At 42.5% G+C, this 54,576-nt stretch overlaps 3 protein-coding genes across 5 annotated transcripts; all 3 read right to left on the reverse strand.

Annotated features, from left to right (window-relative positions):
- Positions 1–7,315: 7,315 nt before the first annotated feature.
- On the reverse strand, positions 7,316–25,971 carry LOC121586441 (ladderlectin). 2 transcript variants are annotated; one of them, XM_041903120.2, is made up of 6 exons: positions 25,764–25,971; positions 25,568–25,657; positions 19,553–19,680; positions 8,128–8,262; positions 7,752–7,863; positions 7,316–7,576 (listed from the first exon to the last, which is right to left on the reverse strand). In XM_041903120.2, exons 2-6 carry the CDS (start codon positions 25,620–25,622, stop codon positions 7,491–7,493), a joined length of 516 nt encoding a protein of 171 aa, XP_041759054.1. In that variant the 5' UTR covers positions 25,623–25,657; positions 25,764–25,971; the 3' UTR covers positions 7,316–7,490. The 2 variants fall into 2 exon arrangements, with proteins under 2 accessions (XP_041759054.1, XP_041759053.1); XM_041903119.1 differs by having other exon boundaries at positions 25,568–25,643; positions 25,764–25,970.
- A 4,495-nt stretch (positions 25,972–30,466) lies between these two features.
- Positions 30,467–32,387, reverse strand: LOC121585767 (ladderlectin-like). The gene is made up of 5 exons (XM_041902073.2): positions 32,360–32,387; positions 32,039–32,166; positions 31,140–31,274; positions 30,816–30,927; positions 30,467–30,642 (listed from the first exon to the last, which is right to left on the reverse strand). Exons 1-5 carry the CDS (start codon positions 32,385–32,387, stop codon positions 30,557–30,559), a joined length of 489 nt encoding a protein of 162 aa, XP_041758007.2. The 3' UTR covers positions 30,467–30,556.
- Positions 32,388–34,684: 2,297 nt separating this feature from the next.
- On the reverse strand, positions 34,685–51,433 carry LOC121586442 (glycogen synthase kinase-3 beta). 2 transcript variants are annotated; one of them, XM_041903122.2, is made up of 10 exons: positions 51,077–51,433; positions 47,022–47,209; positions 41,646–41,729; positions 41,310–41,420; positions 40,950–41,080; positions 39,098–39,302; positions 38,778–38,873; positions 38,485–38,671; positions 38,248–38,319; positions 34,685–37,679 (listed from the first exon to the last, which is right to left on the reverse strand). In XM_041903122.2, exons 1-10 carry the CDS (start codon positions 51,249–51,251, stop codon positions 37,612–37,614), a joined length of 1,317 nt encoding a protein of 438 aa, XP_041759056.1. In that variant the 5' UTR covers positions 51,252–51,433; the 3' UTR covers positions 34,685–37,611. The 2 variants fall into 2 exon arrangements, with proteins under 2 accessions (XP_041759056.1, XP_041759055.1); XM_041903121.2 differs by having other exon boundaries at positions 34,685–37,682; positions 51,077–51,432.
- Positions 51,434–54,576: the final 3,143 nt, after the last annotated feature.

Consider the following 54,576-nt stretch of genomic DNA (forward strand, 5'->3'; position numbering starts at 1 on the left):
TAAGGCCCGCTCCTCCTCCACGCACCAAGCCAGGGGTGCGCGTCGTCAGTCCAGCACAACCCGTGCCTGGGTCACCGGTGCCTGGTAAGGTACTGGTCAACTGCTCCACTACGGAGCTGAAGCTAACCGCTCCTGCTAAGTCCAGTTCAGCTCCAGCCAGCGGGGCCAGACTGGACCAGGGGCGCTTTGGGGGGTTTATTGGAGGGTGGTGGGCAAGGCCGGAGCCAGAACCGCCGCCGAGGAGGTATGCCCACCCAGCCCTCCCCTGTTTTGTTCAAGTTGAGGCGCGGTCGCAGTCCGCGCCTTTAGGGGGGGGTACTGTCACACCCTGGCTCTGGGACTCTATATGTTGAGCCAGGGTGTGTTCATTCTATGTGTTTATTTCTATGTTGGTAGTTCTGTTGTGTTTATTTCTAGGTTGGCCAGAGTGACTCCCAATCAGAGGCAACGAGTGTCAGCTGTCGTTGGTTCTCTCTGATTGGGAGCCATATTTAAACTGTCTGTTTTCCCTTTGTGTTTGTGGGTTCTTGTTCCGTGTTGGTCATTGTTACCGTGGACTTCACGAGTCGTTTCTTGTTTTGTTGATTGTTTCTATTATCACTAAAGATAATAAAGTTAACCATGTTCGTTCATCACGCTGCGCCTTGGTCTATTCAATACGACGATCGTGACATCCGTATCATAAACTCCTGAGTCACTCTTGCTACATCCTTTAGTTTCAGAAAAGTTGCTGTTGGTGTCTGTGTCATATTTCCTACATTTGTTATTGCCGTCGTACCATTAATCTCTTTCAAAGTTACTATTAAAATAGTTGCTTTAGTTGATGTATTAACACTCTCAACTATTTCCAGTGGGAAAGTTACAGATATCCTCTGTGTAGTATTTACTGTTGGAGTGGCTACTGTAATATACTTCTCCTGAACTCCTTTGGTGACTGTGGAAGCTTCAACAGACTTCAAATCTTCCATCATAAGCGTCACCTTACGAGTTACATAGCCTTTTAACCAATAATTCTTAGCCGGAACAAATTTTAATGCTTGCACTAGATAAGTACACATATATTCTCCCTGATCTTTCCATGTAACATTACGCAAAATAAGTGAGCAATCACTCATAACCCTCTTCCACTTCATATCGTTGTACAAAATATACTTCCTTTGACTAGGTGAAACTGCTTCTACTTCTAGTCTTCATAACAACACTTCTTCTCCATAATTATCTCTCCACATGAGAGGAATCTCACCTCTACACATTCCTTCTCTCACATCTACAAGGAAGATGAGCTGTACCACCCATCCTAACCCTAATGACAGTCTTTTCCTCTAAAATTGGTGCTGGAGCGATTGGCTCCCTTGTAATCAAATGTGATATATGTATAGCTTTAATAACTGTCAATGTTGAAAGAGTTAAATTGCTTCTCACTGTTGTTATAATAAGCTGAAGTGTTGATGTCATTGTTGTTAATTCATCCATTCTCCCTAAGCTTTGAAGTCTTTACTTGTATTTCCATCTATCACCACTAGTGTCACTACATCAACTCTCAGTCCCAACTCTAATCACTCACTTTCAACCTGTTGATTATAAAAAATACATTTATAATCACCTTCATCTTCCTGCTGGGAATTGTAAATATAGATACTGCAATCACCCTCAATCTTCATTCTTCTCTTATCATTCAGCAACGCATACTTTCTCAATGCAACTGCTCCTAACAGATCTAAACTCCTGCCATATCTATCTTCCCACTGAACTCTAAATTTCCCTTCACCACTGTTCTCTCTCTCTTACTACTAACATTGAAGCTTAGCTGACTGTCCTAGAGTTCCTTCAACCCTAGTTTTCCTAACTTTTTTAATCTGACTTTTTCTCCTAACTTTTAAAAACCATTTCACTGATTTATCCACAAATTCCTTTCCCACTAATTTTAGGATATGTGATCGGGAAGTCCCCACCTGCTTATGACTTCTTTACACACAGACTTGGCAAACGACTGAGCATCTTTTAGCTTAGTTTGACATCTTATTCCCCTCTTGGTGTAGGAATGTAACCAAGAATAACAGTCACCCCCTGTAAACATTACTTTTCAGACAGATTGTGCTCCTTCCTATGATATAATCAATCTTTTCAAGCAAATATGATTCCCAAAAACCCTACTCCTTTGTAATCTTCTACCAGACAGCCGTCTGGTGTACATCTTATTGTACAGTTCAACTTACACAATGCATCTCTTCCCAACAATGCAATAGGTGTATGTTCTGATACCAGTATGGGTATTGTAATTTTTGATTTTTATAGCAGAGCTCAATTGGTTCCGTAAGAGGAATCAGCAGTTTTACTCTCTCGAATCCCTATCCTAATTAGTTGATTTGACATAGTGAGATGTGTAACCTCTTTAGGCTGAACACAGACAAAAGCAGGTTCACTATCCATCATCACCTCCCATGGTCCTTTGTTTACTTTCACTTCAATTGTTGGATCTTTTTCCGGTCCTGATGCTACCAGCTGACACCCCCCTTTCGGATCTTCTGGGCACCCCTAGAATCCTTGCTCCGGGCCCCTATAGGGGTTCACCTGTCCTCCAGATGATCTTGACTGACCCCTGTATCTTCCTCTGAAATTCCCTCTGATGTTTCCTCCTGGCCCATTGCACTCACAGCAAAGTCACCAACCTGTCCACAATTATAACACACTTCTGAAGGTTGCTGGAAGTATGGCTTAAATCTTCCTCCTCTTCCTCTTTCTAAGCCTTCTCGTCCTCTTCCTCTCCAATTCTGTGTCTGTCCAGAAACTGGCTGTGGATATGGAACAACTGGTACCGCTATTGGTGGCTGGTACAATTGCGGTTGGAACTGGTCCGGTTGAAGCTCTGGCAGTGATTGTTGATTTGGTGCACACTGATTCTGCATAACCAAAGCTTGTTTTTTCTCCTTCTTATTCTCCACCAGTTGTATTTGATTGAGTTTTCTGAGAGTTTCTTGGTCCTGTTCTTTCTGGTTGTGTTCCTTTTTCCTGTACAGATCCACTTCATGGGCTATATGATCTGTATAGACACCTTTTGTCATGCTTCCAAGTCCAACCACCTCTGCCAGTTTGCTCCTTACTGGTGAGGGCAGTCCCATCTGCAGTTTAGCTCTCAAAATTGACTGCTCAATTTGACTCACATCTGGATCATTTCCGGTAATATTTCTCCACACTTGATGGACTCTTGACACATAGGCTCTCTGATTTTCTTGTTGTCCTAGTGGATCAATCAGAATGTTGTCAGGATGCACATTTGTTGGAAACGTATCTTTCAGTGCTCTCCACAGCCGATTCCTACTTGCAGCCAACAATTCAGGATCATTCACTGCAGTCCCCACATATCTATTGAGTCCAGCTCTCTGAAATATTTCTTCCATATCTGGAATCCCAAGGAGATTATCCAAAAGTCTCTTAATGTCTCCTATGGCTGACTGTGTTCCCACCGTAATTTCTTCCAATTTTGAAATCCAAGGATAGGCTCCATCTTGAAGAGTAGGCAGCTTCTCAAGTATATCTGACATATCAGTATTTTGCAAAGGCTTATATTCTAGGTTTTGTCCTCGAATGATCACTGGCATCATTTTCTTACTGGTGCCCTCTTTCCTTGGCCTCAATGTATACTTTTTCTCCAATTCTTGGGATCCTTTTCTCAGCAGTTTTTTCTTCTGTATCTTCAGCTTCTTGAGTTGTTGTTCCAGTTCTCTTACTTCTTCTAAATTATTCGCTTTATCCAGGCATAATACGCATCGGTCTATATCTCTTTCTATTTCTTCTGTGCTAATCATTGTAGGATAAAATCCTCTTGAATATGCAGCACCTTTAATCTCCAAATCTTTATTGCTGTCTTCATCTTCGCTTTCATCAGAACTGGAATATCTTGTATTCTTCTTCTTCAAACATCCATCACCCCTTCTTTCCGCTCTGGCCAACCTCCGTCTGATCACAGGGTCATATCCACCCATGATCTCTTCTGAATCACTCTGATCATCATCTTCATCATCTTCAAGTTCCATCCTCCTGAACCTCACTCCACCCTTAGTTTCCAGACATCTCGTTTTCTTCCTACTTTTGGAGTTTGGATTCATTTTTATGGTCGTTTCTGCTTGTCCTGTCTCTATTATTCGTTCATCCTCATCTCTGATGCAATAATCACCCTCCTGAATGATCATTGGAAGCTGAGGATAGACGTCCTTAAACTCTACTTCTTTCTCATAAGGTGGGGGTCTTTTTGCTGAATCTGTATGTGAGAAGGTGTACTGACTTCTGTCATTAGTTTTTCTGTCACCTTCACTGCTTTTACAATTTTCTCTATACCTTTGTTTCTTTTATCGTTGGTATCTTTTATCAGTTTTTGTCCTTCATTTTCAAACAGCTTAAGAACACCCAGCTCTCTTTGTCTCTTTTCTTTACCATGTTCCCTTTTTTCCCTTTCTTTTGATCTGCCTTATGAATTGACAGAAGCACTTTCATTATGTTGATGACGTCAGGGTTAAGAGTCCCTTCCACTGGCCATGGTTGTTCAATGTCAGGCCAACGTTTATTCCATTTTCCAGATAACCTTGCAATACCATTAACTAGAGGATTACTATTTTGTACTATATCAACAGGAGTAATTCCTTTCATAGTTTTGATGTCCTTTTTCCCCATTGTAACAACTATTTTATATTCCTTTATTGTGAATTATTTTATTATTTTAGACTATATAGCTTATGGTTTCCTCCCTATTATTATTTTATTTTTTTATTTTTTTATTAAACAATTAAATAAAAATTAATCAATTAAAAAATGTATAATGTATTTAAAAAAAAAAAAAGTATTATTATTTTTTTTTTTATTGAGTTTTATTTTACCAAGTTATTAATTAGTGGCAATCTTACCACATCCGATCAGGAAAAGTAAAGGAAAGTAGTCAACTTCAGAGCAATCCAAAAAAGAAAGACCTACAATCCAGCAACACTACAGTACTCACAAACCAATTGCTTAATAAGCACCCAATTACCTTAATTTTACAGAATAATGTCAGTACTCGATTCCCAACAGAACTCTAATCAAACCCACTCATGCACAAAAACTCCAATATGCAATTACATCAATTGATCAGTCTGTTGCCAAGTCCTTGTCAAATTGTCATAGCATCAATTATGCTAGGCACACAAAATATCCTGTATGGGAAGGTAAGTTTTGTAAATAGAACAGTACTGGCCTTGATTTGACTTGATCCGTTGCAGCAGACTCTGTCGCATGATGTACACGTCAGCAATTCCTTTCTCTCTCTCTCTCTCTCCTTCTTCTTATCGTCTCTCATATGACAAAAGAACAAAGAACAGACAAGACTTTAGTAGTTTATGCACTCACTGAGTTATTTCAACCATTCAATATTCCTCTAGTCACATTCGCGCTAAGAAATAAGCAAACAACTTAACTCAGGAATAGTATAAATAGCTCAATAACATTTTATTTTATTTATTTAATTATTTTTAATCCGTCAACATATCTCTAGTTTATCAATTCGATAAGTCTCAAGAAAACAGTTTCATCTTCAAACAACAGCCGATTTAACAACCAGAATACACTATTAGTGTCTAAATCTTCTCTCTCTTTGTCTGCGTCTCCCAGCAGCTCAGTGCAGGGGAGTGGCATATTTGCCCTACGTAACTCTAAAGTCATAAAATCACGTGCATACGTAGTACATTCACCAATACAATTTCAGAGTGGATGGAGCTTTCTCCCAGCTCTCTCCAAGCCAGACAACAGAAAGTTAACAGTCCCGTTGTACCTCCGTTCTTTTACCCCCCATAGACAAACAATAACACTTAACAGAGCTCACAAACCATAGAACACAAATCCTACTCTATTCTACACACATAAACACAGTTTAAGAGGCTTAATCCATTCCTATGGACCCCTAAGGTAGCATGTAGCATGTAGCATGTAGCATGTTACCTCCATTGCGCCGTAAAATTCCTTTGTTCCTAAATTTAGGCTACCACGAGGTCCGCGGAAATTCAATGAGCGGTCACATCAATCATATAATTCGTCAACCACATGTTGAGAGGTAACTTGCAACCGAATATATATACCACAGCCTCATGCCCCCTGGACTTACCTAAATACACCTAACGTGCTTTTAGGATTTTTGGCCCATCCTAATGATCGCCTCCTGAGAGGGCTTCCATAGATTCGCAATGGTCCTAATTTGTATACATTTACCTTGGCCTTATTCCTTTCAATCTATTCTTCTTGAATTGTATTCAAGCAAAATATCCCTATAGACACTCCCCCCTTTTTGCGTTGTTTACCAGCGCAAACAAATTTAGAACGGACTCCTATCCCACAGCAAATAACAGCAAAGCACACACGCAAGTTCTTAACGGTGCATTCGTTCAACGCACAGACACACAGACACACGAACTAACCAGAGCCCAAAGTGGTGAGAAAACTCACCCTTATCTGCCGGATTCTGGAGCCAGAGTCAGCTCGGCGCCCATGAATGGAACGCTGAGAAAAAACACAATTAGTCCAAATCCTCGTCGCCATTTTGTTGTGTCGAGAAAACGTTGCTAATTATGCTGTGAGACCAAGGAAATCCGCTGACGCTGTACTTTGATCATAAAGGTTTATTTATATCAAAGGGTTACAGCTTCAATTTACAGATATCTGCAGACATCTGGAGACCAACGACCCAAAATAATAAGTTGTTCTGATCTACTTTGTCTCAACCAAGTATTTATAATCTTTACCATGATATGGGTGGATTTCCATACAGACCAATCACCTGTCTCCACACAACAGACTTCCTCTGTTCTATGGGGTGTCCCCATAAAACTGCTCCCCAGATGCTCCCTCTAAGCTGAATAAACATCCTCTCAGATACCATCTGAAAACATTAGCGAAGTCATAATTCCTCAGATACTACACTGGAAAACCCCATTAGAAAGAAAAGCTTGAAAACCCAATTAGATTATTGCCCAAAGGGGAAAAAAATGAAACAAAACAATTGATGATGGTTTTTATTTTAATTTGCAGTCAAAGATAATTGTTTCAGTATAGTTGTATTTTTTGAAATATTTGTATTAATTATTTTATTTCAGTTTACTAAATTGTTTATCCAAATTAAATTGTTATTTTTGTATCCGTTTTTGTTTACAATAATAATCTTGAATCAATGGATAAATATCAAGAATTTAAATGACCATTGAACAAACTCTGAAATCCTAGACTGTACCTTTAAGAATCCTCTTACAATTATGGCAGTATCATTCATGTTTAATAATGACTCATAAGAGAAAACTAATAATGTGTACAACCGTTTTATTGACAATAAACAACAAAACCATTACTCAACATTTATGAACAACAACTAACTCAAACGTACAGTTTACAGCAACAAATAATCTTTACTAAATATTTGACTTTACCATAAAAAGTGTTCAGTTGGATGCTGACACTATCGAGTAGCATTTATGGTTTCAGTTTTTCTCTATTTCACAGATTCTTTTGGAGCACACAGAGGGAAAGCTGTTTCCACAGTTTATATCGTTCCAGCGGTATTCATCTTAAAAGGAAACACAGAACAGAAATGACCTCTCAAATAATCTCAGATGTTCACACAATAATAGAATAGTGTGTTTGCGGGATGTGGTGTGTGTGTCAGTTTTATTTGTTAAATGTACTATGAATAAAGTTTAATTTGATGAATGTATCAGTGAATGATAGTGGGCCTACTGTACCTCCCCAGTTCATCACCATACATGGCTCTCTGCCACCGCTATTATTGGGCTCTCCTTTCTTCCAGTTCTGGTAATCAAATTCGGAGCCGTCGCTCCAAAACCATAGCCTGTCCTGTGGTGAAGAAGTGAGGTCTCAGTAACAAAGCAATCCCATATTATTATTATTATTATTATTATTATTATTATTATTATTATTATTATTATTATTATTATTATTATTATTATTATTATTATTATTATTATAGTATGCCAGTGGATACTGCAGTGTTTTTTTGTACATCTATAAGATCTTCCAAACCTAGATCTGACTTTACCAGTGACCCTTGAGATATTGATGAGTATACCAAGATACTACTGATATGTGAGTATACTCCACCTGAACAGCATCAAATCCTCCAATCCAGGTAGTAGAGAAACCGCCAATCTTGCTCCCCACCACTTCCTGTAGAAATTGATATTCCGCAGAGCTGTGCACAGATGCCAGGTTTGCTCCAATGGACACACAGTGGTGCTACAGTGAGAGGTAGACAGGGGCAAAGACATTTCATAATGTAAGTATTAGTCAGTAGTCCAGTCTGTGATTACTTATCTTCTGGACTCTCACAATCAAATATTGTCCATCGCAATTAATGCTCTTTTAAAAATGCTCTTAGAGATATTAGATTATCTCTGTCTTAACCAATGTCCTGTGGGTTCCAATATACAGTAGGCCTTAATTAATATAAATATATCAATAAATATTCCACGCTTAAAGAAAATTCCAATGAAACAAAAACTTAAAGGGGAGGTTCAGTATTTTACATGACGCATGCAGAATAAGTGATTCTGGGTGCCACAGTGTTTGAATACCAAGGATTCCAGTATGTCAAGGGAGCTTACTGGTGGTTTATCTTAGAATGAATGATAAACATTATATACTGACTTGGGGTACAAGGTAATAACATCAAAGAAGGGAGTGCCCACTGATGGTTAACAGATGTTGTTGAAGAAACGTGTAACAAAAGGTATATAAACTGAGAGGTTTTCTTTGTTCAGTAGTTCGAATGGCAAGAGGCATGGGGGTGGAAACATCATGCTTTGGGGCTGTTTTTCTACAAAGGGACCAGGACGACTGATCCGTGTAAAGGAAAGAATGAATGGGGCCATGTATCGTGAGATTTTGAGTGAAAACCTCCTTCCATCAGCAAGGGCATTGAAGATGAAACGTGGCTGGGTCTTTCAGCATGACAATGATCCCAAACACACCGCCCGGGCAACGAAGGAGTGGCTTCGTAAGAAGCATTTCAAGGCCCTGGAGTGGCCTAGCCAGTCTCCAGATCTCAACCCCATAGAAAATCTTTGGAGGGAGTTGAAAGTCCGTGTTGCCCAGCGACAGCCCCAAAACATCACTGCTCTAGAGGAGATCTGCATGGAGGAATGGGCCAAAATACCAGCAACAGTGTGTGAAAACCTTGTGAAGACTTACAGAAAGCGTTTGACCTGTGTCATTGCCAACAAAGGGTATATAACAAAGTATTGAGAAACTTTTGTTATTGACCAAATACTTATTTTCCACCATAATTTGCAAATAAATTCATTAAAAATCCTACAATGTGATTTTCTGGATTTTTTTTTCTCATTTTGTCAGTCATCGTTGATGTGTACCTATGATGAAAATGACAGGCCTCTCTCATCTTTTTAAGTGGGAGAACTTGCACAATTGGTGGCTGACTAAATACTTTTTTCCCCCACTGTAAGTCATGAAATAACTATTTTGATGTGTAGTATCATCATGAAATAGAGAGGTGTGTTGTATCATCATGAAATAATTCATGAAATAACTATTTGGATGTGTAGTATCATCATGAAATAGAGAGATGTGTTATATCATCATGGAATAAGTCATGAAATAGCTATTTTGAGAGGGTCCTGGTTCAAGCCCAGGTAGGGACGGAAGCAAAACTTTTACATAGATGCTATTGACCTAGATCACTGGGTGAATTGATAACATTATAGGAAAGAGATTGTTTTACCAACACATCGTATAGGATAACATAGTAATTAAAGTTGCATCACTGTGAATATATGTTTTGTTTGTTTTGACTATAACTTAAAAATAATTTGTCATATGCTAAAGTACCGTTAGATGGAAAGTCAGCGATAGAGAATAATATATATTGTTGAGGGTTTTCTGTGTTAGAAGGATAAGTAGGTTAATTAGGAGATGATAAATGTTGAATTGGATTGTTTGAATAGACTGGTATTAAAATAATTATTTGTAGTAAGGTCAATTAAAATATGTTATTAGGTAGTAGTGGTTTGTGGATAAAGATATAAAGGACGCAGAGGGTAATGAGGAGCACATGTCTAGATAGTTGAATATAGACCATTCTGTGACAATTTTTAATTATTATTATTACATTATATAGTTTGCGTAACACCAGTGATGTATGCAAATAGTTAATGAATTCTAAAACGATAATTTGTTTTCTTTACGTGGACCAGTGGAGTGCAGGTAGTTTTTACTATTAGGCTGATGGAGTAGTAAAAATGTTTTGTAGGTTCTGGACTTATTAAACAATAGGTTTATATTTTAGTACATCAATACAACAGGTTGCGATGATTACATTACCGGAAAGGGGTTATAGGTTTATATTAGAAGGTGTAGTGAACTTAATGAAACGTGGTATTATCTGATGTGTTTTGAGTGGGAGTTTTTTATCCAGGATTGATGGAAGTCCCCTACAGTATATGTTAAGGGAAAGATATCACGGCTTACTTACGCAGAGTAATTGATTATATTGGCGAATTAATTAAATATGACATTTAGAGGGGTGACAGGAACAATATCAGGGGAAACAGATATTTCCTATGTTGTTGATCAAGTAACGATACTAGGATAATTTAATATGGGATCAAAAGGAGCAGATTTTGGGGTTGAATAATCATTGTGAGAATTACAGAGGATGAAGTCTGAAGGGTAATCAATTACAAATACTCATTGTAAACTCAGAGAAAATTGAGTGGTTTTCATCTTTTGAGAGATTTTATGTAATCTTCGACTGGAGTAGTTATGAGAGATTAAAACAAACGACTATTGATGTGAGGTAGGACGGTGTATATATGAATCATGTTTGTGTGTAATTACTATTTTTGGATTGCTGATTATAACTGAATGTTAACGAAATGTATACTTTCTCTTCCAGAAGAAAGGGGATTTCCTTATCTCCCATTGGAATGTTTCCCAAGTCTGTAGGCTAGGGGGAGAATTTAGTAAAATTCTGCAGTTTTATACTTAGGTTGTAAAAAGGAGCTACCAAATTACATAAGGCCTGGCTATTTTTATTTGTTGTTTTCCAATAGGGCTTTTCAAATAACCACACACAACCCACCTAGTATGATGTTTATACAGTGCCTTGCAAAAGTATTCATCCCCCTTGGTGTTTTTCCTATTTTGTTGCATTACAACCTGTAATTTAAATTGATTTTTATTCGGATTTCATGTAATGGACATACACAAAATAGTCCAAATTGGTGAAGTGAAATGAAAAATATAACTTGTTTCAAAAAATAAAAATAAAAAAATAACGAAAAGTGGTGCGTGCATATGTATTCACCCCCTTTGCTATGAAGCCCCTAAATAAGATATGGTGCAACCAATTACCTTCAGAATTCACATAATTAGTTAAATAAAGTCCACCTGTGTGCAATCTAAGTGTCACATGATCTCAGTATATATACACCTGTTCTGAAAGGCCCCAGAGTCTGCAACACCATGTCACGATCGTCATATGGAACAGACCAAGGCGCAGCGTGATGAACAAACATACTTTAATTAGTTAAAGTTTAAACTCAATACAAAACAAGAAACGACTCGTGACGTCCACGGTATCAATGACCGAACACGGAACAAAAACCCACAAACCCAAAGGGAAAAACATACAGTTTAAATATGGCTCCCAATCAGAGACAACCAGCCAACAGCTGACACTCGTTGCCTCTGATTGGGAGTCACTCAGGCAAACATAGAATTAAACACAACAGAATTACCAACATAGAAATACACACATAGAATGAACACACCCTGGCTCAACATAATGAGTCCCAGAGCCAGGGTGTGACAGTACTCCCCTAAAGGCGCGGACTGCGACCGCGCCTCAACTGAACAAAACAGGGGAGGGCTGGGCGGGCATACCTCCTCGGCGGCGGTTCTGGCTCCGGCCTTGACCACCACCCTCCAATACACCCCCCATAGCGCCCCTGGTCCAGTCTGGCCCGCCCGGCAGGGAGCAGGACTGGACTTAGCAGGAGCGGTTAGCTTCAGCTCCATAGTGGAGCAGTTGACCGGTACCTTACCAGGCACCGGTGACCCAGGCACGGGTTGTGCTGGACTGACGACGCGCACCCCTGGCTTGGTGCGTGGAGGAGGAACGGGCCTTACCAGGCTGACGACTCGCACCCCTGGCTTGGTGCGTGGAGGAGGGACGGGCCTTACCAGGCTGACGACTCGCACCCCTGGCTTGGGTGCGTGGAGGAGGAACGGGCCTTACCAGGCTGACTTCTCGCACCCCTGGCTTAGTGCGAGTGGCAGGAACAGGCCGGGCCGGGCTGGCGACGCGCACCGTATACTTGGTGCGAGTGGCAGGAACAGGCCGGGCCAGGCTGGCGACGCGCACCGTATACTTGGTGCGAGTGGCAGGAACAAGCCGGGCCGGGCTGGCGACGCGCACCGTAGACTTGGTGCGAGTGGCAGGAACAGGCCGGGCCGGGCTGGCGACGCGCACCGTATACTTGGTGCGAGTGGCAGGAACAAGCCGGGCCGGGCTGGCGACGCGCACCGTAGACTTGGTGCGAGTGGCAGGAACAGGCCGGGCCGGGCTGGCGACGCGCACCGTAGGCTTGGTGCGAGTGGCAGGAACAGGCCGGGCCGGGCTGGCGACGCGCACCGTAGGCTTGGTGCGTGGAGCAGGGACAGGTCGGGCTGGGCTGGCGACGCACACCGTAGGCTTGGTGCGTGGAGCAGGGACAGGCCGGACTGGGCTGGCGACGCACACCGTAGGCTTGGTGCGTGGAGCAGGGACAGGCCGGTCTGGGCTGGCGACGCACACCGTAGGCTTGGTGCGTGGAGCAGGGACAGGCTGGGCTGGCGACGCACACCGTAGGCTTGGTGCGTGGAGCAGGGACAGGCCGAACCGGGCTGTGGAGACGGATAGGAGGCCTGGAGTGAAGAGCGGCCACAACCCGTCCTGGCTGAATGCCTACCCTCACACACTCTGTGTGAGGCATCCGCACAGGACGTACAGGGCGGTGTACCCCTGGCCTGGTGGCCTTCTGGATCCGCCCCTTTTTTTCCTCCGTCAGCCCCGTCGTCCATGCCGTGTGCCCCCCCAAAAAAGATTTCTGGGGTTGGCTCTCGACCGTCCGACGACGACCCTGATCACACCGTTGCTCCTCTCTCCGTCGCCTCTCCACTGTCTCACTCCATGGCCGGCGATCCATCCCGGCCAGGATTTCCCCCCAAGTCCAGGACCCTTTACCGTCCAATATCTCCTCCCATGTCCAGGCTGCCTGCTCCTGGACACGCTGCTCCTCTTTCGCCAGGGCCTTTCCCGGCGCTTCCTCCCATGTCCAGCCCAAGGGCTGCCCCTGGACACGCTGCTTGGTCGTTGCATGGTGGGTTTTTCTGTCACGATCGTCATATGGAACAGACCAAGGCGCAGCGTGATGAACAAACATACTTTAATTAGTTAAAGTTTAAACTCAATACAAAACAAGAAACGACTCGTGACGTCCACGGTATCAATGACCGAACACGGAACAAAAACCCACAAACCCAAAGGGAAAAACATACAGTTTAAATATGGCTCCCAATCAGAGACAACCAGCCAACAGCTGACACTCGTTGCCTCTGATTGGGAGTCACTCAGGCAAACATAGAATTAAACACAACAGAATTACCAACATAGAAATACACACATAGAATGAACACACCCTGGCTCAACATAATGAGTCCCAGAGCCAAGGTGTGACACACCACTAAGCAAGGGGCACCACCAAGCAAGCAGCACCATGAAGACCAAGGAGCTCTCCAAACAGGTCAGGGACAAAGTTGTGGAGAAGTACAGATCAGGGTTTGGTTATAAAAGAATATCCGAAACTTTGAACATCCCACGGAGCACCATTAAATCCATTGTAAAACATTTAAAGAATATGGCACCACAACAAACCTGCCAAGAGAGGGCCACCCACCAAAACTCATGGACCAGGCAAGGACGGCATTAATCAGAGAGGCAACAAAAATACCAAAGATAACACTGAAGGAGCTGCAAAGCTCCACAGCGGAGATTGGAGTATCTGTCCATTGGACCCCTTTAAGCCGTACACGCCACAGAGCTGGGCTTTATGGAAGAGTGGCCAGAAAAAAGCCATTGCTTAAAGAAAAAAATAAGCAAACACATTTGGTGTTCGCCAAAAGGCATGTGGGGGACGCCCCAAACATATGGAAGAATGTACTCTGGTCAGTTGAGACTAAAATTTAGCTTTTTGGCCATCAAGGAAAACGTTATGTCTGGCGCAAACCCAACACCTCTCATCACCCTGAGAGCACCATCCACAGTGAAGCATGGTGGTGGCAGCATCATAGTGTGGGGATGTTTTTCATCGGCAGGGACTGGGAAACTGGTCAGAATTGAAGGAATGATGAATGGCGCTAAATACAGGGAAATTCTTGAGGGAAACCTGTTTCAGTCTTCCAGAGATTTGAGACTGGGACGGAGGTTCACCTTCCAGCAGGACAATGACCCAAGCATACTGCTAAAGCAATAGTTATGCAAGTTCAAGTTTTCAGTTTTTTTGTCTTATTTCTTGTTTCTTTCACAATAAAAAATATTCTGCATCTTCAAAGTGGTAGGCATGTTGTGTAAATCAAATGATACAAACCCCCCAAAAATCTATTTTAATTCCAGGTTGTAAGGCAACAAAATAGGAAAAATGCCAAGGGGGGTGAATACTTTCGCAAGCCACTGTATAGGGTTGTTATTTTGATTGTTGGGGGTTTTAACAGGTCAAAGATGATAGGTCTTAAAGGGACACACACAGAGCTTTATTGCGTTTTTTTCTTTTATGAGTAAGTTTTGGGTAAACACGTGATTTCTTTTGAGAAGAAATGTCATGAGGACTTGCTGTACACTTGGGATACAACATTTATGAAATGTTTTGACTGTTGTTAATGATTAGTCTACTATAGAATGGAACAATTCTTTGAAGGGTTTGAATGACCTTTTAACTCTGTCCTGACTTTCTAGTGTGAATTAATCACCCACACTGGAAATCCTAGAGGCATGGGATGAGGAATTTAAGGTGATTTATTATATCGAGTTGAGAATAATTTATAATAAGGATAATTATGAAGAAGTTTATATTATGGTAATAGTCCTATATATATGATTCGGACCATAGTAAGGTCAGAGAGAGCACTATCCCTGAATAAGGGATACCTGTCGAAAATGTATTTGTGGTATAAGGCAGGATGTAGAGGTGGCCTGTCCTTTGCAACAAGCTGCAAGTTGTTCACTTCCTAATCTCAAGGCTTCTCCTGACTGATAAGAAGACAGGGTAAAGTAGCATACTGTGTCTCGCCTAACAATGTTCTGAAGACTTTATTCCAAGGGTGAAGGCTTCTCTGCCAAACCTAACAGGAGAATCTGGACATTGTATGTGCCTTGGAGGCTTTGTGGTAGTAAAGGATTAAATAAGTAAGTGCTGGACAGAATCTAGGTGGGGAGGTCAGTACTAAGTGTTGCTGGCTAACTCTATGGAGGGGAAAGTAGCAGAGACAGATTCCTAGATCTATGTGTCCCACTGTAGGAGTATTCCAACTCAGAGGAGGAAGATGGCATCGCCACTGCGGAGCATTGTTTTTGTGTCTGTGTCTGTGTGTTTTTGCAGCAGGGACTCTCAACTTCCCTATTGGTAAGTTGCAAGAAGGACACACTTCACAGAGCGATGTTGATAAATGGAGAAGGACTCTGCATGATCCTAGACCATAGTGAAGGAAGAAGGGTCAGAGCTAAAGGGACCATACATCGTCACCCAGTCTACACCAACGGAGGTATGGATAGAGGGGAGATCAACCTGGTATCACGTAAACCACTGCAACAGAGTACTATGAGGAAACGACGACCTAGAGATGAGGGAGTTGAGGATGATGTAGCTGACAAGGATCAGGTGATGGGAGACGATGTCAAGAGGAATGCTACTGATGAGCTACGTGTTCTGGCTGATTCCCTCGGGGGAGGGACAGACCTACAGACCTCCAAGTATTTAAGATCTTCCAGAATTTCAAGAATCACCTGACTGTCACAATATTCACTTATCTGTATTTGGAGGTTTTACCTAACATAAATTGTGGAGTATATTAGAAATTGGTATTAAGAATAATTGGTAAAACATAGTAATTTGTTATATAGTCAATGCTTATATGGATTTCTTGGATTAGAAATGAACTCAACTAAACTGTTATGTTTTGTCTTCTATTGAGGTAAATACAGATGGTGTCTTGATGCATAGCAGGGATAATTTGGCATAGAATGGTGTGAACCTTAAAAAGAAACAATCTCTGAACCGGCTGAAGATGAATATCAGAGGCATTGAAGACGTTCCTGTAAAGTACCACTTCTACATGCAACCGGTGTACAACAGCCAATCGAAGCTATCAAAGGATTTTTTCTCATTATTTTATCTCTAGGGAGTGGGACAAGAGTCCACCATTGAGTGAGAATGGAGAAAGATATGTTCAAAGGCAACATTTCTCATGTTGGTGGTATACTGGTTGGCAAATGGACAAGACACAATGAGGTTGTAGGGAAGGTGGTGACTCGGATGAGACATTGTAGTTGTGACATTGTCATGGACAATTCATTTTGAAATATGAAGCTGTCTGAAGAACATAATGAAGAGACGCCAGAAGATTTAAGTGCCGGAGAAAAAAGGGGTTGCTTAGCTGTGTTGATAATAAATGTGGATTTATCTAAATTTGCTAATTTGGGTAGGAGGTATATACACTGCTAAATTAATAGTAGGGCGGCAGGTAGCTTAGTGGTTAAGAGCGTTGTGCCAGTAACCGAAAGGTCTAATCCCCAAGCCGACTAGGTGAAAAATCTGTTGATGTGCCCTTGAGCAAGGCATTTAACCCTAATTGCTCCTGTAAGTCGCTCTGGATAAGAGTGTCTGCTAAATGACGTAAATGTAGATAATGATCTGTAGATATTCTCAGAATGAGGAAGGTCATAATAGAATTATGGATATTTATACTGTATGTTAATATAAGTGTACATTCAGTTGTAATGGGTGCTAAAAGTTGAGGGTTTTAATTTTGAGTGATAGGATCAATGTGAATCACTAAGAATTGTCATTCTAAATTTGGGTTGAGATAAGTAATTTGGTTTTGGTTATAATTTATAAGATGACTGAGTGATTTAAGTAAATCATTAGTATATATTAGTATAAATATTTTCAGCATGAAGGGTATTGCTTGTACAATTGAGATAATTGTCTTATATAGATATTATGGTTAAAACAGCGATACTTTATGGTAATGTCTTAGGATACACTTATATGATTTATTTTGAGTAGACATTGATGAATCATACTGTTTGAGGATTGTGACTGAAATCATGATTATGTTGATTATTAAGTCACCGTATTAACATAGTAGTCACTATATACATTTGAAGTATTGGGTGGTATTGATGTGAATCTTTAGAGTGGTACATATCTTTGTTGCTAGGCAAGAATTTAATTGGTTCCTATCATGGGGTTTGGTATTTGTGACATAGGAATGTTTATGCTATTTTCATCTGATCTGATTTTGGTTGAATTCCTCAATCATAAATAGTTCAGGGATGTACTGATTTAACAGGGACTGAAACCAGAGTGTTATACTGTGTATCTCTCCTCGGGCATATTATCAGAACAGAGTCAGGGTTGAACAGAATTGAAGATGGTACCTTTTAACAGGGCGGCAGGTAGCTTAGTGGTTAAGAGCGTTGTGCCAGTAACCGAAAGGTCGCTGGTTCTAATCCCCGAGCCGACTAGGTGAAAAATCTGTCGATGTGCCCTTGAGCAAGGCACTTAACCCTAATTGCTCACGTAAGTCGCTCTGGATAAGAGCGTCTGCTAAATGACTAAAACGTTAACAGTCAGGGGTTTTCAAGCAATTGGGTTTGAAATGTCACTTATTGGACACTACGCAATTGATAATAGCATTGGATGCTATTATAGTAGATAAAGGGGGAATGTATGCGATTATATAGGGGATACGTGTTGTACACACTTACCATCAGAATGAAGAAGGTATTGGGAATTTAAATAAAGCTATGGGAAATATTAGAGAAATACAGGAAGGTATTAAGAGTACTAATTATTCATCTATATCATGTTATTCAAGTGTTGAGTCCATTGATAATGGGGAATGTTAAAGTTGGAACTGTATAACGTGGAATTTAAGGTTTACAGGATTGTCCCGTGTAGCTCAGTTGGTAGAGCATGGCGTTTGCAACGCCAGAGTTGTGGGTTCGTTTCCCACGGGGGACCAGTATGAAAAAATATATATGCACTCACTAACTGTAAGTCGCTCTGGATAAGAGTGTCTACTAAAATGTAAAAAGTTGATCAGATAGCACCCCAAGTGACCAGAGAAAAGCTTGGGGTTCCTCTGAATGAACATTGATGAAGAAGACTGAAGTTATTTTTATTGGGATATATTCATTTGAATATATTATAATATCCATGTAACTTAGAAAGGGTCATGTATCATTGTATTTGTGTGGATGATGTCATGATGTTAAGAATGCATTTCTATGTATGTTTTTCTTGGTAGCATGTCTAAGAGGATGGGTATATTTGAAAATTATGTATACAAGGTTGTCATTTAAGAAATAGGGATAGTCTATGTGGGCTTTTTTCCTTATATATCAGTAAGGTTTTGACTACATAGATTTTTAGCATGAACATATTAGTTAATCATGTATTGATCTTTTACTCAGACTGACTACTTAGAGGTTTGAGAGGTGTGATTGTGCATGAGATAAGTGATTGAGAATGTATACTTTTGTTGATTATATAGAAAATCTGGTTGGATTCAGGTATAAGGTACAGAGGGATGAATTCTCAGTTATCTAGCATAGTTTAGACTCTAATCATATATCTATGCTACTGATTGGAGAACATTTTATTTTATATGAAGTTATATGTGAATTGTTGAGGTTAAGTAATTGAATATCTGAGTAATGTTACTTACCACAAAGAGAAAAAAATGAAAGATTGTTATGATGTCATTTCATAGTGTGGTGGGAACCAGGTTACATTTAGTAGATAAGTGATTCTGGGTGCCACAGTGTCTGAATATCCCAGGATTCCAGTATGTCAAGGGAGCTTACTGGTGGTTTATCTTAGAATGATTGATAGACATGATATACTGACTTGGGGTACAAGGTAATAACATCAAAGAAGGGAGTGCCCACTGATGGTTAACAGATGTTGTTGAAGAAAGGTGTAAGAGAAGGTATATAAACTGAGAGGTTTTCTTTGTTCAGTAGTTCAAATGGCAAGAGGCGAAGCACATGCCTTTTGTTAGATGAACCCGGTATCGAATATTAAATATTTGAATGAACTCTCCATCTAAGTGTTAAATATCTTCTTGCATCATGAATTACTTGATACCCTAGAAACTCATCATAACAAAGGGTAACCTCAAACCAAATAAGCGAGTTGATTTCAAATGAACTTTCCCTTTAATTCACAGTAGAGAGTAACCATGATACCTCTGCTAGGGGCCATGTCCTTGCAGTCTCGACGAACATGAAGCAGCGCGATCCAAATTGGAACCAGCCTGTGGGGCATTGGTTCCTGTTCTCTGCTGCCGCTACGGCCTCCTCTGCCACCTTAGCTCCTGGAAGAAGGACAGACAGGCAGGAATTCAAATGGCCCAGTCATAGCAATGTTGTTCACAAACAACCGCCCCTGCACACAATTCTTATTCTGATTAGTGGAGGCATCAGCCTGTGAGAGGTGTCTACCTAGTAGTACTGCAGATAAATCTACTGACATTAGTTTCATACAATTACCCAGATGCAAAGCCTGCTCAAAATCCATTGTCTTCTCATGGGGCTATATAGAGTATGTAGTTAAAGACAAGAAAACACATGAAATCAAAGCTGCCTTTGCAATGTTTATGGGACTGTTCTATTCACTTTGCCGACCCAAACCGTAATGTGCTGGCTTAGATATCTTCTTTTCACATTGCCTTTCCCAGCACAGTTCCAGCAACTTGTCAGTAGCTGAGTGTAGATGCGGTGTGGAAATCAAGCGCAGGGAACACGGGCGTTCGTGAACAGACTTTAGTAAATGAAGTCAGCACCAAACAGGCGAACAGCCAACCCAACCGGGAGGCAAAATACAAATTACGCACAAAATACAACGTGCGTAAAAGGCAATAGCGCACACAGTGCGGACTCTCGAAAACAACAAAACACGAGAGTAATAACGAGAGCAACAGCTAGACAATAACCAATCACACATAACACCTGACCCACCACACGATAACTAAATAGGAAACCAAATCAAACACTAACAAGGGACAGGTGTACAAACAGACAAAACCAACCAAACATGAAACATCGAACGGTGGTAGCTAGTACTCCGGGGACGACGACCGCCGAAGCCTGCCCGAACAAGGAGGAGGAGCAGCCTCGGCCGAAACCGTGACAGTACCCCCCCCTTGACGCGCGGCTCCAGCCGTGCGCCGATCCCGGCCTCGGGGACGACCCCGATGGAACTCGGTCAGCAGGGACAGGTCTAATATGTCCCTCCTCGGCACCCAGCACCGCTCCTCCGGGCCGTACCCCTCCCACTCCACGAGATATTGGAGACCCCCCATCCGGCGTCTCGAATCAAGGATGGACCTCACAGTGTACGCCGGAGCCCCCTCGATGTCCAACGGGGGCGGAGGAGTCTCCTCTATCTCATAGTCCTGGAGTGGACCAGCCACCACTGGCCTGAGGAGAGACACATGGAACGAGGGGTTAATATTCCTGTAATCAATAGGCAGTTCTAACCTGTAACACACCTCGTTCAACCTCCTCAGGACTTTGAATGGCCCCACAAACCGCCGACCCAGCTTCCGGCAGGGCAGGCGGAGGGGCAGGTTTCTGGTCGAGAGCCAGACTCGATCTCCAGGTGTGTATACAGGCCCCTTACTGCGGTGGAGATCGGCGCTCGTCTTATGCCGACGGATGGCCCGCTGCAGATGAACGTGGGCAGCGTTCCATGTCTCCTCCGAGCGCCGCACCCACTCATCCACCGCAGGGGCCTCGATCTGGCTCTCGTGCCAAGGGGCCAGAACCGGCTGGTACCCTAACACACACTGAAAAGGGGTTAGTTGGGTGGAGGAGTGGCGGAGAGAGTTCTGTGCCATCTCGGCCCACGGAACGTATCTCGCCCACTCCTCCGGCCGGCCCTGGCAATAAGACCTCAGAAACCTACCCACATCCTGGTTGACACGTTCAACCTGCCCATTACTCTCCGGGTGGTAACCCGAGGTAAGGCTCACCGAAACCCCCAACCGTTCCATAAAGGCTCTCCACACTCTGGAGGTGAACTGGGGGCCTCGATCAGACACTATATCCTCGGGTACCCCGTAATGCCGGAAGACATGGGTAAACAGAGCCTCAGCGGTCTGTAGGGCAGTAGGGAGACCCGGCATGGGAAGGAGACGACAGGCCTTCGAGAACCGATCCACAACGACCAGGATGGTAGTATTCCCCTGTGAGGGGGAAGGTCTGTAACAAAGTCCACCGAGAGGTGGGACCAGGGTCGTTGTGGAACGGGCAGGGGTTGTAGCGTACCCCTGGGCAAATGTCTGGGCGCCTTACACTGTGCACACACCGAACAGGAGGAGACATAAACCCTCACATCCCTGGCTAACGTTGGCCACCAGTACTTAGTGCTAAGGCAGTGAACTGTCCGGCCGATACCTGGATGTCCAGAGGAGGGGGACGTATGAGCCCAATAAATGAGGCGATCGCGTACCTCGAGCGGAACGTACGTCCGACCCACTGGACACTGTGGAGGACTTGGGTCGGTGCGTAACGCCCGCTCGATCTCTGCATCGACCTCCCATACCACCGGTGCCACCAGACAAGACTTTGGTAGTATGGGAGTGGGCTCAACGGACCTCTCCTCCGTGTCATACCGCCGAGACAGGGCATCTGCCTTCCCGTTCTGGGACCCAGGGATGTAAGTGATTTTAAACACAAACCGGGCTAGAAACATAGTCCAGCGGGCCTGGCGAGGATTCAGTCTCCTAGCTGCCCGGATGTACTCCAGGTTACGGTGGTCCGTCAAAATGAGGAAAGGGTGTTGAGCCCCCTCAAGCCAATGCCTCCACACCTTTAGGGCCTGTACCACGGCTAACAGCTCCCTGTCCCCTACATCATAATTCCGCTCCGCCGGACTGAGCTTCTTAGAATAAAAAGCACAGGGGCGGAGCTTAGGTGGTGTGCCAGACCGTTGTGAGAGGACGGCCCCAATACCGGCCTCGGACGCGTCTAACTCTACCTGGAATGGTAAAGCGGGATCCGGATGCGCCAACACCGGCGCCGAGGTAAACAGGTCCTTCAGTCTCCCAAAGCCCTGTCCGCCTCAGCTGACCACCGCAAGCGCACCGGACCCCCTTCAACAGAGACGTTATGGGAGCTGCCACCTGTCCAAAACCCCGGATAAACCTCCGGTAATAATTCGCAAAACCCAAGAACTGTTGCACCTCTTTCACAGTGGTTGGGGTTTGCCAATTACGCACAGCTGACACCCGGTCAACCTCCATCTTCACCCCTGACGCAGACAACTGATAACCCAAAAAGGAGACCGACTTCTGAAAGAACAGGCATTTCTCTGCCTTGACATATAGGTCATGCTCCAACAGTCTCCTCAACACTCGGCGCACCAGGGCTACATGCGCAGCTCGGGTAGAACTGCACACCAGAATATCGTCTATGTACACGACTACTCCCTGCCCCTGCATGTCCCGGAAAATCTCATCTACAAAGGATTGGAAGACTGAGGGAGCATTCATTAACCCATATGGCATGACGAGATACTGCGTAATGACCGGAGGTCGTGCTAAATGCTGTCTTCCATTCATCGCCCTCTCTAATGCGCACCAAGTTATATGCGCTCCTGAGATCCAATTTTGTGAAGAACTGAGCACCGTGTAATGACTCCGTCATAGTCGCAATCAGAGGAAGTGGATAACTGTACTTCACCGTAATCTGATTGAGACCGCGGTAATCAATACACGGGCGCAAACCTCCATCTTTTTTCTTCACAAAAAGAAGCTTGAGGAAGCGGGTGAAGTGGAGGCTCGTATGTATCCCTGTCTCAGAGACTCAGCGATGTAAGTTTCCATCGCCTTCCTCTCCCTCTTGAGACAAGGGATACACATGGCTCCGCGGGAGTGCTGCTCCTAACCTGGAGATCTATCGCACAATCCCCCTGTCTATGAGGCGGCAGCTGCGCCGCCCTTGTCTTACTAAACACCAGTGTCAAATCCTCATACTCGGGGGGAATATGCAGTGCGGGCATTTGATTTGGACTCTCCACCGAGGTCGCCCCTATGGAAACACCCAGACATAGCCTCTCACACTGAACAGACCACCCTTTAAGAGCTTTCTCTCGCCACGAAATAGTAGGATCATGGGTAATCAACCAGGGAAGTCCCAGCACCACCGGATACGCAGGAGAGTCAATCAGATAGAGCTGAATCGTCTCCTCATGACCCCCCTGCGTCTTCATCCTAAGGGGTGCTGTAACTTCCCTAATTAACCCAGATCCTAACGGACGGCTATCTAGGGCATGTACAGGGAAAGGCTTATCAACGGGAAGGAGAGGAATCCCTAACTCTACACAGAACTGGCGATCTACAAAATTCCCAGCTGCGCCTGAATCTACTAGCGCCTTATGCTGGGAACGAGGTGCAACCTGTGGAAAACAAACAGGCAAGGTTATGTGAACGACAGAAAGCTCTGGGTAAGTAGGACGCCTACTCACCTGGGAGGACTCCCCAATGCGTGGCCTGCCTTCACCTCCACCGGGGGACCTTCCCCAACACCTAGCCGCGGTGTGCCCTCCACGGCCACAGTTGGTGCAGGGAACGGCCCCCCTCGGGTTCCTACTCCTCCGTTCTCTAGCGCCAGCACCTCCGAGCTCCATAGGGCTCGGCTCGGAGGTGCCGGAAGGTGGAATGGGCAACCCCCACCCGGGGACGTCCACGGGTGGCGAGCAGGGTGTCCAGCCGAATGGCCATGTCGACCAGTTGGTCAAACGACAACGTGGTATCCCTGCACGCCAACTCTCTCTGGACGTCCTCCCGGAGGCTGCAGCGGAAGTGGTCTATGAGGGCCCGCTCATTCCACCCTGCATCTGCCGCTAGAGTCCGGAACTCCAAAGCAAAATCCTGTGCGCTCCTCATCCCCTGTCGGAGGTAGAATAGACACTCCCCGCCGCCTTCCCTTCTGGTGGATGGTCAAACATGGCACGGAAGCGGCGGGAGAACTCCCACGTAGGTAATAGTAGCGGCGTCTATTCTCCTCCATTCGGCGTTGGCCCACTCCAACGCCTTGCCGGTGAGACAGGAGATGAGGGCGGAGACGCTCGTGTCCCGAGGGCGCCGGGTGTACGGTGGCGAGGTAGAGCTCCACTTGCAGCAGGAACCCTTGACACCCGGCAGCGGAGCCGTCGTACGCCCTCGGGAGCGAGAGCCGAATCCCGCTGGGTTCCGGAAGGGGGACAGGAGGACTGACCGATGGGGATGGTCCGGTAGGTGGGGGCGTGGGTACCCCGCTGCTTTCCCATCGGTGGAGAGTGTTCATCACCCGATCCAGGGCGTGACCGATCTGGTTGATCCTGTCCTCCTGCCCACGCAGACGGTCCTCCATGATGTCCGTTGGCGCGGTTGCTCCTGCTGATTCCATGGGTGTGATGTGTGATTCTGTCAGTAGCTGAGTGTAGATGCGGTGTGGAAATCAAGCGCAGGGAACACGGGCGTTCGTGAACAGACTTTAGTAAATGAAGTCAGCACCAAACAGGCGAACAGCCAACCCAACCGGGAGGCAAAATACAAATTACGCACAAAATACAACGTGCGTAAAAGGCAATAGCGCACACAGTGCGGACTCTCGAAAACAACAAAACACGAGAGTAATAACGAGAGCAACAGCTAGACAATAACCAATCACACATAACACCTGACCCACCACACGATAACTAAATAGGAAACCAAATCAAACACTAACAAGGGACAGGTGTACAAACAGACAAAACCAACCAAACATGAAACATCGAACGGTGGTAGCTAGTACTCCGGGGACGACGACCGCCGAAGCCTGCCCGAACAAGGAGGAGGAGCAGCCTCGGCCGAAACCGTGACACAACTATGGTGGATTTGTAACCAGGACAGCCCAGTGCAGTCCGACTCGACCCAGTAGTGTGAAAGAGTTACTATCATACTGGCCAAATTCAAAACAAGTGCAGCTAATTATGCATCAAGTCAAGTCAAATGTTATTGCTCAGTATTTTTCTCCAGCTTGCGCAATGTTTGTCTCCAGCAAAGGCTCTGAAACAAGAACTGGTACACAAAAAATTATGACGGTAGAGCTCAGCACCTGAACAACAAAAACTCCAGCTAGCTGGAGTTACAGGGATCGACAGGAAAGGAGTGTTATGTAAAGAATGTTGTTAAGTGTGAATTAAGGTGTATATTCTTGGTTTGCTGTGCGTCTTACCTGTTGCTTGACTCAGAGCAAGGGCAGCACACAGCAGCAGAGATATGGTCAACATTGCAATGGTGATGATGGTCTCCTAAAAACAAGGTACTATAACCGAGGAAAATAATGCTAGAAACATCCAGAATTCTCTGGAAAAGAGCATAACAGGAGAGTAAACAGTTTATGATGTAATGTACATGAATTGAAGACTTACCTGTTAATGTGAATCACTGGTAAGTTCTGCAGGTTCTGTTCATCTGAAGAAAGAGGAGCACTTTTATATTGTTAGCTACAAATAAATAGTTAGCAATTTCAAACAATTGTTAACTGGTAATGGTGTTCCATAGAGCTGATTTGAGATATGTTCAAATTCCAGATATGAATGACTTTTCATGGCAATGTTCTTTGGAATGTTTACCTATCGTGTGAGCTATAAAGGTTTATCCCAAAAAATAAATGGATAACTAGTATTGGTGTTCCATGGAACTAGTGTCCTGTTGAACAAAGTTCAAATGCCATGTTCATGATAATGTTATTTGGAATAGTTTTGCATCCAGGGTTGGGGCCAATTAAAATATAAATTCCTATAAAATTATTGACATCAAATCAAGTCAAGTCAAATGTTATTGGGCACAAACACATATTTAGCAGATGTTGTTGCGGGTGTAGCTAAATGCTTGTGTTCCTAGCTCCAACAGTGCAGTAGTATCTAACAATTCACAACAATACACACAAATCTAAATGTAAAATAATAAGAAATATATGAACATTAGGACGAGCAATGTCGGAGTGGCATTGACTAAAATACAGTAGAATACAGTATATACATATGAAATGAGTAAAACAGTATGTAAACATTATTACTAGTGTTCCATTATTAAAGTGACCAGTGATTCCATGTCTATGTACATAGGGCAGCAGCCTCTAAGGTGCAGGGTTGAGTAACCGGGTGGTAGCTGGCTAGTGATGGCTATTTAACAGTGATGGCCTTGAGATAGAAGCTGTTTTTCAGTGTCTCGGTCCCAGCTTTGATGCACCTGTACTGACCTCGCCTTCTGGATGATAGCGGGGTTAACAGGCCGTGGCTCAGGTGGTTGATGTCCTTGATGATATTTTTGGCCTTCCTGTGACATCGGGTGCTGTAGGTGTCATGGAGGGCAGGCAGTGTGCCCCCGGTGAGGTGGGGGCGGTGCAGTTGCCGTACCAGGCGGTGATACAGGCCGACAGGAAAACCTCAATTGTGCATCTGTAAAAATGTGTCAGGGTCTTATGGGCCAAGCCAAATTTCTTCAGCCTCCTGACATTGAAGAGGCGCTGTTGCACCTTCTTCACCACTCTGTCTGTGTGTGTGGACCATTTCAGATTGTCAGTGATGTGTATGCCGAGGAAATTGAAGCTTTTCGCCTTCTCCACTGCTGTCCTGTCGATGTGGATGGGGGTGTGCTCCCTCTGCTGTCTCCTGAAGTATCATGTAAATGTTATTTAGTTTATCATACTACATACCACACTTTGTTTGGTTATCCTTAGAGACATTCTCCAGATTTGTCCAGAAGGATTTGTTGATATGTTGTCAATTTTTTATTCTAGATAATTTTTTGGGGGAAAATGCACAATAAATGCATTTTACGTGCATGTTTTTAGTATTTTCCAGATAGAAAAAAAAGTATTTATCCACAATCTCCTCTGGACAAGTCCGGTCCTGGAGTGTCTTAACAAAATTAAACCAAAATATAGGCTGACTTCATCCAGTGTCCAGAAAAATTGATTTGCGCGATATGCCAATATGCACATATTTAATGAGGTATTGTCTCATTTGCATATTTTTTGAAAACATTTCAGAAACATTGTAATACAAAAAAGTATGATATTTGTGTCTACATCCAACTGGTAAAAGTTGATTGTTATATGATTAAGGGAAAAAATATGAGGGTGTGGTGCCTAGCCTTAAAAGAATAATCGTCGGTGTCTGACTCAGATTCAGACATTTCTGCCGCACCGTTCAAAGTTATGGCCAGCTCTGGTTGTTGTTGATCACGGTTATTCTCTTGTGTATTCTACAATAGCCTTTACTATGTTCGCCCCATTGTGAGTTACGAAGAGTAGGATATTCTCCAATGGTATGTCCCATGCGTTCAAAGTGGATGCTAAATCGGATGGAGGTTGAGCAATGCATGCTATGCCTTGTTTTTGTATTTTGTATTTTATTATACCAAGGCAGCAGCTACTCTTCCTGGTGTCCAGCAACATTAAGGCAATTACATATATTAAAACATTACATTTCACAACACATTATTACAAACTACTCTACTACAAACTATTGTCGTAACGTGACTTGCATTAATGTGATGACTGTTATGTATAGAATCAATTAACTATGTTTAATTGTCACTCGATTAAATTAATCATGTAACAATTAACGAGTTACCATCTCCCAAATTAAACTCTTAGAAGATATATATATGTTATATATCAATAACAGTCACTTATTCAATCATTACCTCATCAGTCTCATTCTGAACGTCGCATAAACCTTGAACCTGCAAGAACCCTAACCATATTGATGAATCAGCAATACACAAATTGGCTTAATTATTTATTTACTAACTAACTAAATAATAACACAGAATACAAACACACACTGCATAGGTTATTGATTACTAACATAATAAAATGAAAACAGGTCCCTAGTGGACTGGACTAACAATAGCATGACTGCTTGGTTAGGGGAAGGAGGGGTCAATAGAAAGAGAGTGAAAGGGAGAGACAGAGATTCAACTTATCATTGTTACATTTAGAAACAACCGCTCATTTGGATAAGAAATGCAATGAATACAGTGGGGAAAAAAAGTATTTAGTCAGCCACCAATTGTGCAAGTTCTCCCACTTAAAAAGATGAGAGAGGCCTGTAATTTTCATCATAGGTACACGTCAACTATGACAGACAAATTGAGGGGAAAAAATGCAGAAAATCACATTGTAGGATTTTTAATGAATTTATTTGGAAATTATGGTGGAAAATAAGTATTTGGTCACCTACAAACAAGCAAGATTTCTGGCTCTCACAGACCTGTAACTTCTTCTTTAAGAGGCTCCTCTGTCCTCCTCTCGTTACCTGTATTAATGGCACCTGTTTGAACTTGTTATCAGTATAAAAGACACCTGTCCACAACCTCAAACAGTCACACTCCAAACTCCACTATGGCCAAGACCAAAGAGCTGTCAAAGGACACCAGAAACAAAATTGTAGACCTGCACCAGGCTGGGAAGACTGAATCTGCAATAGGTAAGCAGCTTGGTTTGAAGAAATCAACTGTGGGAGCAATTATTAGGAAATGGAAGACATACAAGACCACTGATAATCTCAGTCGATCTGGGGCTCCACGTAAGATCTCACCCCGTGGGGTCAAAATGATCACAAGAACGGTGAGCAAAAATCCCAGAACCACACGGGGGGACCTAGTGAATGACCTGCAGAGAGCTGGGACCAAAGTAACAAAGCCTACCATCAGTAACACACTACGCCGCCAGGGACTCAAATCCTGCAGTGCCAGACGTGTCCCCCTGCTTAAGCCAGTACATGTCCAGGCCCGTCTGAAGTTTGCTAGAGTGCATTTGGATGAACCAGAAGAGGATTGGGAGAATGTCATATGGTCAGATGAAACCAAAATATAACTTTTTGGTAAAAACTCAACTCGTCGTGTTTGGAGGACAAAGAATGCTGAGTTGCATCCAAAGAACACCATACCTACTGTGAAGCATGGGGGTGGAAACATCATGCTTTGGGGCTGTTTTTCTGCAAAGGGACCAGGACGACTGATCCGTGTAAAGGAAAGAATGAATGGGGTCATGTATCGTGAGATTTTGAAAACCTCCTTCCATCAGCAAGGGCATTGAAGATGAAACGTGGCTGGGTCTTTTAGCATGACAATTATCCCAAACACACCGCCCGGGCAACGAAGGAGTGGCTTCGTAAGAAGCATTTCAAGGTCCTGGAGTGGCCTAGCCAGTCTCCAGATCTCAACCCCATAGAAAATCTTTGGAGGGAGTTGAAAGTCCGTGTTGCCCAGCGACAGCCCCAAAACATCACTGCTCTAGAGGAGATCTGCATGGAGGAATGGGCCAAAATACCAGCAACAGTGTGTGAAAACCTTGTGAAGACTTACAGAAAACGTTTGACCTGTGTCATTGACAATAAAGGGTATATAACAAAGTATTGAGAAACTTTTGTTATTGACCAAATACTTATTTTCCACCATAATTTGCAAATACATTCATTAAAAATCCTACAATGTGATTTTCTGGAAAAAAAATTCTCATTTTGTCTGTCATAGTTGACGTGTACCTATGATGAAAATTACAGGCCTCTCTCATCTTTTTAAGTGGGAGAACTTGCACAATTGGTGGCTGACTAAATACTTTTTTCCCCCACTGTACCCGTCAGATTCAGTAGCTGGAAAACCCCATTAGAAAGAAAAGCTTGAAAACCCAATTAGATTTTCGCCCAAAGGGGAAAAAACTAAAACTAAACAATTTATGATGGTTTTTATTTTAATTTGCAGTCAAAGATAATAGTTTCAGGATATTTTTATGAAGTTAAAATGTTTTTATTCATTATTTTATTTCAGTTTACTAAATTGTTTATCCAAATTAAATTGTTATTTTTGTTTCAGTTTTTGTTTACTATAATAACATTGAATCAATGGATAAATATCAAGAATTTAAATGACCATTGAACAAACTCTGAGATCCTAGAATGTACCTTTAAGAATCCTCTTACAATTATGGCAGTATCATTCATGTTTAATAATGACTCATTAGAGGAAACAAATAATGTGTACAACCTGTTTTATTGACAATAATAAACAACAAAACCATTACTCAACATTTATGAACAACAACTAACTCAAATTTACAGTTTACAGCAACAAATAAACTTTACTAAATATTTGACTTTACCATAAAAAGTGTTCAGTTGGATGCTGACACTATGGAGTAGCATTTATGGTTTCAGTTTCTCTGGATTTCACAGATTCTTTTGGAGCACACAGAGGGAAAGCTGTTTCCACAGTTTATATCGTTCCAGCAGTATTCATTTTAAAAGGAAACAGAACAGAAATTACCTCTCAAATAATCTCAGATGTTCACACAACAATATAATAGTGTGTTTGCGGTGTGTGGTGTGTGTGTCAGTTTTATTTGTTAAATGTACTATGAATAAAGTTTAATTTGATGAATGTATCAGTGAATGATAGTGGGCCTACTGTACCTCCCCAGTTCATCACCATACATGGCTCTCTGCCACCGCTATTATTGGGCTCTCCTTTCTTCCAGTTCTGGTAATCAAATTTGGAGCCGTCACTCCAAAACCATAGCCTGTCCTGTGGTGAAGAAGTGAGGTCTCAGTATCAAAGCAATCCCATATTACTATTATTATTATTATTATTATAGTGTGCCAGTGGATACTGCAGTGTTGTTGTTGTTTTTTTAGCACATCTATAAAATCTTCCAAACCTAGATCTGACTTTACCAGTGACCCTTGAGATATTGATGAGTATACCAAAGATACTGTTGATCTGTGAGTATACTCCACCTGAACAGCATAAAATCCTCCAATCCAGGTAGGAGAGAAACCGCCAGCCTTGCACCCCACCACAACCTGTAGAAACTGATCCTCCGCAGAGCTGTGCACAGACACCAGGTTTGCTCCAAGGGACACATAGTGGCGCTACAGTGAGAGGTAGACAGGGACAAAGACATTTCATAATGTAAGTATTAGTCAGTAGTCCAGTCTGTGATTACTTATCTTCTGGACTCTCACAATCAAATATTGTCCATCTTTAAAAATGCTCTTAGATATATTAGATGATCTCTGTCTTAACCAATGTCCTGTGGGTTCCAATATACAGTAGGCCTTACATAATATAAATATATCAATAAATATTCCACGCTTAAAGAAAATTCCAATAAAACTAACTTAAAGGGGAGATTCAGTATTTTACATGACGCATGCAGTGCCTCAAAAAAAAAAAGGGCAAATGACCTTTAAGGGTAACCTCGAACCAAATAAGCGAGCTGATTTAAGTTAAGTAAGTATTTATGCATAGTCACTTTAACTCTACCCACATGTACATATTACCTCAACTACCTCAACTAGCCGGTGCCCCCGCACATTGACTCTGCAACGGTACCCCCCTGTATATATAGCCTCCCTACTGTCACTTTATTTTACTGTATATATAGCCTCCCTACTGTCACTTTATTTTACTTCTGCTCTTTTTTTCTCAACACTTTTTTTGTTGTTGTTTTATTCTTACTTTTTTTGTTTAAAATAAATGCACTGTTGGTTAAGGGCTGTAAGTAAGCATTTCACTGTAATGTCTGCACCTGTTGTATTCGGCGCATGTGACCAATAAAATTTGATTTGATTTGATTTGATTTGATTTCGATTAAACTTTCCCTTTAATTCACAGTAGAGCGTAACCATGATACCTCTGCTAGGGGCCATGTCCTTGCATTCTCGATGTACTTGAAGCAGCGCGATCCAAATTGGAACCAGCCTGTGGGGCATTGGTTCCTGTTCTCTGCTGCCGCTACGGCCTCCTCTGCCACCTTAGCTCCTGGAAGAAGGACAGACAGGCAGGAATTCAAATGGCCCAGTCATAGCAATGTTGTTCACAAACAACCGCCCCTGCACACAATTCTTATTCTGATTAGTAGAAGTATCAACCTGTGAGAGGTGTCTACCTAGTGGTGCTGCAGATGAATCGACTGACATAAGCTTCATAGACAGAGTTTAAAAACTACAATTACCCAGATGCAAAGCCTGCTCAAAGTCCATTGTCTTCTCAATGGGCTCTATAGAGTATACAGTTAAAGACAAGAAAACACATGAAATCAAAGCTGCCTTTGCAATGTTCATAGGACTGTTCTATACACTTTGCCGACCCAAACTATAATGTGCTGGCTCAGATATCTTCTTTTCACATTGCCTTTCCCAGCACAGTTCCAGCAACTATGGTCGATTTGTAACCAGGCCAGCCCAGTGCAGTTCGACTCATCTCAGCAGTGTGAAAAAGTTACTATCATACTGGCCAAATTCAAAACAAGTGCAGCTAACTATGCTTTTTTCGCAGTGTTTTTCTCCAGCAAAGGCTCTGAAACAAGAACTGGTCCTGTCGATGTGGATGGGGGCGTGCTACCTCTGTCTCCTGAAGTCCACGATCAGCTCCTTTGTGTTGAGGATCAACTTAGTGGAGGTGTTGTTTCTTACCTTCACCACCTGGGGGCGGCCCGTCAGGAAGTCCTGGACCCAGTTGCACAGGGCGGGGTTCAGACCGAGGGCCCCGAGCTTAATGATGAGCTTGGAGGGTACATCACTTATGAAGTGGAGAATTTACGTGGTATTCAATTAGAATTGCAACAAAAATACCTTAAAGGGGCAATCAGCAATCGAAACAATAACAAAGCATTCTAACAATAACCTTAACCTAGCTAACGTTAGCGACCTAGCTAATTAGAATTCGTAACATATCATACGAAATGTGTGAAGGACACCCATAAATTAATACATACCCAGGGTTTTTTCTGCAAAGAAAAGTCTTGGGCGGGCCACCTAAGTGTTTTCTTTCGGGCACCCTTATGTCCAAACAGTACGGAAAATTAAATTTAAAAATAAACCCATCTCGTCCAAAAAGTTGACTCAACTTTGTCAAAAAGCACCTGGAAGATCATCAAGACTCTTTGAAGAATGTTCTATGGACAGTTGAGTCAAAAGTATAACTTTTTGGACGACATGGGTCCCATTATGCCTGGCGAAAACCAAACACTGCAATCCAGACTAACAACAGTCAAGCATGGTGGTGGTAGTGTGATGGTTTGGGGATGCTTTGCTGCCTCAGGACCTGGACGACTTGCCTTAATAGAAGGAACCCTGAATTCTGCTCTGTATCAGAGAATTCTACAGGAGAATGTCAGTTCATCTGTTTGTGAGCTGAAGCTGAAGCGTAGCTGGGTCATGCAGCAAGACAATGATCCAAAACACACAATCAAGTCTACATGAAAATGGCTAAAAAGAAACACATTTGAAGTTTTGGAATGGCCTAGTCAAAGTCCAGACCTATTCCCAACTGAGATGTTGTGGCAGGATTTGAAACAAGCAGTTCATGCTTGAAAACCCCCAAATGTCACTGAGTTAAAGCAGTTCTGCATGGAAGAGTGGGCCAAATTTCCTCCACAGTGACGTGAGATTGATCAACAACTACAGGAAGTGGTTGGAGTCATTGCAATTACTTTTTCACACAGGGGCATTGAGTGTTGCATAACTTGGTTTATGAATTAAGTATGTAATTGTTGTGTTATTCGTTCACTCAGGTTCTCTTTATCTAATATTAGGTTTTGGTTAAAGACCTGATAACTTTTGCATATTTTTCATACTGAATGTTAAGAACATTTGAAAGGGGGCAAATACTTTTTCACAGCACTGTATCCATTTTATTTTAGAAATAAAAAAAATTGGGATGGAAAATGTTTTCAGTGTAAACTTAAAACGTCTAAAACCAGATATAAAGTATGTAGACAAGATAACTTAAATAAGATAATATTTGGGAACTAACAATTACTAAACTAAAAGCTATTATGCATTCTGAGTATTTTTGTCATGGCATGAGGCCTCAATGGATTTTGTTATGTTTGACACACTCAGATATCATTGCAGTAAATAAACTTTAAAACAGCAAATTCTCTCAGCCCCATGGCAAGATGTGTAGAATTGCAGGGAATTTGCTTTAAAACAGCTAATTGTAACTGCAGCCAACAGGAGGACCTCAAAAACCAATTACGTCTACCCCGGAGTCAAGGTTGTAGAAAGATTCAGATGTAAGTGGCTGTTGAGGATGATTCCATAGAAACACTGTTGGATTGCTGGTCTCTGCACTTGTGTTGTTGATGAAAAATAATGAACTGATAATGATAAATATGCAGAAATAAACTTCCATTGGAGCTGCTGTGTGACTATTAGCAATCAATACTTCTGGATTTGTAGGATATGTTTGTTCTTTCATCAAAAATGACCAAAGGGTGAAATGTGAAAGTGATATTTCTAACATGTTACTCAGTCTGACACAGTAACAACATGGGTTCACAGGAGTTATCACTTTATTAAATGAGCTCATTTCATACAGACAAACAATTGGGTTCTCTCCCTCCTTCACTCTCCTCCCTCCATCATCCCAAAAACTCCAGGTCTCCTGGCCAGGATGACGCAATAGAAACAGGATTGGAATGACAAATTATTGATACAAGTTTTACTCACAGAACGTTATTAAAGTGACCTCACTTGGTTTGCTATACACATGGAGATACACAAAACATGGTACTTATAGGATAATTGGCTAGTAGCCTGATACTGCTGAGTTATGAAACCAACAGATAGGCATGTACATCAACACACACAGAACAGGAGGGAGGGGGTTGATAACTGGCTCATACTGCAGTCGCTGCATTTTGTCCATGGCTGACATTTTGAACACAGCAGAAGTCGGAATTGTCCGTGATGGGCGTAGGCATTGTTGGGAGGGAGGCTGGCTGCACCATCTGACCCTGTGTCGCCATCATGGCCCTCAGGTTTACCCTTCACATTCAGTGGGTAAATAAAGGTATTATGGCTTCTCTGCATCACAACATGGCACTTTCACACACTTTAAATATCTTACATTAGGTGCCCATTGTAATGAATGGGTACAGGGGCAGTGCATTGGCCAAATGGTTGTCTGGTAAACTCAAATAGCCCACTATCACATTTCCCTGTCAAAGGTCAGTACATAGGTGACTTAAGGTTAAAAAAAATTCAGACCAGGGAAATGTATTAGTTGGAATCTTACCACAGATATAGTCTGAACAAATTCTGATATGTCCAACCAAACACTTACAGTGTTTTTCCCTATTCAAAAAATACCAATGTTGTGGGTGCCAAGTACAGTACTGGTATACTGGAACATTTTACATAATGCCCACAAAACAGTCGGTGCCTCAACCTCTCCCTACACCAGAACACCAAGTGAGTAATAAATAAAGCGTTGAGATACAGTACAATCACGTTATAGGGGCACACAACCAGAGAGAGATGGAGAGAGAGAGAGACATCAACAAACTGAGAAAAAATTGGAACTTTTTTTGGGGGGGGGTTATTTACATCTTGAAATCAGGACATTTAAACTAATTGTATTTACAGACTATTGAATGGAAATGAAACTGGTCAGTCAAGACCGGCTTCAACAGGTAACAGAAAAGAAAAAACACTGTAATAAAAAGAATGAGAAAGAAATAAAAAGGTGATATTTACAGGGCAGGAAGAAACCGGAATCCAAAACGATATGCTCCATTTCACGCAAATCAGTTGGGATTCCGGGCTAGGAAGAAGATGGCTTCAGAGAGAAAGGGAGGAAAAATTTGTTATTTAAATCTATGTCAGCACATGAGGGTTGTTTATACAAGGGGGTGGTAGAGTTGGTACAATATCATAAGACTCTTGCACTAGAAAGCTTTCAAGTGGTCAGTACTGAGAACTGATCTAAACCTACAACACTGGCTTTTTAAACGGTGCAGATTGGATTGGAGTACAATTATTCACATGAACAACACACATTATCATCACACACAAATACTCAGCCATTCCCCCACCCACTTCAATTTCTCATTCACTCCCACAAGCACATAGACTGTAGAACTACTATGAACTCGCTATCCGCCATACTACACCAGTAACAGAGTATACGTCTTCACACACACGAACTTGACTCCCATTTGAGAATGAATAGAACGTAACTGGAATCATGGTCTGTTTCAAAGTCCAAACTGGAGTCAACTAGTCCATAGGATATATTTATGTCCATATGGCTGAACCCATATTTGATAATTCCTTTGTCCTCTAGATGGGTGGAACACTGACAAAGATTCTTACAAGTGTGCTGCAGGAAGTCCACTTTATTCACGGCGTGTATATCATTTAAAAAAAAGGTCCCTCTTACAAATCAGGAGTTCTGAAGAGTTCATGCTATGAATGCATGAGTGCCAAATTAGCCAGAACCTGATTTTGAAATCAAACATGTAACCTCACCATACAAGAGGGAGAGATGCTGCTACATAGATGTGAATCATGGATGTCTCCGTTTCCACACAAACACCACCACCCTCACCATCTGTCAAAACCTTTCCTTCAGGTCCTCAAAGAACACACACACACTGGGAATTTGCTAGCAAGTATGGCTACCAATTATAACTTGAACGCCCCTTTCCATGTAAAAATTCACAGTGCCTTCGAAGCAAATTAAAAAATTATAAATACATTTACAAGTAAAATAAAAAAGCAGCTGGCATTTCATCTTTTTAAATATAATTTTATAAAAAGTATAAAAACCACAGCCTCTTCCTCCCTCCATCTTGCAACCAGAACCATTTTATCCCATTTGTCTACAATGCAACCAAATTATTCTAACTGGGAAGCACCTCAATTAGCTTCTAGAGACAAACTCCTGTTTACTTTGTGTGTGGTGGTGGCAGAACTCTTCATGAAGTCTTCAGTCAAATAAATAAACAGAATAAAAAGACAACAAAAAACCTTGATTAAAAAAACAATTATTATACAGAGGACCTGCCCCACCTAGTGAACCTTCAAATGCCACCCCCAACAGCAGGAACATGAGTGTTATAAACAGGCATAGAGAGAACGAGACAGCTGGGCCAAAGGAGATGCAGTGAGGGAGTGGAATAATACTTAAGGTGTCGTCAGTACATAAGCGTGTGTGTGTGTGTGTGTGTTTGTGTGTGTGTGTGTCCAACTCTCTGCCTGTAGAGCTGATCTAGTTTCAATAGAATGTAACAAAACTACCTTGTCAGCTAATGATACTCTCTAACTGTATGAATGGTTTGTTCAATGTATGTACAGTACAAAAAGGGATGTTTGTAACCAATGGGGAGAAATAACAAGCAGCGAGGGAGAAATAAGCAATACAGTGTGTGTGTGTGTGGTCGGGCTGGCAGACAAACAGAGGGTTTGCAGGGATGTTTCAGGTGCTGTTGTTGAGTGATCCGGGTACTGAACTGTGCTGAGAGGAGCCGTCTATCCCAGAGCCATCTACTGAGGGATAGAGGAAAGAGAGGAATGTGGTAGAGAAGAGGAGAGATATAATTGAATAAACTGTAAACATATGCAATTACGCAGCTAATCGTAGTAAGACCTCCACTAAAACTGATCAGAAAATGTTTCTCCAGATTTCCAGTTAGAGGACCTCCTTAAGGCTACAAACATTTACAATGCACAAAGGTGTGGTTATTAATGCAGAAAGAGACACAGGTGTGGTTCTCAGGCTGGAGCCCCTTTGGCTGGCTGCTGTCTTATACAGAAATGTTACAATGACCAGAAACATGGGCAAAGAATAGTCAAAGTGATAAGGGAGGCGACATTATTTTTGCCATTTGTAAAAGCAGTCATCTTACTATCCATTTCTTCCCTTCATTGCATTTGGATTTAGCCTACAGCTCCACCTAACCTAGAATGTCTGCAAGCCAATTACTACTCCATGACACTAGGTGCAGATATGGAAATGAATGATTGACAGCTACTCTATCCACTGTGAGGCACTGAAGTGACATGGGTAGCCAATGACTATGTTTGGAGACCGGGGGGGGGGGGGCTGTCATACCAGATGAAGTGGTCTGTGCACGGGCATGAGGAGGAATTAGGGTGGAGTTCAGTTGGGGCTGGATTGACAGCTCTGGAAGGATAGGAGAGAAAAACAAATATAAGAAAAGCAGAATATATGCATGGGTCACAAAACAAAGTTGGGGTCAGGTCTTGAATGGGAGTTTCAATTGATTCCCTAAATTGAATCAACCACTTTTGGGTCACAAAAGGCCAGGGGTCAACAAGGTGTACTGACCGGTGGTGCTGAAGTTGAAGAGCAGGGGCAGCTCTCGGCCGCTAGGCAGCCGGGCGTTGGGCTGGCGCAGCTCGTCGAAGAAGGCGTGAGCGCAGGCCTCCAGGGGCGAGAAGCGCGTGACTGGGGTGTACTCCAGCAGGCGCGAACACAGGGCGATGGCCTCTGGAGGGGTGCGAGGCTTAAACACCTGCGAGAGGAGATACAAGTACACACAACATGAAACAGTTTCATAAAAAAGAAAGACATTACTTGAAAGCCAAAAATATAACAATTTTTTTTTTATAACCATTTACCTTTGACCAGGGATGTGCTTTGATTTGGGGGAATTTGAACTCTGTGTAGTTGGGGTTCATTTCTCGGATCTGTTCCCGCGTCGGAGTTCCCAAAACCTAAGTAGCAGACATACAAGTATATAGTTAGTAGTGTACAATGGTTGTTATTTTGTTTTTCTCCACGTCACTGATTATTACTCCCCTAGCTTTCCCCCACCACTCACACAAAATATCCTCATAAGCCAAATGTCCTCCTAATGTTTGTATGCAATCAGAATGTCAGGTATTTTGTCCCTGTAGTGTAAACCATATACAAACAGACATTCTTCCTATTTACTCACCTTGATGATCTCCACTAGCTGGTCCACTCCACTGTCCCCAGGGAAGATGGGCTGTCCCAGTAGCAGTTCGGCCAACACGCAGCCCGCCGACCAGATGTCGATGTTGGCCGTGTAGTCGGTGGCGCCGAAGATGAGCTCTGGGGCGCGGTAGTACCGCGAGCAGATGTACGACACATTGGGCTCCCCACGAATCAGCTGCTTAGCGCTGAAGGTAGGGGTAAACCGCAGAGGTTGAAGGTTAGACTAATACAGTCTTCTAAGCTAAGTCTAGGTTAATACAGTCTTCTAAGCTAAGTCTAGGTTAGGCTAATACAGTCCTCCAAGCTAAGTCTAGGTTAGGCTAATTAAGTCCTCCAAGCTAAGTCTAGGTTAGGCTAATACAGTCCTCCAAGCTAAGTCTAGGTTAGGCTAATACAGTCTTCTAAGCTAAGTCTAGGTTAGGCTAATAGAGTCCTCCAAGCTAAGTCTAGGTTAGGCTAATACAGTCCTCCAAGCTAAGTCTAGGTTAGGCTAATACAGTCCTCCAAGCTAAGTCTAGGTTAGGCTAATACAGTCCTCCAAGCTAAGTCTAGGTTATGCTAATACAGTCCTCCAAGCTAAGTCTAGGTTAGGCTAATAGAGTCCTCTAAGCTAAGTCTAGGTTAGGCTAATAGAGTCCTCCAAGCTAAGTCTAGGTTATGCTAATTCAGTCCTCCAAGCTAAGTCTAGGTTAGGCTAATACAGTCTTCTAAGCTAAGTCTAGGTTAGGCTAATACAGTCCTCCAAGCTAAGTCTAGGTTAGGCTAATACAGTCCTCCAAGCCAAGTCTAGGTTAGGCTAATACAGTCCTTCAAGCTAAGTCTAGGTTAGGTTAATACCAAAGATTTGTATAACTAAGCCAAGATAGACCAGAGCCTGTCGTTTCCAGTGGGAGCAAATTAATCATAGTGGGAAGAACAATGAAGGAGGTGGGCAGAGCCAAGCACGAGCTAGTGAGATCCTATTGGTGTTTTCGAGCATTTATTTGCGTTAGGGAACACTTACTCTGTGAAGTGCGTGTCTGCAATAACTCATTTCGCCCTAAACACTCCTTCTAAACAACACAGTTTTTGGGGAAACTTTGGCAAAGGGTAAAGTCTACAAAACGCAGTCCACTCTGTTTGTTACAGATTTTTGTTTTCTAAAATAAAACTAGCTTAAGCTAATACAGTCTTCTAAGCCAAGTCTAGGTTATGCTAATACAGTCTTCTTACAATACTTCCATCTCTAACCACTGCAACAGTTTTCACTGGTAAGATAAGCAGTAGATGCTCAGCAGTAGAGGCTAATCCTGAGCCATGCAGGTCTAACCATGTGGTATTGGCGTCTCCTTGAGACCACCTGACCACACTACCCTTTGACATTTGGTGGAAACTGTTGTATACAGCGCTTGATAAACCGATGATTGAGGGGTGGGGCTCACACGTCTCATCAGTGTAAATTCTTTTTTAATGCTGAAGTAAATATCTTCATGAGATTTATACTTATTGATTTACAATTAAGAAGTTCAGTGTATACTTTCTATAGAAAGCAGCCCTGTGTCTGCACAGTAACAGCAATGGATGTACTACGGGCAAAATACACAATGAAAAGGGTGTGAGTAGGAGATTGTAACTAAGGACAACTGGATCAGTGTTACAGAACCCCATTCAAGGAAGGGCATAGATCCATTTCACATTGTGTCTGGTTGAGCCCATTTATTCAACACATTCAGTCAGGACACATATGACCCAGGTTTACTTCAATACTCGGTACCAGTCAGTCATATCGGTTCAATAGTATATTAAACACAATGTCTGTGTCGAGGGAAATGGGAAATACCTGACCAGCTTACCTCCCAAAGTCACAGAGCTTTAGGATGGCAGTTTCAGGGTCCACTAGCAGGTTCTGGGGTTTGATGTCTCGGTGGCAGACACCCTGGGAATGGATATAGGCCAGGCTGCGAAACAGCTGGTACATGTACACCTGAGGAGACCAAAAATGGCCGACGTAGACCAATTAGAACCATAAACAAATCAATAAGTGGGGGGTTATTTTGTGTCAATGCCAAGCCTGTCTGGGAGAGTAAAAAATAAATGTATGGTTCATAGTTGAATGACATACTAGACAATCAAAGTACAAAGAAAAGACACTGGGGCAAGCAAAAGTTGGACAATGAAAGAGAGAAAGTGAAAGGGAGGGTGAGGGAGTTTACCTTGACGTAAATTATAGGAATGATGCTTTTGGCCTTGTTGAAATGCCGGGCCACCCTGTACACAGTCTCTGGGACAAAGTCCAGCACCAGGTTGAGAAACACCTCGTCCTTCTGTATAGGGGGAAGACAACTGAAAATCACTATATGCTAAATGACTACACTCGTCATAACTCAATATGTACTCAGATTATTCTTGTATAATGAAAAGCTCTTTACAAATGTAATAAACTTTGTAGTGGGAAAAATGACTCATATGAAGAGGAAACAGACCATTCAGGTCATCAGCATTTTCATTTCTGCATTAAGGTGTGCCAAAAACAATGGATGGCAACCTACCTTTTCACCACTAGAGTAGAAGAAGTAGCGTAGCCTCACGATATTGCAGTGGTCCAACTTTCGCATAATCTGTAGCTCTCGGTTCTGCATAGGAAAGGTATTAAACAAAGAACCGTTTTGGAATTGAACAATGGAAAATGTCAAGGGTTTCTGATTGCCCTGAAAGTGCATTGATCTTTTCAATGCATGTGATATGTGTTTGTTCAGTAAGTAAGACAAATTGCACATTTCTGTCACAGAAAAATGTAGGCTACAATACAAATTCTCCCACAAGGTCATATGGAAATGTTCCCTGTAAAATTACAAAGGTGCGTCCTGTATTCAGAAAAACAACATTATTATGGGAATTTACGAGACCAATCTAAAAATGGATATTCATCATAACTATTATGATGTCTCATGATACAGTATCACGATACTATGGCCCATTAAAAAAGCAGCTATATATATATAGCTGCTTTTTTAATGGACCATATACAGTGGGGAGAACAAGTTTTTGATACACTGCCGATTTTGCAGGTTTTCCTACTTACAAAGCATGAAGAGGTCTGTAATTTTTATAATAATATTAATAATAAAAATAATAATAATAATATGCCATTTAGCAGACGCTTTTATCCAAAGCGACTTACAGTCATGCGTGCATAAATTTTTGTGTATGTGTGGTCCCGGGGATCGAACCCACTACCTTGGCGTTACATGCGCCGTGCTCTACCAGCTGAGCTACAGAGGACCACTTTATCATAGGTAAACTTCAACTGTGAGAGACGGAATCTAAAACAAAAATCCAGAAAATCACATTGTATGATTTTTAAGTAATTCATTTGACTTTTATTGCATGACATAAGTATTTGATACATCAGAACAGCAGAACTTAATATTTGGTACAGAAACCTTTGTTTGCAATTACAGAGATCATACGTTTCCTGTAGGTCTTGACCAGGTTTGCACACACTGCAGCAGGGATTTTGGCCCACTCCTCCATACAGACCTTCTCCAGATCCTTCAGGTTTCGGGGCTGTCGCTGGGCAATACGGACTTTCAGCTCCGTCCAAAGATTTTCTATTGGGTTCAGGTCTGGACACTGGCTAGGCCAATCCAGGACCTTGAGATGCTTCTTAGGGAGCCACTCCTTAGTTGCCCTGGCTGTGTGTTTGGGGTCGTTGTCATGCTGGAAGACCCAGCCACGACCCATCTTCAATGCTCTTACTGAGGGAAGGAGGTTGTTGGCCAAGATCTCACGATACATGGCCCCATCCATCCTCCCCTCAATACGGTGCAGTCGTCCTGTCCCCTTTGCAGAAAAGCATCCCCAAATCTTGTAATGAGTGGAGAACAGGAGGGCTTCTTAAAGAAAAACTAACAGGTCTGTGAGAGCCGGAATTCTTACTGGTTGGTAGGTGATCAAATACTTATGTCATGCAATAAAATGCAAATTAATTACTTAAAAATCATACAATGTGATTTTCTGGATTTTTGTTTTAGATTCTGTCTCTCACAGTTGAAGTGTACCTATGATAAAAATTACAGACCTCTACATGCTTTGTAAGTAGGAAAACCTGCAAAATCGGCAGTGTATTAAATACTTGTTCTCCCCACTGTATATATACACTTCAACATATATATATATATATATATATAGTTGAAGTCGGAAGTTTACATACACTTAGGTGAGTCATTAAAACTCGTTTTTCAACCACTCCACACATTTCTTGTTAACAAACTATAATTTTGGCAAGTCGGTTATGACATCTACTTTGTGCATGACACAAGTAATTTTTCCAACAATTGTTTACAGACAGATTATTTCACTTATAATTCACTGTATCACAATTCCAGTGGGTCAGAAGTTTACATACACTAAGTTGACTGTGCCTTTAAACAAATTCCAGAAAATGATGTCATGGCTTTAGAAGCTTCTGATAGGCTAATTTACATCATTTGAGTCAATTGGAGGTGTACCTGTGGATGTATTTCAAAGCCTACCTTCAAACTCAGTGCCTCTTTGCTTGACATCATGGGAAAATCAAAATAATTCAGCCAAGACCTCAGGAAATAAATGGTAGACCTCCACAAGTCTGGTTCATCCTTGGGAGCAATTTCAAAATGCCTGAAGGTACCACATTCAGCTGAACAAACAATAGTATGCAAGTATAAACACCATGGGACCACGCAGCCGTCATACCGCTCAGGAAGGAGACGCGTTCTGTCTCCTAGAGATGAACGTACTTTGGTGCGAAAAGTGCAAATCAATCTCAGAACAACAGCAAATGACCTTGTGAAGATGATGGAGGAAACAGGTACAAAAGTATCTATATCCGAAGAACACCATCCCAACCGTGAAGCACGGGGGTGGCAGCATCATGCTGTTGGGGTGCTTTGATGCAGGAGGGACTGGTGCACCTCACAAAATAAATGGCATCATGAGGAAGGAAAATTATGTGGATATATTGAAGCAACATCTCAAGACATCAGTCAGGAAGTTAAAGATTGGTCGCAAATGGGTCTTCCAAATGGACAATGTCCCCAAGCATACTTCCAAAGTTGTGGCAAAATGGCTTAAGGACAACAAAGTCAAGGTATTGGAGTGGCTATCACAAAGCCTTGACCTCAATCCTATAGAACATTTTTGGGCAGAAATGAAAAAGCGTGTGCGAGCAAGGAGGCCTACAAACCTGAGTTTGTTACACCAGCTCTGTCAGGAGGAATGGGCCAAAATTGTTTGTACAGATGAACGTGGTACCTTCAGGCATTTGGAAATTGCTGCCAAGGATGAACCAGACTTGTGGAGGTCTACCATTTTTTTTCTCAGGTCTTGGCTGACTTATTTTCATTTTCCCATGATGTCAAGCAAAGAGGCACTGAGTTTGAAGGTAGGCCTTGAAATACATCCACAGGTACACCTCCAAGCTTCTAAAGCCATGACATCATTTTCTGGAATTTTCCAAGCTGTTTAAAGGCACAGTCAACTTAGTGTATGTAAACTTCTGATCCACTGGAATTGTGATACAGTGAATTATAAGTGAAATAATCTGTCTGTAAACAATTGTTGGAAAACTTACTTGTGTCATGCACAAAGTAGATGTCCTACCCGAGTTGCCAAAACTATAGTTTGTTAACAAGAAATTTGTGGAGTGGTTGAAAAATGAGTTTTAATGACTCCTAAGTGTATGTAAACTTCTGACTTCAACTGTATATACATACATACATACATACAGTGGGGAAAAAAAGTATTTAGTCAGCCACCAATTGTGCAAGTTCTCCCACTTAAAAAGATGATGCCTGTAATTTCTTTGCAAATTATGGTGGAAAATAAGTATTTGGTCAATAACAAAAGTTCCTCAATACTTTGTTATATACCCTTTGTTGGCAATGACACAGGTCAAACGTTTTCTGTAAGTCTTCACAAGGTTTTCACACACTGTTGCTGGTATTTTGGCCCATTCCTCTATGCAGATCTCCTCTAGAGCAGTGATGTTTTGGGGCTGTCGCTGGGCAACACGGACTTTCAACTCCCTCCAAAGATTTTCTATGGGGTTGAGATCTGGAGACTGGCTAGGCCACTCCAGGACCTTGATATGCTTCTTACGAAGCCACTCCTTCGTTGCCCGGGCGGTGTGTTTGGGATCATTGTCATGCTGAAAGACCCAGCCACGTTTCATCTTCAATGCCCTTGCTGATGGAAGGCGGTTTTCACTAAAAATCTAGAAAAACAGCCCCAAAGCATGATGTTTCCACCTCCATGCTTCACAGTAGGTATGGTGTTCTTTGGATGCAACTCAGCATTCTTTGTCCTCCAAACACGACGAGTTGAGTTTTTACCAAAAAGTTATATTTTGGTGTCATCTGACCATATGACATTCTCCCAATCCTCTTCTGGATCTTCCAAATGCACTCTAGCAAACTTCAGACGGGCCCGGACATGTACTGGCTTAAGCAGGGGGACACGTCTGGCACTGCAGGATTTGAGTCCCTGGCGGCGTAGTGTGTTACTGATGGTAGGCTTTGTTAACTCAGTCAAATCTTTAAAATTGTTGCATGTTGCGTTTATATTTTTGTTCAGTCCACCTTGACTATTTCCACATTTTGTTACGTTACAGCCTTATTCTTAACTGCATTAAATTATAACCCCCTCATCAATCTACACATAATACCCCATAATGACAAAGCAAAAACTGGTTTATACATTTTTGTAAATGTATACAAATAAAAAAAAGCTTGTCACACCTGTATTTGGGGAGTTTCTACCATTCTTCTCCGCAGCTATTTTCAGGTCTTGAGCGCTCTGGAGCAGGTTTTCATCAAGGATCTCTCTGTACTTTGATCCATTCATCCTTCCCTCGATCTTGACTAGTCTCCCAGTCCCTGCCGCTGAAAAATATCCCCACAGCATGATGCTGCCACCACCATGCTTCACTGTAGGGATGGTGCAAGGATTCCTCCAGACGTGACGCTTGGTATTCAGGCCAAAGAGTTCAATCTTGGTTTCATCAGACCAGAGAATCTTGTTTCTAATGGTCTGAGAGTCCTTTAAATGCCTTTTGGCAAACTCCAAGCGGGCTGTCATGTACCTTTTACTGAGGAGTGGCTTCCGTCTGGCCACTCTACCATAAAGGCCTGATTGGTGGAGTGCTGCAGAGATGATTGTCCTTCTGGAAGGTTCTCCCATCTCCACAGAGGAACTCTGGAGCTCTGTCAGAGTGACCATCGGATTCTTGGTCAACTCCCTGACCAAGGCCCTTCTTCCCCTAACTGCTCAGTTTGGCCGGGCGGCCAGCTCTAGGAAGAGTCTTGGTGGTTCCAAACTTCTTCCATTTAAGAATGATGGAGATGATGGAGGCCACTATGTTCTTGGGGACCTTCAATGCTCGACACAATCCTGTCTCGGGAACTCTACAGACCTTATGGCTTAGTTTTTGCTCTGACATGCACTGTCAACTGTGGGACCTTATATAGACAGGTGTGTGCCTTTCCAAATCATGTCCAATCAATTGAATTTACAACAGGTGGACTCCAATCAAGTTGTAGAAACATCTCAAGGATGGTCAATGGAAACAGGATGCACCTGAGCTCACTTTAGAGTCTCATAGCAAAGGGTCTGAATACTTATGTAAATAAGGTATTTCTGTTTTCATTTTTAATAAATAAAAAAATCTAAAAACCTGTTTTCATTTGTCATTATGGGGTATTGTGTATAAATTGATGAGAAAAATTAATAATTTAATCAATTTTAGAATAAGGCTGTAACGTAACAAAATGTGGAAAAGGGGAAGGGGTCTGAATACTTTCCGAATGCACTGTAAATTATGTGCCATAAACAAATGTGACTCTGGGTGACAACAAGGCTGTATGTCTCCAAGAGACTGGCCGCCATACCTTGAATCTCTTATCCTGCAGCACCTTCTTTATGGCCACCATCTCCTGGCTGTCGATGAGGCGCGCCTGGTACACCACACCGAAAGAGCCATTCCCGATCACCTTGATGTCCGTGTAGGACACCTCCTGTGGGCGGTCGGGACCCTGCCCAGATGTGGCCACCACCGTAGTCACCTTTCCACTGTCCCCTGGGAAACAAGTAATGTCAAAGAAATAGTCCTCTTTTCAGATGTGAAATTGAGATTTTCAGATTTTAAATAGAGAGACTAAGAGGGTTGTGTTCAGTAGGTACGAAACCGAAGAAAACGGCCCAAAACTTGAGTGAAACAGGGAGGTAGGCCTATTATCTTAACTCTAAGAAAAGCTGTTTTGCTACGTGTGACAATGAACATGACCAAGGACATTGTTTCTAATATATGGTTAATTTCTACAGTTATTAGGAACCATGGTCTTTTGAAGGAATGTAGACCTAATGTGGGTCACATTAGTGGACCCAGGGCTCGTGTTATTAACTACCTCTTGTGTTTGTGCAATCACTACAGTAGCCGCCTGCTTTGTCGGAAGACGAACCAAATTCATGCTTTACTGTAAGATCCAATATCACTATTCCAGGGCTATTTTGTGCTCTTTTGAACATCATTTGACCTAAGGAACACAAGACTTGCGATCATCCAATAGGCCCATCAACGATCTCATCTAATACACTTGAACTCAAACAACAGTTAAGTCCAGGCCACCTCAAACAACTGTGTGTTTGGTGGCCTGGGTCAGAGTTCTGAGGCAGGCCTGCTTCATGTGAGGTTAATTCCCTGTATGAGGACAGGACAGGGCCAGATGGCTGGTTGAACTGGAGACCTTAGCACTGAGAATGACCCTGCTCTAACTCCGCTCATATCACAAAGCCTCCCACAAACAAATGATGTGTGTGTGTGTGCGTGCGTGTGTGCGCACAATCACCATGGTGATGAGACATAATACACAGTGTGCTCCTGCAGAATGACATGAGGGTTGTGGAATTGAAACACCTGGACGTGCAGAAATAGAGGGAGTTGTTGTTTTTAAAGAAATTGTTGAATTTATGGACCTGCGAACTTGCGCCATAGATACCAGAGATCTGAGACAAAATGTGACTTAGGTTAATTTAGTGAAACGCAATCCATGGCTAGACTAGTAGCCTATATTCTTGCTAGTGTCAAATACAAACCACAGAAATGTTATAATGACTTCACAGGTGTCAATGTCCCACATGAAGCATTAACAAATTGACAAAAAAGGAGACCTGTCAACTTTTGGAATGCCACTTCACCATTTCAAAAGCATCAGCATGTCCTGCTGTCCACATCTTTGCTCAATGTTTCACCAAGATTGAATTATACCATGAGGTTTGAGCTCCAACTTTCATTATCAAATATAATACGATGTGGCTGCGGATCAAACTTTTCCCAGAACTTTTCCCCCCCGGACTAAAGATCCCAAAGGTTCTGCGCATGTGTTTATTATCTGCTTTACGCACAGTCCCTGCTCTATCCGTAGAGAACAGGCTACTTTGGCGAATGGTGGTCATTTAATAAAGATGGATAAAAGCTGAATCAATGTCTACAAGACCACATAATGATAGTATTCTACCTAACAGAACCGAATATAATAGCATAGTATGACGTTACTGTAAGACAAAAACACCACCGCATTTCTCTCATGCTGCCAAAACTCAACAGCGGGCGCCCGCCACTAAGCAAAATACACAGGTAGGCTATGCTACAGTTTGTTAACGCCATCTACCCTAAAATTCATTCACTGTACATCACTCAAAACAACACTGTAGGCTACTTCAAACAACACTATAACTATAACTAATGTATACTGACGTTTCACCAGTAAAACTTGAAGAATTATCATTCACCATTGACAGTGAGAAATGTCAAGGGGACCACAAATGTGTGCAGTAAAGAAACATGTGCAGAGCGTGATCTGCACATAAGCAGAAGCTTCAGGACCTTTTCAGGGGGAAGGAGGTCTGGGAAAAGTCGAATCCGCAGCCAACAAAAGGTACTCTGCATGACAAACGTGGATCATCGTGGTGGATAAAGCCATCCAATTCCAATGTGCACTACAAGGCGCAAAGTGGAAGCATGCTCTATGAAACAAAAACATTTGCAAAGGACACAAGGAAGTTGTTGATGTGCTATGTAAGCAAGTATTTCAGCTTGTCAACTTTCTTCTGTATATCTACTAGCCTACTTCTTGGAGAATTATTAGCTCATAATATATTATACAGTTGGCTAGGGGTTACATGTTTCCTCACTTTTTATCAAGTTCTGTATCACCAGTTAACAGTCAACGCATAACTAGAGATCTTTCTAGGCTGGTTACTTATCTGGGCTATTGGATAGATAAGTCTCCACTATCGACCTAATTTGAACTGTAGGTAAGGGTGCTCTTAACATTAATCTGTGTTGGAAAGTACAAAGCTAGTTATCTGGCTAGCTTAGTTGTCAACTGTTATGAACAATTAGGCTACCTAGCTAGCTAGCCTACACCTACCAAGTCTGTGACATTAACGTTAGCCTGGGGTTTGTAGTGTCAAATAGCTAGCTCGTTAGGTAAAGTTAATTGTTGTTTGAACTAGTTAGCTAGTTATCACTGACTCGTTTGCTTGTTATAATATAAAAATGGTGTAACTAGCGTTAGCTAGCTACTGTAGCTATGTTAGCTAACTAAATCGAATCCCCTTGTAAATTAGCTAACGTTAGTACCTAGCCATCTTAAACCCATCTTAGATGCTAGCTATCCATCTGCTCTAGCTGCTGCTTACAAGTTAGCTAGCATGTCTTAGTACACGTAGCTAAGGTTGTTTGCATTGCTTATGCTTTCTTTATATTTATGTAACTAGCTAGTTAGCTAGCAAGTCAACTTGACTAGCTAGTTACAGTACCGTGAGGTCATTAATTAGCTGTCATGCTAATATACACTGAACAAAAATATAAACGCAACATGTAAAGTGTTGGTCCAGTGTTTCATGAACTGAAATAAAACATCCCAGAAATGTTTCATACACACAAAAAGCTCATCTCCCTCAAATTTTGAGTACTAAATGTGTTTACATCCCTGTTAGTGAGCATTTCTCCTTTCACCTGACAGGTGTGGCATATCATGAAACAGATTAAACAGCATAATCATTACACAGGTGCATCTTGTGCTGGGGACAATAAAAGGCCAATGTGCAGTGGTCACACAACGCCACAGATGTCTTTGGTTTTGAGGGAGCGTGCAATTGGCATTCTGACTGCTGGAATGGCCACCAGAGCTGTTGCTAGACAATTTATAGTTAATTGATCTGCTATAAACCGCCTCCAACTTCGTTTTAGAGAATTTGGCAGTATGTCCAACCGGCCTCACATCCGCAGACCACGTGTATGGCGTCGTGTGGGCGAGCAGTTTGCTGATGTCAATGTGAACAGAGTGCCCCATGGTGGCGGTGGGGTTATGGTATGGGAAGGCATAAATTACGGACAACGAACACAATTACATTTTATCCATGGCAATTTGAATGCACAGAAATACCATGACATCCATTTTTTTTATGTGACCAACAGATGCATATCTGTATTCCCAGTCATGTGAAATCCATAGATTAGGGCCTATCGAATTTGTCAATTGACATTTCCTCAATCATATTAACTGCAACTTAGTAAAATCTTTGAAATTGTTACATTTATATTTTTGTTCAGTATAACTAACCTAGACCTAGCAAGCTAACTAGCTAGTTAACGCGAATGACTTGGTTTTCGGCGTGGGTTAGCAAGTTACAGTAACTAGCTTGTTAATTGACAAGTTAACCGTTTAGCCAACGACAGTTAATCAAGGCAGTTAACTAGCCAACTAACGTTAGCTAACTAGCTTTTCCAAACTAACGTTACAACAACAATGTTTGCCGTGGTAATCGTGCAAAACTGCCCACATTAGCTACAACATTGGACACTGGGATGTAGCTACAATGTGTGTATTTTAATCATCCAAGGCAATATTTTTCATAAAACACATCATAATGAACTTACTGGCCAGCTTTAAATTTGAGCATCCAGACGAACTGCTCCCCGAGGCCTGCTGGACCCCGGTCTTTCCTGTGCTGCTCCCCACCGCAGCGGCTGATCCGGTGGATGCTGCAGCGGCTCCGAGATTACCTTGTGGCTCAGCAAACGAGCTAGTTCTGGGCCGCCCGCTGCCGCTCATATCTCTGTGCAAGGGTAGCGGGCGGGGGGCTAGGGATTCACACCAAGTGAGTTTAAATGTTGTCTCTTTTGACTGCAAATGCAATAATCGTTGTAAAACAGACAAAATTGACACCGTTCCGATGAGTCCTCCCTTGCGCTGCCTGTCTGAGCTCGTAGACAGTAGAAACGGACAAATTGCATTTTCTCCTGGGAAATGAAGTTCGATTTGGCTGCTGCTCACGACTGTTCCCTTGTCTTTGAAAATACCTATAGAACTACACTGCTAAAATAACAGTGTTGAGTTTCACCAGAGGTGGCGCTCCGTCTGGGATTTCTTGATATCTACCGTTACTGTAAAAATTATGTATACACGAAAGGGAGTACAGACATGAAAACTACAAATCCCATAATGTTTTGGATAAGAGGAGAGTACGAATTCCACAACAATGATGTCAGAGGTGGCAATTGACTCAAATGTAGTGCCTGATGTCAACTAATGGATGATGCAAATAGTGTCACCCAGGTATTGGTTCTTTCCTCAACACACTGTCCAAGATCTCTGAATGGTCTGGTACACCAATTGAAGTTGTGGATTAACGAGCATGAGATTATGAGTCCCGTGTAGCTCAGTTGGTAGAGCATGGCGCTTGCAACGCAAGGGTTGTGGGTTCGATTCCCACGGGGGGCCAGTATGAAAAAAAATGTTATGCACTCTCACTAACTGTAAGAGCGCCTGCTAAAGGCTGAGTGCCACTAGAGATCCTGGTTCGAATCCAGGCTCTGTCGTAGCCGGCCGTGACTGGGAGACCCATGGGGCGGCGCGCAATTGGCCCAGCGTCGTCCAGGGTAGGGGAGGGAATGGCCGGCACGGATGTAGCTCAGTTGATAGAGCATGGTGTTTGCAATGCCAGGGTTGTGGGTTCGACTCCCACAGGGGGTATGAAAAAATAATAATAATGTAAGTCGCTCTGGATAAGAGCGTCTGCTAAATGACGTAAAATGTAAAATATCTCCACCTGCCTTGGCAGGATTGATCTTGACATTGTAATTGCAGGTAATCCCACTTTAACATGACTGATGGACAGGTGTGAGACTTCTACTTGTTTATGGAAAATCAATCAACAAAGGGAATCTCAAAATACTGGTGATTTCACTTTGTGGAAGCAACCATAGTCGACTGTGTAGGGGAGTCACTGGTTCACGTTCACTGAATTCAGATTCTCTTCTAGTCATCATTTCAAGTATCATTACGCGCTCACACCTTTAGGCATAACATGGGGCGTCTCCATCCACATAGGATAAAGTAGTTATTTGTTATTACCGACCTTACAGGGGCACTTCCGTTGGAATCTTGGATCAGTTGTACAGAGATGGATTCCATTAAACCAGCACACTCACATTCACTAATCTGACTCAGAACAAAGTCAAAGACCAAGGATATTGTGTTAGGTCTTTAATATTTTCAATATTTAGTTGTTTATTTTGTTTAGAAATATTGCACATGGTCAACATGCCTGTTTATGAGCTCACACTCATCTCTCTCATTCTAAAATTCCTTCTCCAAAGTATGGACAGTTTATTTTAAGCACAATCATACAGTGTACACGCATACGTGTGTGTGTGTATGTATGTCTGTGTGTTTGCGTGCGCACATGCATGTTCATGGAAACATTTCAGGCCTCACCTTTGCAAGATTAAACAAATCTCTGATAAATTCTATGTGTTTGATCTTGGACTATCTCATTATATAACAGTCAAGATGTCATATAATAGTTCTGGTGACTGTAAAAATACTGCCTCTAGATATGTGAAGAACATAAAATTGATAATGTCTTATTGTATGGTATGTGAAGGAATCAGGGTGTGGCCGAGTCCATACATGCATGTGCGCAAACATACACATAATCTATATGCACATATGGAAATATATATATATATACTTTTTTTTTTTCACACATCCAACTGTATACAGAGAAATAAAGGTATACCCATAACTACCCCAACTCTTCCCAAAACAAGTGAAGAGGCAAAAAGTGCTATTTGAATTTCTTTGACTTTAGTTAGTTAGCTATGCTCTATCTCTTCAAATATAGCAATCTCAGAGAGTTCTTCTTATACCATAGTTATTAGAATGGGTCTTCTGACTGTACTGTAAATATCTATGGCACAGACCCACATAACCCACCCATTCCAAATATCCTATTGCACCATTTAATAAGGAAAAAATAAAGTGGCAGAGAGGGAAGAGAGAGGGCTCCAGAGAATGCCCTACAGGGCTGGTCTAGGATCTGCTTTCCCTGAACTAAACTCTAACCAGAGCCATCCTGAGCTACATAACAGAACTGACCCTGGACCAGTGCTTAAGGGCACTTTCTAACAACACTTGGCTAGAAGGGCAGGGAGCGGAAGCGAGGGGGAAAGGGGCTCCAAATGGAAGAGGGGGGATTGATAACATGGAACAACAAGGTTATTTCTATGAAACAATCTCTAAAAACAATACTTTCCTGATTTAAATTGCAGTCACATGACCACACATTGTGCAAACACCTGATTTCAACATTTAAAAACAAACTCCCTGCCCCCTCCTCTACATGTCTACTGAGAAGTCATGGGAGAGGGGGAATGGCCCAAAGTAACATTTAGAAGAGGGGTCGCGTGGGCTGTTTCCAAACCCCTTTTATATAAGTTTATGCTGGAGAAACACCAATGAGAGCCACAAGAGAGAAAACAGGCCACAGAAAACGTGTTATTTCCACTGCAACAATACAAGATAAAGCAACATATCCACTGGGTGACTCCTAGACGTTGGTTAAAAATCTACTTTTGCTTGTGAACTGTCACTTGGAAGCCATGTCGCATCATCTGCTTGCAGTGTCCTTGGTGGAATCCGCAGCCTCTTGAGTTGACCAATGAATGGACGATTGTCTCGTTCAGCCTTTCTCTGTAATCAGTTACAGCCAACCAATGTTGAGTTTGTTGCTTTGTCACGCATCACCCTTCAATCTTTACATATTTCATATCTCATAATGGCGTTCACAAGGGGGGACACCTCAATATACAACATCCTCTCCAGCCAATCGGAACTCAGTCTGTCTGTGACGTTGATAACTGATTGGGCCAGGGATTGGTCAATGGTCACACTGACTCCAGCCTCCCTTTTTCGGGAGCCAATGGTATCCATGCTTGACTCATTTTCTACAATCGCTAAAAACTGTGCAGGCCAATGGCTTGGTCAGGCGAGTGTTGAGTTGACTGGCAGACTCTGTGTGTGCAGTGTGTGTCCAGTTCAGTGCTGTCTGTTGTTGCAGCATACAGGGGCTGTGGAATTTCAGTGGAGGTTACAT

This window comes from Coregonus clupeaformis, chromosome 17 (assembly GCF_020615455.1).
Source record: "Coregonus clupeaformis isolate EN_2021a chromosome 17, ASM2061545v1, whole genome shotgun sequence".
Classification (NCBI taxonomy): Eukaryota; Metazoa; Chordata; class Actinopteri; order Salmoniformes; family Salmonidae; genus Coregonus; species Coregonus clupeaformis.

Excerpts from the sequence above, each read along its gene's own strand:
- LOC121586441 (XM_041903120.2), bottom strand. The coding sequence starts at position 25,622 with ATGTTGACCATATCTCTGCTGCTGTGTGCTGCCCTTGCTCTGAGTCAA. Across the intron at positions 7,864-8,127 it reads GAGGATTTGATGCTGTTCAG|GACAGGCTATGGTTTTGGAG; the intron begins GTGGAGTATACT and ends TCTTCACCACAG. Across the intron at positions 7,577-7,751 it reads TATGGTGATGAACTGGGGAG|ATGAATACCGCTGGAACGAT; the intron begins GTACAGTAGGCC and ends TTTCCTTTTAAG.
- LOC121585767 (XM_041902073.2), bottom strand. The coding sequence starts at position 32,387 with ATGGACTTTGAGCAGGCTTTGCATCTGG. Across the intron at positions 31,275-32,038 it reads GGACATGGCCCCTAGCAGAG|CGCCACTATGTGTCCCTTGG; the intron begins GTATCATGGTTA and ends CTCTCACTGTAG. Across the intron at positions 30,928-31,139 it reads GAGGATTTTATGCTGTTCAG|GACAGGCTATGGTTTTGGAG; the intron begins GTGGAGTATACT and ends TCTTCACCACAG.
- LOC121586442 (XM_041903121.2), bottom strand. The coding sequence starts at position 51,251 with ATGAGCGGCAGCGGGCGGCCCAGAACTAGCTCGTTTGCTGAGCCACAA. Across the intron at positions 47,210-51,076 it reads CTCAAATTTAAAGCTGGCCA|GGGACAGTGGAAAGGTGACT; the intron begins GTAAGTTCATTA and ends CTTGTTTCCCAG. Across the intron at positions 38,320-38,484 it reads CTTCAACTTCAGCACCACCG|AGCTGTCAATCCAGCCCCAA; the intron begins GTCAGTACACCT and ends CTATCCTTCCAG.